The sequence below is a fragment of the Ambystoma mexicanum genome, chromosome 5q, assembly GCF_040938575.1.
Source record: "Ambystoma mexicanum isolate Mex_15411 chromosome 5q, UKY_AmexF1_1, whole genome shotgun sequence".
Taxonomy (NCBI): domain Eukaryota; kingdom Metazoa; phylum Chordata; class Amphibia; order Caudata; family Ambystomatidae; genus Ambystoma; species Ambystoma mexicanum.
Genome location: NC_090933.1, coordinates 110,718,853 through 110,790,941, shown reverse-complemented (window position 1 = coordinate 110,790,941; position 72,089 = coordinate 110,718,853).

Here is a 72,089-nt window from a genome sequence, read left to right as displayed (position 1 = left end):
TTGTTGATCTAGTGTCATGCCTTCAATCACAAAATATATACATTTTAGGTACAGTAGAGGGCTAACTACTGTTATAAATAGCTCAACGCATTTCGGGAAGTAATTTTCCCTTCTTCGGGAGCAAAATATTCTATGTTAATAACTTTCAAACTTCATGTTTTCATAATCTGGGTTCTTCCGGACATTGTTTTCCTCCAGAGAGAAAATCACAGAGAATACTTTTAGTCTATTGTTCTCCAATTTACAATGTGCGTGAATACTTAGTCATTTTTACATTTTTTACAAATCAAATGTGTCTCTACCTCTCATTGGTGCCCCTTCAGTGTGTCTCCGGCTGGAGTAGTCAGTAATCAGGGTGGGTGTCCCCTCTAGTATAGTGATTTGGTCCCGGGTAGAGGCTGGAGCTGAAGAGTTCTATAGGAAAGGATATGGGTCCATAATTCTGCTTATTAAAGTTTTACAAAATGACTTCATGGCTGATCGATTCTCAGTTATTACTATTCGAGTCTTGTGCAGGTAAAAAAAGTGAGTCACTCACCCCTTCATGCGAGTGAGGTCAGGGTATGCAGTGGTCAGTCCAGTACCCAAAATGGTGGGGGAAGGTGAGCTTCTCAGAGCAGGTGTTACCTGTAGGTAAAAAGCGAAGTTGGGTCAACCCTTATTCTGTCCTCACAATGTGGAAGTTGAATCAAAGGAAATCCTCTAACCTTGTATATTTTGTTGGGCTTCTTACCTCTCAGTTGCAGGTAAGTGTTCCGGGAAGGAGTCCGCGAATGCAAGGAGCGCGGACATCCCGTTGTTATTACCTAGACGCGGCGTCGGAGCACGTCAGCGCGATGACGTCAGATGTAAACATCCGATGTCATCACGCCGCGCGCGTGTCATCACTCCAAATCTCTGCTAGGGGGATAGGGCTGGAGACTGAGTATACAATTTCATACAATCAATGTCAGGACCATCTTAGATGATGGTATGAATCAGTCAGGTATGGAAAGATGCTACAGACTTTTGAGTGCAGTGATAATATTTAGGATATTGAGGAGTATATCGAACGGGGCACCTCTGCTCACAGTCTCACTAAATTCATCCATTGTCATGACAGTACATTTATTTGTGGATAACATGGTTGTAATATAATAATCTGATTCAGTCTCAGTTTCTTCCAAGTACAGGCAAAAAGGCTACGAGATACTGAAGTACATTACATAATGCTGGCCTTAGACTATATTTATTCCGAAATTTGCATGGCAGATAAATTAAATATTACATACAGGGTTTCCTTAGAGTTTTGCTAATCATTGTGATCACCTCCGTGAATAAACACTAAGAAGTCTACAGCCTGATAGTGTAATGTTTCTGAGTCATTATTGGTATGGTGTAGTGGGGACGTTAAAGCAGTATGATCATTCAATGTCGGTCTATACCCAATGGGATTAAGGTCTGATCATATGCTATCTGGTATAAATGTTAAGACATTTACGTCGAATTTGTAGATCCGTTTATGCATCCACCGTTGGTGTTTCTGCTCATAGGAACGCTCCTAGGTGGAAATCTTCGTTCATTCCATATGGGCTCATGCTGTCCAATTTATCTATCCAGTATAGCTCGCGTTGGTCCATCTTTTTTGCGTGGTTGCCTCCTCTTGGTGCTCTATGTACCACCTCCAAGATTTGATATCTCAGTTGGGCTACTGTGTGTTCTTTCTCACTGAAGTGTCTTGCAACTGGCGATCGTTCATTCTTGGTACAAATGTTGCTTTTGTGTTCGTTGCATCTCTCCTTCATCTTACGTTTGTTCTGACCGACGTAACAAATGCTGCATGGGCAACTCAAGGCATAGATTATAGATTTCGTATCACAGGTTGCAAAGTGTTGAAGTTTAATTTTGGCACCTGTTCGAGGATGCCTCACATAGTCTCCTTTTGTGATGTTGTTGCAGTTATTGCAGTGTAGGCATGCAAAGGTGCCTAATTCTTTAGTATGTAGTACCCTTTGTCGTTGATCTTGACTACGTTCTGCCCTCACCAACCGGTCTCTAAAGTTCTTCCCTCTTTTATAGGCGATTAGGGGTGGTTCTGGGAAAAGCTCCTTCAGGTGTGGATCCAGTTGTATTATCCTCCAGTTCTTTCTGATTAGCCGAGTAATTTGATGGCTTTGGCTAGAGTATTTCAAAGAATATAAGAATGGAATCTCTTTTTTCTCTGGTGTTTTCTTCAGTAGGTCTTCCCTTGATATGAGGGTGGATCTTGTTTTAGCTGCCAGTATCACATTTTCCGGGTATCCTCTCTTCGAGTATTTGGACTCCATTTTCTCCATTTCAACCATTAGTGTGGCATCCACTGATGTTATTCTTTTGGCCAGGAGGAATTGGCTATAGGGCAAATTATTCTTTAGGTGTTTAGGATGTGAACTTCTATAGTGTAGGCTGTTGTTGACATCAGTAGGTTTGGTGAATAGGTTAGTAATAATAACTCCTTCAACCAGTTCCAATTCCACATCTAGGTAATGAATTTTAGGTGTCCCAATTTCCATTGTAAACTTTATCCTCTCATTGACTGAGTTAATGTACTGCAGGAATCTTTCAAGTTGTATACTGTCTTCTCTCCAAATTACAAAAACATCATCGATGTATCTCATCCAGCATACCAGTTCAGACCAGAAATGGAGTACGGAAACAGATCCCCAAGAGTATTAGAGAAATATTTTTAACAATTGATTGCCACTGGCAATAACCTGAGTGTGCAGGGGACGCGAGTGATCCACAGCCCGTGGACACTTCCTTTTCCTTGTTTTGTACCATTGCCTAGTGTCAAGGGAGTGTTTTTCTCCTCTGCACCTCACTAAATATCTACTAACCCTGTAGAAACGTTTGCTAAAACTTGGTGTGCATACTGTGTTCCAATTCTTTGAACAATTCTATACAGAACACCACATGTAGGATTCTGCAACTACCACCGTGTGCATTATAACCTTAATGTAATGAACTATATAACAGCACCCTGTCTCATTGGATCATTCTCTGAATCTCGGAATCAATCTGGCCAGCAAGGAGGTCCCCGAGGGTCTAGGGGTTCACTCTACCAGAGGTTTGGCCGCCACCTTGACTCTACCACGGGGAGGGACTGTTCTGGATATTTGCCAAGCAGCCACGTTGGATTCCTTGCACACTTTTGCTAAGCTTTACTGCTTAGATTCTATGTCTGGTCAGGACGCTTGTTTCGGCAAAGCTGTCCTTGAGAGAATATTCATGTGGCAGACTGCAGACTGGAACAAGTGCCATTTTACGACTACTTGGGCATTCGGTTTCACGAGCATGGTCTGTGGCCCGCCCATGTGGAGAATGCGTGCTCTAATTTGGAAAAATACATTGGAACGGTCAGATCCTTTTTCAATGGATTGCCTTTCTCTGCAGATTCCTCATCTTAATAGATATCCATCATCCATCTCTGCTGCTCGGAAACGTTTTGGGGGCGTAGTGGACCTTGACTCGCCCGTCGATTCATCTTGCCCAGCTCTCGATAGTCTACTCTGGATCTGACGTCAGGCGTCGTATATATAGCACATCACTATGCCCCATACTTCAGTTCCTTTCTACAGCATGGGGTCTGGCATGCATTCACATGCTCATGAATATTCACCGTTGTCAGGCTGGGAATCCTCGGTAAAGAAAAAATCGGTTTAGTTTCTGAACTGTCTTTCTCCTAATAACCAATCACTGGTCTCTGGGTCATACTGCCCCCAGCCAATGACTGCCCTCTACCTAAGCCCCTCCTCTGGCAGCCATCCTCATATTTTTACCGCACGTTCAAGTGTTGGGAGTCCTCGTGCTATAGCTCTCGGGCTTTTACTGCGTTTTGAGATTTTTCAAAGAGTTTAACCTAATTTTTTCAGTCAACCAAGCCTGAAGCTCCATTGTTTCTACTTCCGATCAACTGGGACCCGTTTCGTAATTTTCTACGCCCCTCAAGGGTGAAGTTTTCTTCGAATTCCACTTCTTGGAGGATTCCAGAAGATCTTTGAGGCCTACCTCGCGTGGACATGGCCCAGGACAAAGGAAGCACAACGCCCGGATCCAAGCTGTTCAGGAACTGCCCTGGATGCGGATTGCAGAATGTGTTCTGGATGCCTCTACTGCCTTCACGAAGACAAAACGCACGTGGAGAAGGACTGTGTGTTTTGCAAGAACATGTCGGAGCGGACCATGAGAGATCGGCGTATCCACCTCACCAACTGGCTGGAAGGGAAGAGCCCAGCAGTAGGTGAGAAGAAGAAGAGGTCCGAGCGGTCTTCTAAGACCTTTGAGGGTGCTCCGGCGACGTGGGCCCAACAAAAGGCAAAGCACCGCGAGTCCGCGGGCACCTGGAGCGCCGAACGGTCAGGCTCCTCGGCTGCCAGGCAGGGCGCACTTTCGCCAATGCCATCAACCACGAGCCAACGCTCTGGCTCGGGGAAGAGGAAATGGGAGAACCCGGGTAAACTTCGGGAGAGGTCCCAGTCGATCCCAACGGAGACAGCCGGGGGGCAGCGAGGCGGTGACCCTCCCCCCAAGGTGAAGGCCTCAAGCACGCCCAAAGTCGTGATGGCCTTGATTCACCCGGCTAAGGCCTCTATCGAGGGAGTCGTGGCGGCCCTGGCGAAGCCTGTGGAGGCTACCCCAGTGGAGACGACCTCAGGGCCCAGAGTTTCCCTGCCACCGCGGAGGGAATCCTCTTTAACTCATCAATAGGACCCCCGTGAGAAACCCGCTGGAAAAAGAGGGGGGGTGATGGCCATCACGGGCTCGGATACAGCCTCTGAAGGCTGGAGTCGTGAAGATCCTGAACAAAAAGTTCGAGGAGGTCCGGTCCCACGGGCGGGATCCCGACGAGGTGGACGAAGAGAGCGACGGTGGTGCCGACGAGGTTCCCGTGGAGGATTCCACTCCCCAACCATTGCGCCCGTCGCAGCCGGTACCTGGGCCACAGGACATCTCAGGAGCGTTCTTGATGGCGATCCAGGTCTTATGTACGGAGATGGGGACGAGGTTGCCCTGACCCCCAACGGACGATCCAGCGGAGCCTGGCCCGTCGGGAAGCCCTCCAAGCAAGCGGAGGAGAGTTCATCCCCCCCCCCCCCCGTCCTTCCAGCCTTCATCTCCTTCCCCTGATCCTAGGGATGACACGGGAACAGAGACGGCCACGACGGGGGCGGATGAAGGCGGTGGTGACGACGGGATGGGCCTTCCCATCACCACCCCCTCGGGGCTCACAGCCCGACGAAATTTGCTCCTTCCACGCCATGATCGCCAGGGCATCCAAGCTCTTCCAGCTCTGCCCCGAAGAACAGAAGAAGGAAGGCTTCCTCTATCAACGGCGTGAGGCCAAGAGGAAGACGGTCCTTGCGGTCCCGTTACTTGACATCTGGGACAAGGGGCTGTTGCTCCTGAAGAACCCGTCCACGACCCCTGCCAAGAGAGACAGGTACGAGAAGAGGTACCGGGTCCCAGATTCCGCCCCGTTGTGCCTTAGGGCACAGCCGACCCCGGATCCGGTCATCTCGGCGGCAGCCAAGAAGAAAGCGGCTGGGGCTACGGCTTCAACTTCAACCTCCCTGCCGACGGCGAGGGGAAGAAACTGTATGCCATGGGACGACGGGTCATCTCGTCAGCGGCGACGACGATTAAAGCAGCCAACGCCCTAGCGATTGTGGCCCGCTACGACAGGGAGCTGTGGTTTAAGATCGCTCCTCTGCTGGACTTCCTTCCAGACGTCAAGAGGGCTGATGCCCTGGAGATCCTGCAGGAAGGCAAGGTGGCGTTGGACCACGCCATAACAGTGGCCACGGACATTGCTGACACTGGTTTCCGCCATTTAGTGTTTGCCTTTGACGGTGCGGTTTGCTCAAGGCGACCGATTTCCGCCAGGACGTGCAAACCAGAGTTTTGCACATGCCCTTCGACGGGAACAACCTGTTTGGCAAGACAGTGAACGAGTCACTGCAGGCCGTCAAGGCCGACACGGAGACGGCTCTGGCCTTGGAGGTGTTGATGCAACGATGACCGCCCTTTCGGAACTCCTGAGGCAAGTAAGGTGCCTCCAAAGGATTTGGCGGCGGCTCCTCGATGTACAGCCAGACGGCACGCTTCTCGTCGCAGGAGGCCTACAGAGGACACGGCAAGTCAGGAGGATCTCGTTGGCGGCGGCAAGGCCGCTGCCAAGCAGGACTGAACCGGCCATAGCGTCGGGCCCCCCACCTGAGCTCCCCAGTGGGAGGCCGGCTGGCGAAGTTCATCAGCGTGTGGGAGTCCATCTCCACCGACCGATGGGTGTTGGTTGCCCTGTCAACGGACACACTATTGAGTTTCTAAAAAAGTGCCCCCGCATTCCTCCTGTGGCCAGGAAGGAAAGCCACGTCCCTCAACTGCTGCTGGAAGTAAGGGCGATGCTGAAGAAAGGAGCCATTGAGCTCGTCCCAAAGAGGCTCCGGGGCTCGAGTGTACTCACGACACTTCCTTGTAAGAAAAGTGTTAGGGAGAAATCTCCTTCTAGGGCTAATTTCCCTAACCTAGTGAGTCCCCCAACGGCTTTGCTGGATTTCTGGAGTTTATTTTTTCCACCTGGTAAGAGTGTACATCCTTTTTCCACTCTTACATGTGTTTTGGCCTATGTGTTTTTACTCGTTGTGTGATCTTGGGCACTGGAGCACACCACTCCAGGTGCCCCTATTCTTGTATGGGTTACACAGCACCTTTAGTGCAGTAACCCAGGGTTGTCTTTAAGACTTCCCTCTGACTCCATTTCTCTGGGGCTGACTACAGTCCCGCAGAGAAAGGTAAAGTTGCCATTTACTTTACATGGTCATTTTTACCACAGACCCAGTACACCCCATCTTGGAGTACTGGAAAGGGCTAATCTGTACCCCTTTCCTGTCTGTACCTCCCCGAGCATTGTTTCGCTCTTTTGACATTTAGACTTGGCTGGTGGCAGTGGTATCTACCCTAACTTTTCTACCGCGATTATATTAAGGTGAAGGTTTGAGGATGCCTGCTCTCCTGAGCTTGGACAGCACTTGGCTGATTCAAAGGAGATAGATCCTGAGAAGTTAGCTAAGGCTGCTGACTTGTGGGTTGCCAACAGGGCTATTCACAAGGATTCTGGGGCAACTCAGAAGAGGGAAAGGAGTCCAAGAAAGACAACAAGGAGAATTCCAATAATTCCAATCCGAAAGAGGGCCCCAAACATAACCAGGGAAGGCCCCAAGGTAAACCGAATCAGGCTAGTGTACCACCTGGTTCCATACCAGATGGAGGTCAGAGCAAGCCCCCATTCCAGAGAGAATATGGGAAATGCTTTGTTTGTGGATTGCCTGGCCACATGAATGGAGATCCTAAGTGTAAGGGTAAACCTTCAGGGATCAGCACTGTCTCCTTAGCCTTCTCCCAGGTGGATGAAGTACCTATGACAAGTGGAAACTTTCAGCTACTAGCTGATGAGCCCATGAGTCTCAGCTAGTGTTTCTTTAGTGTCCTTGGGTCTTTGGGAACAACAGAACCTAGATGTCTACAACTCAATCCCAGATTATCTTTCTTTTGGCTCCGGTTGCGGTTGAGTTTATTCACCATTTCTTTTTGTTAAAGTCCTTCTTGTGTTTTACTTTGCGCTGCAAACTAGGTTCGCCTTCTTTGTTCGCCGTCTTTTGGCGGGCTTCTGCAGAGAAACCCTCCTCTTGGCGCCTGGGTGTCTAGGTAGAAAACCCAAGTCGCACTTTGCCATGATTGGCTGAGGTGGTTTTCCCAGCTGGACAACCCCCATCCTGCGTGATTGACAGCCAGGCTGTGTGAATGGGGGTTTTGCGCATAAAAGGCAGGTCTCTTGGGCTAAAAGTCAGAGTCGCCTCTGGAACTATAAGGAACCGGAGAGAACGACGGCTGCTGCAACTACCCCGTCCCAGTGAAGCCCTGCTTCAGTCCTGAGCTATCTACCCTTCGGCGACTAAGAGGAGATCCAGTCCGGAGTCTTCTTCCCTTGAGCCTGGTGGGGATAACCAGCTCATCTTCAGCCAGAGATCTCCGCCGTGGTCGAAATCGCTGCACACTGCTGTAGTGGTCCGGATAGCCACCTGCCGAGCCTCTCCTTATTTTGTTTAAGGAGCGCACCTTTTATTCGTTGTCGCTGCTGCCGGCTTCATCCCTGTGTGGTGTAGACCCCCTTCAGACGTCTTCCTTCACAACGAAGCTCCACGAATCGTGGGTCTGCGGGAAACCAACAGGAACAACTTCCAGTGCAGCATCTGCATCATTGGAATAAGGTACTGTGCTCTACTCGAGGAAACTGGGTGAATTCCTTTTCTTCATCCTCAAGCCTCGCAGTTGTCTTCCCTCCTTCTTATAACTTTTGCTTCCGAACATTGACAATATCAAAGTACTTTTGGGCTATGCTGAATCGTGAACTGTCTCACGGTGTGATCTTCGGCAACAGGTCTCTGGTGTCACTTAACCCTGGCTCCGACCCTTTGACTTTTGAACTCCTGTTTCTGAGTGTTTCTCAATGCTTTCTGCCTAACCCAAATATTGCCTGTGATTTTTGCCTCCAACTCCCTCTGGGTATCTCAGGTGCTAAGTGTGTTTTTGGCCCGGCATTTCATGTCACAGATACACGTTTATTGAGTAGACCAAACTGTCAAAAAGTGATCGCAACCGTATCCGCGGTATCATGTTTTGTTCATAACACTGGTTCATTCAAACACTGGGTACTTACCTTGAGACATACTGTACAAAATGAATTGGTTAGTTGGAGTATATTTAACGTGTGGTTTTGTTGAAAGTTTAATAGAAGTGTTGTGTTTATAACTGATGGTTTAAAAATAAATGTACTTATATTTTTTACCTGAAACCTTGAGTTAGTGTTTGCTTAAGCCATGGTAATTGTGGTCCCTTTGTGTAATCTCTGCTACTGCTCCTATACTGTTGAGATAAGCCTGGCTGCTCTGCTACTACTATAACTTAGTAGTACAGGCTTGTACCAAAGGTAAAACTTGTATTGCCACCTGTGGTCTTAATTTTGTGTAGTGGTCCCTAAGGGCACTTCACATGATTCTGCCTAACATGGGAATAAGTGTCTTCTTTCACCTAAAGTAGAGTCTGTGCCTGGTGGAGAAGTGACGGATAGTCCATCAGTGCTTCTAGACGTAATTGACTTATCCGATGACAGAAATGAAGGGATGAGTGGAGGTATGAATGATCTTGAATCTGAAAGTGAGTGTGAAAAACAGAAAGTGGTACTGACAAGGAGAGAAAAAAAACTTTAGCTTGTGCACAGAAAAGGGAAGCAAAGAGGAATAAATCTCAAAACGCAAAAGAAAAAAGAATGATTGTGAAATCAAAAAAGGGGGTTGAGTAGTTACCTCATAATGAATGCAAAGTTATGGCAAATAATGTTTGTGAGGAGAAGTGTATTGACCTTCACCAATTGGATGAAGAATCCAAGGCGCATTTGAATTTCTCAGAAAGTTCTAAGGAAGTACCATTGCAGCCGGAAAAAATGTACGCAAAAGACTAAACATTTGAATTTTGATGCTGGTTATAGTGTTAGTAGGCCTGGTAAAGATTGTAATCCCCTACCTACTAAAAAGGGTCAGTCTACATCCTTGGGCATGGGTATAATGGGTGTACAAACTGCCCTTTCACAATTTTACCCAGTAAATGAGAAAAGAAAAACAAAAATCTTGTAAAAAAAATTAGCAATCTTGCTGGCAATAAAGACAATAAGAATGAGTCCACTGATTAATGTGACAAGAATGAAATGGTTAGTGGGGATAATCATTGTGACAATGAAATAATTGAAGATGAGGATGGAGAAGAGGGTTTAGATACTAAGGGAACGATTAGACCCGTAGTTAAGTCAAAGTAGCAATCTTTGAGTGCGTTAAATGGAACTAATCCCAAAATTGAAGTGAATGATGATGAAATGGAACAAGAATGGACTACTGAAGAAGGCGATTCTAAGTTTGGTTCAAACAAATTGGTACAGGATGCGAAATTGGTCCCAGGTATGCCAGTTATTATGGGGTGGGAAAGCAATGTGCAAATGAATGGTAGAACCAGCCTGAACAGAACATTCATGCTGAAAACATTCCAAGCCACCCCCCTCCCCACCCCCAAGAACTCTTCGCTCAGTTGACCTTGACTGTATACGGCTTGGAAATCATTGCAATCACTGTATGTTATGTGGCTTCCAGTCAATGCTAATCATGAAGATGGTCTGGGAACAAAGAGAGAATTTTATGGAAATGGGTCTTATTCCATCGGTGTTTATGAACGCCAAGGATGCAGATGATTTCTTAGCAACCCTGCCTGTAATTGAAAGTCCTAAAGAAGTGAATACTCAAGTGGTTCCGCAGCTTAATATCAGTGCAGACACACTGAAGCAATTGCTTGCATTATTGGTCGCACTGAATGGAGTTACCTCGGGTCCTAGCGGAACCGCATGTCCATCTGTAAAGGCTAACGGAGATGCGTTAGCCTAGCAAGGGTAATCTAAGAATTACATCTTGTGCTGCGGACTTGCAAATTTCCAAAGGTGGTTTGGTAAAGAGAAAACAAGTAAAAAGCATGAAATAATTCTTCTGCAAGAAACAATGCACATGTCGCCCTTTAACATTTTAGGTTATAGTTCATATACTATGGAAGCAACTAGGGGATTAAAGGGTAGGCCTTCTGGTGGTCTCGCATTATTTGCAAGTAATCGCTGTAATTTTGATGCTATGTTGTTAAAAGATGATAGTCTCTTGGTAATCCAACTAAAGGCTAAGGGATTACAAGATCTAGCATTTGTAATTATATGCTTGTATTGGAACAGGGCCCGCACCACCTGGGATCAAATTGTGCAAGCACTTGATGGAATTTTGGAAGATGTATTTGTAACCATGCAATATGTTGGGATCATTATAGGTGGAGATTTTAATTCTTTTTGTTACAGGAAAAAACACTGTGGAGTGTGCACAGAAAATAGGAATTTACCCTTAACTATGATAAACGGGCAAAAGTGGGTATGATATTTGCTGGGATGGGATATGCAATTAGTGAAGCCCAAGCAAGGATCTCACTTGTTTACCTGGAAGCGAGATAATCGCAGCTCATATATTGATAATTTTATCTTATCTTCATATTTGTATAACCTTAGTGAACCCACTCAAATATTACATTTTGGCTATGGGACCACTCTGCTATCTCTGTTAGTTTAAATATAACAAACTGGAGCTTAGTTAAGGAAGAATCAGTTCAACTGATAGGCCAGGTCTGTCGATTGGATGGAACAGACACACTTGTGGAAAACTGATTGCCAAGATCAAAGATGATGCATTTTTTTATATCTATCAATCGGGGCCTTAAGTTTTTGAATCCAGAAAAGGAAGCGAAGCTTAGTAATATTATTCAAGCACACTTGTTGGATATTGCCCTTGATCATACTCCGTCCTCTACTTTGAGGGAACACCATCATGCATTTGTTCTTTGAATATATAATTTAAAACTCCTAAAAAATTATAAAATTAGGAATCTAGTGAGACTGAACTTGAGTTCTACAGTGTATGATGTAGAAAAGAAGCGTGTTATCGTTTCATTCAAGAACCAGATTAGGGTTTTCAGGCATGAAATTGCCCTTAAAGACAATCAGCGCATGATGTATAATATTCTGGCACACGACACCAGGAATATCTGGTCTCTTATCAGAAATCTCCATGCCCCTTGCGCTCCAAGTGAACCCTCTATACTAGCTGTGACTTGGATTAAATGCATTTATGAGAAATTTGTACTACCGAGATCTTTCAGAAATGTCTCATCCATGGAATACTCAGAATTTATTCTAGAACATTGTCCTTGGTCTGTAGAGGATGTGGTAGATGCAATTATAAAGCTAAAAGATACCAAAGCATCTGGTCCGGATTGTATTCCAGCATGTGCCTTAAAACTGGATCCACAATTCTGGGCCCAGATTCTCAAGGCTAAATTTGATTTAATTTTTGCTACCAAATGCATTCCCAGTTCATGGTGCACCCCATTATAGTTCCCATTTACAAGAAGGGTCCCTCCAATGATCCCCAAAATTTTAGACCCATCGCAATCACTGATGCATCTGCTAAGGTATTTTCTCAGCTCATTTTAAAGGAATTACAAGAATTCCTATTTTGGAATGACATCTTGTCCACATTTCAGACTGGTTCTCGTAAAGATATGGGGTGTACACTCAATGCCACAATTTTATCTCTCCTCCAGTGCCAAACAAAAAAAATGGGAACTGGTGCAGTCTATATGGCTGCGATCGACCTCAGTTCCGCATTCGACACTGTGGTAAGATGTGTACTTTGGAAGATTATGATCCATTTAGGGATCCCGATACATTTGGTGGCTCTGATAGCACTATTGCACTCCAACACGAACCATATGGTATGGTTAAATAAATTAGGAATTTTAACAGAAGAAATAATGACTGAAATTGGACTTAAACAGGGTTGCTCTATGGCTGCGGTACTATTCAACATATATCTTTCTCAGATTGAAACACATTGGAAAGATCTTATAAGTTATCCGGCTGGACTTGGACATCTTAAATTAAACTGCATTAGCTTTGCAGATGATTTACTAGGTTTTGATCGAACCCCCTTTGGGTTACAAAAAAAGCTGGATGCCTTCCGTCTCTTTGCAGAGGACCACAAATTAAAAATAAATTGAGCCAAATCTAAAATCTTGATTTTTTTTTTTTTTTCTTTTTTCAGAAGGTAAGAAAAAAAACAAAAAATACAACTGGGCAATTGGGATGGAAGAACTTGAGGTGGGTGATTAGTGAGTTACGCTATTTGGGCTACACTCTCACCGACCAGAATTCCAAGACATGGTGGTCCAAACTGCTAAGGGAAAGAATTAAACCTTTGATATCGCAAATGAGTATTCTGTTTAGAAAATATTGTACTTTTTCCCTACTTCCAATTATTCAATTTATTTGTTGAAGATTGAACAATGCATAATTATACATTCTTGATTTATGTTTGGCTGGGATGGAAGATTTTCTGGACATGTTTCAAAGGCAACTGTGGAAAAAGGTACGGGCCTTTGCTAGATCTGTTCCTAATGCTGTAATTCTGCACGAATTAAGATTGTTGCCTCTTTCTGCTAAGTGGAATTGGAGACAACTGAATAACTACAGAAAGATGCTGAGTCCTCTTATGAATTCACTATATGTAGATCTCAGCAAAATTATAGAACTTGGTTCCTTACCGATATTAACTAATTTTGTTAAGAAAATGGATGGCATTTTAGAAGTCCCTAATATCTCTAAAGAAGATTTTATACTGTGTTTACCTGCAAACAAACGTAAATTCCAATTGTTGGCTTGGTGCTTGCAATCTGATCGCATTGGTAACTAAAAGTCGTACAAAGAATATGCACCATTTAGAAGAAAAATGGGCGTTTTGCCCAGGTATATATACCAATTTCCCAGTTTTATAAAAAGAAATCTATATATGCGATTTCGATTAAATCAATTCTCAACTAATGGACGTATTCATAGCTGGGCTGAAAAAAGCATCCAATTTGGTAACTGTCAGGGTGCAGGCCTTGGGGTTGTGTGGTAAAAGGCCCGGTGCAGGCTACAGACATGGCCCACAAACAAACACCAACAAGAAACACCTACAAAAACGAATCCAGTTTTACAGAATGCTTTTGTGCCCCCTCTGTAGGAAAAAGAACCTGCAAACTACACTACCCAGACGACCCTGGGCCAGGAACTACAAATCTCCACCCACGTTGGGTGGGGCACGTTTGCGCGTGCACGCGCTAAAACACGGGGCTTGTGCTTGAACATCCGAGAGAAACGGACGTGCAAACCGGAGCTCTGAGGAAGGGGTCGCAGACAAGGGGCTACACCCCAGCCAACCTTCATCCAGGCCCCTCACAAGCCAGAGATAAGTACCGCAAGCGTAGGGGAGCCAGGGCACACGCTGGGAAGGCCGCGCTTACTACAACGAAGCCGCGCTGAGGAGACAATCAGCAGGGAGCCTCCCACGCGAACCCGGGCCCGGTGCAGGCTACAGACATGGGCCACAAGCCCAAGTGTAACAGGCACCCGAGTGGTGCGAGCCAACCAACCATGGAGGAACTTACTATGGTCTTACAGGACCTACAGGCGGAGCTCGCTGCCACCAGGCAAGATTCCGCAGTTTTGGCCACACAAGTGCGAAGTTTAACTGCAAAAGCAGCCCCCCCTCCCTGCGGAACCCTCACTTCCTACGCCAGTACAAGTCCAGGTCACCCCTGAATCCGTAGTACCCTTAGCCCCACCGGAAAGGTGTGCGGGCGACCCTCAGAAATACCAGACCTTCATGACCCAATGCCAACTTCATTTTCTTACTAAGCCAGCAGCATTTAGAACCATTCAAGCCAGAACCGCTTTCATAATTTCTCATCTTACTGGGGACGCACCAGCTTGGGCAAATCCCTTAGTCCATAGGGATGACTGTACGACTGGAATGAATTCCAGTTAGAGTTCGGTAAAATATTCAACCGAAAGGGAGCTGCCATGTGCAAGGACAGAGAGTTGCTTACTTTACGTCAAGGTAGCAAAGAGTTGGTGACATATGTCACTCAGTTTAATAGGCTTGTAGCGGAAGTCGAGTGGCCACGCGAGAAGCGAATGTCCCTCTTTTACCAGGGGTTACGGGACGAGCTAAAGGATCTCATAGCCCAAATAGACCCGCAGCCTCAGGATTGGCCTGCAATGATTGATCTGGCGTTAAGACTGGATCATAGGCAAGCGGAACATCGGGGAAACAAAAGGCGTGGGGATTTACGACCCATAGCCAGGTTAGACCGCTTTGGAATTTCTCGTCCTGCCACTTCTGTGGAAAAAGCAACAGGAGATGAGCCAATGCAGATAGGGTCGGTTCGCGGTCCGCTTACCAAACAGGAGAAAGAACGCAGACGTAAAGAGGGACTGTGTTTATACTGTGGCGCCACGGGTCACTTTGTAAAAGAGTGTCCTACTAAGCCTAAGTCGCAGGGAAATGCCTCGGCTCGGCAGTAGTAGGGGTGGTACAGTCGAGCCAGGCGGTGGAGATTACCCCAACTGTTGGTTTCAACAACTACGCTCCGCATGTTACATTAACAGGTTTGTTGAGTTTTCTGGATCAAAAAGTCAGGGTCACGCTACTCTTGGACTCTGGGGCCACAGGCAATTTTATTGATATTGCGTATGCTACCAAGCTGGGGCTACCTTTGTGTAGAAAACCAACTCCGGAATCCGTCAAGGCAGTTGATGGCACCACGTTATGCTCAGGGCCCATCACCCAAAGTACACTAGTTGTGACATTGCGCTGTCAGCAGAATCATCTGGAAGAAATCCAGTTTGATCTGATAGCTGCACCGCAATTTGGAATTATTTTGGGTCTCCCTTGGTTTTACAAACATAATCCTGATGTAGTATGGTCAGAAAGCAAGGTGTTTTCCATCAAATTTCTGTCTAGAACACTGCATAAGGTCAGAAGTAGAACCGTGTATAGCCATAGTAGAACCTGTGGACATGAGCGCTCTGCCCGCTGAGTATATGGAATACAGGGATGTATTCAGCAAACAAGCCGCAGAAACCCTGCCACATCGGTCGTTTGACTGCCGAATCAACCTAGAGCCTGCAGTAGGGTGTATGCGCTTACAGAAGATGAAACAAAACATCTGAAGGAATATATTGACAACAATCTGCGGAGCGGATTCATCAGACACTCAAACTCCCGGTCTCCTCGCCTCTCTTCTTCATACCAAAGAAGATTGGAGATCTAAGAACTTGCATTTATTATCGCGGAATTAACCGTATTACGATAAAAAATCCATACCCTCTACAGTTAATTCCAGTCTTACTAGATCAAGTGCGTAAAGCGACTATTTACACAAAATTGGACCTCCGGGGGGAATATCATCTGGTACGAGTACGGGCTGGGGACGAATGGAAAACAGCGTTCCGGACTAAGTTTGGCCTGTACGAGTATCAAGTGATGCCTTTGGGTCTGTGCAATGCCCCACCTGCCTTCCATTGGAGGAAGTGCTGTGTGACTATCTCGATATCTTCGTGGTCGTGTACATCGACAATATCTTGATTTACTCGCAAGATATACACGAACATGTGAAACATGTCAAGGCAGTGCTTCAGCGTTTGCGAGAGCACAGTTTGTTTGCTAAACTGGAGAAATGTGAATTTCACTGCACTACTGTAGAGTTTTTGGGGTACTTTTTGACCCCGTCATGGGTACAGATGGATCAGCGAAAGGTACAAGCAATCCTAGACTGGCCAGCGCCCAAGTCGGTGAAGGAAGTGCAATCCTTCTTAGGATTTGCTAACTTCTATCGGCGGTTTATCTGAAACTTCTCAGAGTTGGTGACCCCTATCACTTGTTTACTTAAAAAAGGACGATCCTATTTGTGGAGTGAATCCACCGAACAAGGCTTTCAGCAGTTAAAACAGGCCTTTACATCTGCCCCGGTGTTAAAGCACCCAGATCTGACTCTTCCCTTCGTGGTAGAAACAGATGGCTCCAGCTACGCAATAGGCGCAGTCCTTTCATAACGGGATTTGCAAACAGGACTGCTCCATCCTGTAGCTTATTACTCACGAAAATTACTTCCTGCAGAAGCTAATTACACCACAGCTGATCGGGAGTTATTAGCAGTGAAGGCGGCCTTCGAGGAATGGAGACATTATCTCATGGGCGCTAATCATACCCTGACCGTGATAACTGATCATCGGAACCTGCAGTTCATTAGAAAAGCTAAAACACTCAGTCCACGCCAATTACGTTGGGCATTATTCTTTACCAATTATGATTTCCTCATTACCTACCGGCCAGGAACTGATAATAAGAAAGCGGATATTTTATCCCGATATCCTGATTCCGATGATAAGGGGGCTATAGAAAGTCGGCTTATTGTGCCTCCACCGCAAATAATAGGGGTAGTGGGACGACCTAATATTTTTGAAGATGTACAAGTAGCTATGACTGCACAAGATTGGTGTGTTCATATAAACATTACGCCGATTTAAAAAGAAGACGTCCTCCATATAAGCAGGGGGATCGTGTTTGGTTATCTACACGCAATATTCGAATGTCTGGTCCACGTGATCTACAACCACGTTTTTTGGGTCCTTTTACCATCTCTGCAGTAATTAACCCAGTGACAGTGAAGCTAGCCTTACCAAAACAAATGAAGATTCATCCAACTTTCCATGTGTCCTTATTAAAACCCGCGCCTCCCACTGACCCTACTGAAAAGCCACCCCTATACTGGTTCAGGGACACCCAGAATATGAGGTTAAGGCTATTCTAAATTCCCAGCAACGCAAAGATGGTTTGTACTATTTTATTGAGTGGGTGGGATATGGTCCTGAGGACCGATTTTGGGAGCCGGCCCACAATGTGCATGCACCTAGGTTAATCAAGGCATTCCATCAAAATTACCCGAACAACCCTAAACCCAGAGCCTTCTGTGCTGGGGGGGGAGTACTGTCAGGGTGCAGGCCTTGGGGTTGTGTGGTAAAGGGCCCGGTGCAGGCTACAGACATGGCCCACAAACAAACACCAACAAGAAACACCTACAAAAACGAATCCAGCCTTTCAGAAGGCTTTTGTGCCCCCTCTGCAGGAAAAAGAACCTGCAAACTACACTACCCAGAGGACCCTGGGCTAGGAACTACAAATCTCCACCCACGTTGGGTGGGGCACACTCGCGCATTATTGACAGTATTACCAAAATGGCCGACACGCTCAACAGCGTGCGGCCATATTGGTACCGAGCGTTGACATAGCAACGCTTAGAATTGTAAGCAGCATTTGGTACCGGCGCGCGAGCGAGAAAGAACGTTCAAATTCTTCCGCAAGGTAAGAGATTATGTTCGAATAGAGAGCAGCGATCGCTACTCACAATATAAAGTCTATCCAGCCCATACGTTCATCACGGTGCTAATACGATCAGCATTTTATTATCCTAGAATGCAACTAACGAGATTATGCATCTCCATATTTAGAGAGTATACAACGGCAAGCAGGTCAGTGGCCTCCGTAGAGTACACACCCCCACTGGAATGATTCACTACTTCACTTAAGCTACCACTTAAGGGCAGCACAGACACTGCATGGATAATCCCAAGTGAACATGGACACGGTTTGAAATAATATAGAAAACACAGTGATAGACATAGTCACACCCACGAGCATGTCGAGTTACGATAAGAGCATGGTGTATAACGATAAGTGCAAAGTACAGAATAAACACTAAGGAGATAAAAGTGACACAATCCACTGAAGGATTACATTTGCACCAGGCATAATTAACGGAGCGGATTCACAGATATTATAACAAATGGGAATTACGATTTGCCATAACAAATGCACTGATGAGACTTTCTTGTTTGTTTTTCTTATCTGTTGATTGTATGTATGTAACTGTGGGCGCCCTTTATATTTTGAATTGACTAAATGTGTCACACGCAACGTTAATATATGAAAATGATGCAAATATGCGAATATACAATATATGTTCTTTTGTGTTTATGAATTAGTCACAACTTTATAACCAGGCTCTGAAGAAGGATTTTTAATCCGAAATGCATTAGCCATATAGGGTTGAATTTTTTGTTTGCCTCAGTACCTGCCTAAATGGTCAAGCTATATTTTTTTAGCTTTGAGAATTTGAAATAAAATAAGCATTTAAGAAAATAAAGGATCTTAACATAACTACACTTGAATGAAAATGTATTGATTTACTCAACGAAATTGCTGAACCCAAAAGTGGGTAAAGGGTGTGCGGCCCACACCGAAGACTCCATAGTCTTGGTCTTTTCTTCTAGCTCACTTTTGCAGTGCCTTACACGGTGGCACTTGACAGTGGGCTGCACCCTACTAATGAACTTTTAATTGAAAATACAGACATATTGAACTATTACATATCGATACCAACAATAGCAGTGCACTCTCGCCCTCTTTTTGTGCCAATATTTTCACTTCCGTGTATATTGAGAGGAGCACGCGATTCTGTCATACGAGGAAATTGAGAAATTAACAAACACGAGCAACAACATTAGGCTTTTCAGCTGAGGAGGCAACTGCAATCCTAGGTCTAATCAAAGAAACTAGTAGCTCCACAAAAGACATAAATCCAAACAAGAAGATCAAACAGTTGGAATACATCATCAGAAAAACAATTAACCGCAAACTTCACGCAGTAACTCTAAGTCGCTATTATAAGGCATAAAGAATACCATGTGGTCTCAGAATCGGATTGAAACCAACTTTATGCAAGGAGAACAAAGAATTTGTGCAGAAGTGGGAACAAATTTTGAACAAGTGCTCTTTAGATTTAATCCTACTGACTATCAAAGAACTTTCAAACAATTTGCTAAACTTAGAGCAGGAAATATAAACACTATCCAAAGAGATCACTGCTTTAACAAGCGCAGACAGTCTGGAAGAGATACTCACAGACATCAATAAAAGACTGGAAGCATACAAAGAAGACCTAGAAGCTAGAAAAATCAGAAAATTTAAGAGACACGTTCGACTAATTACGCAACGAAGTGTACACATGGGCGGATAAATATCAAAACCAACCACAGAACTCTAATTCAGACAATAGTAGTTCAGACACTGATTCAAACAGAGGTGAACAAACCACTCAACCGGAACAGCAAAGACCAGGAGATAGAAGAGAAAGCAGCAGAACTGCTCCAAACACTGGTAGCACTAGCACCTCGTCACAACAATCTTTCTTTTTTAGACGATCAACGAAGAGGAGACGAACAAGGAGGGGCAAGAAGAAAAGGACCAGGAGTACAGACGAGATTCCAAGCATGGACAACCTAGTGGTAAACATTTCCAAAAGAACACTTACAGCAGCAGAAACGAAGGTTTTACAAAAAGGCCTTAAATTTGTTCCTACCTACAACACCAACTTATTCAATACCAAAGTTGAGCTACATAAACTCACCAGAAAACTGAAGTTTTCTTTTCAGAAATTGGAAAACACGGAGTCTACACAGGAAACATCAGATATAGTGGAGTTTAAGCCTAAAAGCACCTTTGTACCTCCCATTAACGTTCCAGCAATAGATATCTTCGAAAAAATGGTCACAACTGACCTCAAAAAAATCAGGTACAACGCATCAAGGAACAGAAATCTAAACAGAGGAGAGATGTCTATAATTCAGAACTTATATTTAGATGACACAATAACTATAAGACCGGCAGATAAATGTGGAGCTTTAGTGCTACAAAATACAGAAGATTATGAGAAGGAATGTAGAAGACAACTTAATAATCACAGTGTCTAGTCGAACATAGACCACAATCCAATCGTAGAGATAAGAAAAAATTTAGAGGATTTACTTGACAAAGCAGAAGAAAGAGAAATGATAACGAAGAAAACAAAGGCATACCTACTGAATTTAAATCCTAAAACTCTGCATTTTTACCTCCTGCCGAAAATTTATAAAAGCCTCGACAACCCACCTGGAAGACCAATAGTGGCCACCACTGGCGGCATTCTACAACCATTAGGGACCTACATTGATTATTTCCTTCAGCCACTAATACAAAAAACATCTACTTATGTTAAAGACAGCACTCACTTTTTAAATATCTTGGAAGAAATACACCTAACGGAACAAGATATCCTCTTCAGCGTTGATGTAACGAATTTATACACAAGCATTCCCCATGATCTGGGGCAAGAAGCAGTAGAGTGTCTACTCTTACAGGAAGGTGAAATAGGAGCAGTGAAAGAATTCATTCTTACCCTACTCATATTCATATCAATGAACTCTTATTTCGAATACAAGAAGGATTTCTATCTACAAACTTCAGGTACTGCTATGGGCGCAACGATGGCACCTGCATACGCCAACGCATTTATGTATAGATTTGAGACAACACACATATTACAGAAACCTGAATAGAAAAACCAACGAATAAAATGGGTACGATATATCGACGACACTTTTGGTATTTGGTGAGGAACAAAGGAGTCACTTAATGAATTTATGGTCTACATCAACAATATAGACCCACGTATTCAATTCACCTTTGAAATTGGCACTCCGGGCATACACTACCTGGACATCAAAATAAATGTACATAACCAGATTACAACTTCTCTTTTCACTAAACCAACTGACAGAAACAACTTATTACATCATATGAGTTTTCACCCCCAGAACACCTTGAAGACTCTACCGTATGGACAGATGTTGCACCTGAAAAGGATCATTAGTGACCACCAAGAATGCAAACATGAGTTGGAAAAATTGAAAGAAAGATTGAAAGATAGGGGATACCCTAACGAGGATTTACAAATAGCAAAGGAGAAGGTGGATGCCAAAACCAGAGAGAGCACACTTACACCTAAAGACAAGAAACAATCACCAACTCTCGTATATGTATCGAAATACTCATCACAGAGCATGCAAATTAAAAGATGCATTAACAAGCATTGGACAATATTACAAAATGATGAAAGAACCAAAAATCTCTTCTCAGATGCTCCGACCTTTGCTTATCAAAGATCCAGTAACTTGAGAGATATGTTAGTGAATACCAGAGACACAGTAAAGAAAAAGATCAATCTCAAAAAACCAGGAACTTTTCCTTGCTTGAGTTGCAGCAACTGCATTAACATCATTAAAGGAGGGGTGGCTCCCCACCCGTACACCGGCGAAAAGATCACAATTAAATGTTATGCTACATGCAACACAGAGAACTGCATTTACTGCATACGATGCCCATGTGGGCTATATTATGTAGGAGAAACGGGCAGAAAAATCAAAACCCGCATGAAGGAGCACAAGTCATGTATACGCAACCAAAATACTAACTCAGCAGTTGCAAGACATTTTAATGAGAAGAAACACAGTATCGCACAAGTGAAGTTTCAGGTCTTGGAAATTATGGAGACACAAGGCTCCTACGTGGACACCAGAAAAAGAAGACAGCAGAAAGAAGCCTATTGGATAGACTGATTAGAGGCACTGTGCCCGAAAGGTCTTAATGAAGAATTGGATCTAAATTGTTTTTTATAAACCCAATTTGTTTTGATTTGTTTTGTCCTACCAACATAATATGACGATGTGAAGAGTTACATACATATAAACATTTTAAGTTACAATTGAATGTAAATGTCTAGACATCAGCACTATTAAGATACAAATAATAGTACTGCACCCATTAACAAATGGCTAAATTGGTCATTCCCTTGTGCATGTCATAATAATATTGTATCCCACTTATAACATATTGACTTCTGCTCACAAATCTTTACCCGCTCTGCTAATTCATCCATTAATTATAGATATGTTTGTACTTATCCACGCACTTATAAAACTTAATATTGACCCTCTGTGGAGCACTGCAATAGTCTTCACCGATATAGAAATAACGTAAGAAAGTACGCATTTGATGAGAGCCACGATTATTGACAGTATAACCAAAATGGCCGACACGCTCAACAGCGTGCGGCCATATTGGTACCGAGCGTTGACATAGCAACGCTTAGAATCGTAAGCAGCATTTGCTACCGGCGCGCAAGCGAGAAAGAACGTTCAAATGCTTCCGCAAGGTAAGAGATTGTGTTCGAATAGGGAGCAGCGATCTCTACTCACAATATAAAGTCTATCCAGCCATACGTTCAGCACGGTGCTAATACGATCGGCATTTTATTATCCTAGAATGCAACTAACGAGATTACGCATCTCCGTAGAGAGAGTATACAACGGCAAGCAGGTCAGTGGCCTCTGTAGAGTACACCCCCCATCTGGAATGATTCACTACTTCACTTAAGCTACCATTTAAGGGCAGCACAGACACTGCATGGATAATCCCAAGTGAACATGGACACGGTTTGAAATAATATAGAAAACACAGTGATAGACAAAGTCACCCACGAGCATGTCGAGTTACGATAAGAGCATGGTGTATAACGATAAGTGCAAAGTACAGAATAAACACAAAGGAGATAAAAGTGACACAATCCACTGAAGGATTACATTTGCACCAGGCATAATTAACGGAGCGGATTCACAGATGTTATAACAAATGGGAATTACGATTTGCCATAACAAATGCACTGATGATACTTTCTTGTTTATGTTTTTCTTATCTGTTGATTGTATGTATGTAACTGTGGGCGCCCTGTATATTTTGAATTGACTAAATGTGTCACACACAACGTTAATATATGAAAATGATGCAAATATGTGAATATACAATATATGTTCTTTTGTGTTTATGAATTAGTCACAACTTTATAACCAGGCTCTGAAGAAGGATTTTTAATCCGAAATGCATTAGCCATATAGGGTTGAATTTTTTGTTTGCCTGAGTACCTGCCTAAATGGTCAAGCTATATTTTTTTAGCTTTGAGAAATTGAAATAAAATAAGCATTTAAGAAAATAAAGGATCTTAACATAACTACACTTGAATGAAAATTTATTGATTTACTCAACAAAATTGCTGAACCCAAAAGTGGGTAAAGGGTGTGCGGCCCACACCGAAGACTCCATAGTCTTGGTCTTTTCTTCTAGTGAAGCTAGCCTTACCAAAACAAAGGAAAATTCACCCAACTTTCCATGTGTCCTTATTAAAACCCGCGCCTCCCACTGTCCCTACTGAAAAGCCACCCCTATACTCGTTCAGGGACACCCAGAATATGAGGTTAAGGCTATTCTAAATTCCCAGCAAAGCAAAGATGGTTTGTACTATTTTATTGAGTGGGTGGGATATGGTCCTGAGGACCGATTTTGGGAGCCGGCCCAAAATGTGCATGCACCTAGGTTAATCAAGGCATTCCATCAAAATTACCTGAACAAGCCTAAACCCAGAGCCTTCTGTGCTAGGGGGAGTACTGTCAGGGTGCAGGCCTTGGGGTTGTGTGATAAAGGGCCCGGTGCAGGCTACAGACATGGCCCACAAACAAACACCAACAAGAAACACCTACAAAAATGAATCCAGCCTTACAGAAGGCTTTTGTGCCCCCTCTGCAGGAAAAAGAACCTGAAAACTACGCTACCCAGAGGACCCTGGACCAGGAACTACAAATCTCCACCCACGTTGGGTGGGGCACGCTCGCGCATGCGTGCGCACGCAAAAGCACAGGGCTTATGCTTGAACGTCCGAGAGAAACGGACGTGCAAACCGGAGCTCCGAGGAAGGGACGCAGATGAGGGGCCACACCCCAGCCAACCTTCATCCAGGCCTCTCACAAGTCAGAGATAAGTACCGCAAGCGTAGGGGAGCCAGGGCACACGCTGGGAAGGCCGCGCTTACTACAACGAAGCCGCGCTGAGGAGACAATCAGCAGGGAGCCTCCCACGCGAACCCGGGCATACGCAGGGGGCACCGCCCATACTCTTGAGTCCCCCTGCTCTAGAGAAGATAAGTCCAGCACACAGTAGCGTTCCTACCCGTATCTAAATACCGTGCAAGGGGGATCCAGAGGCGCAGCAACCCCACGAGCAATGCATATCATTACCATGCATAATTAGCCATGTGTGCCCTCTAAGGAAGCTGCGACTTGTAATACGGCGTGACTTGTATTGAAGTCGCACCGCGCCACGTGCGGCTAGCAGCACACCAAAACTCAATCTATGTGTGCCTTTTTGAGCACGTGAACGAATAGTAACTGCGGAGCCACGTGCGGCATTAGTTCATAATAGTGTAAAACCCATTTGAGGGGGCATGTAAACTAATACGCACCCAGCCTGAGTCACGTGGGTCTGCATGGGGAAGTGTCACTAACCCACTGATTGCACTGTGCTGTGTGTGTGAGGAAACACCCACAAGGTAATAACTCAAAACTCTCTTTGCAGCATTTAACTGTTCCGGATACCGGACCGGAGAGTGCGCAGGCAGGAGGCCAGCACTCAAACCCACAGATAAGGTTTTTTTTGTTTTCTTTAACTCACTGTTAAGACTGGAATCTTATGAACATGCAATAAGTATAATTGTGAAATGAACATGTGTATTTGTTAGTATTGTATTTAACCATATTCCCCTTGCCTGACCAACTCGCTTCTCCTCACCCTCTTTCCGGTTACCCTGAAACCAGTTCCCGTCCAACCAACGATTCCCTAACCCTCTTTCCCCGCCGGGGTCTCAGAGGTCTGTGTAAGTTGTAACTTGCAGGCACCCAGACCACGGAGGGGGTGGTTGGTTCGTGCCACTCCTGCGCCTGGAAACCGAAGCCCTGACAAGTAACCAAGGTGTAGAATGTAGATTCTGTCAAAAACATGGCACCATCGAATCATTGAAACATCTGGTGATCTATTGTAAACATTTTGATGTACCAAGAACTAGACATTTGGGAAGCCATTTGTACTCTGATACTGAATTCTCAAGGGTAACTTTATGGAATAGATGTATCTGGGGGAACAGTATTAAGTTGCTCATTAGTTTGACAAACTTTTTTAAAGTAATAATGAAATGTATTTCAGCACTAAATGAAGTAATTTGAATTGAAGTTTTAAATTGATGGGACAATGTTCGAAATTGATGTAAACTCTGTAGTTCTTTTGCATTGAGAATTTTATATCCCTATTTGTTTTGTAAATTCTATAAATTGTAAAGTTTCTATTATGAATCAAACACACTAAAAAAAAAAAGTGAATTCAGCTAAATTGTTCAACGAAAAAAAGAAACCAGGAAATCCATGCAGATAGAATAGTATTAGATCAGTTCTTGATGTTTCAATGTCAAAGTAAAGTTTTGTTCTCCAGCATGGGGTCTGGCATGGATTCACATGCTCATGAATATTCCCCGTCGTCAGGCTGGGAATCCTCGGTAAAGAAAAAACCAGTATCAGTTTCGTTTCTGATCTGTCTTTCGTAGTAGTAACCAATCACTGGTCTCTGCGTCATACTGACCACAGCCAATGACTGCCCTCTACCTAAGCACCGCCTCTGGCAGCCATCTTCAGATTTTTACCGCACGTTCATGTGTTGGGATCCTCGTGCTATTGCTCTCGAGCGTTAGTGCTATTTTTTTCACGTTTTTTCTCAAAAACTTCGTTTTTTCAGTCAAAAGAGCCTCAAGCTCCACCGACTCTCGATCCGATCAACGGGGACCCGTGTCGGATTCGTCTGCGCCCCTCAAGGGTGAAGATTTCGTCGAGCTACGCTTTTGGAGGACTCCAGAAGTTTCTCAGGCCCGGTCATGGCCCAGGAGAAGGGAAGCTCGACGCCCGGAAAGCTGTTCAGGGTCTGCCCTGGATGCCAGCTGCAGAACGTCTTCAAGGAGGACGAACACTCTTTTTGTCTTTACTGCCTACATGAGGACAAGACGCTCGTGGAGAAGGACTGTGCGTTTTGCGGCTACATGTCGGAGCGGACCATGAAGGACCGCCATCAACGTCTCGCCAACTGGCTAGAAGGGAAGAGCCCGTCCGGCGAGAAGAAGAGGAAGAAATCCGAGTGGTCTTCTAAGACCTTTGAGGACGCCCCGGCGACGGGGGTCCAACATAAGGCCAAGCACCGCGAGTCCGCTGGCACCGGGAGCGCCGAACGGTCGGGCTCTACGGGCGCCAGGCAGGGCGCACCCTCCCCGGCACCATCAACCACGAGCCAACGCTCTGGGTCGGGTAAGAGGAAGGCCGAGCACCCGGCGAAGCTCCTGGAGAGGCCCCGGTCGAGCTCGAAGGCGGAGGGGGAGCGAGGCAGTGTCCCCCCCCCCTCAAGGATAAGGCGGTGAGCGCACCTAAGGTGGTGAAGGCCTTAATCCATCCGGCCAAGCCCTCTATCGAAACTGTCGCGGCGGCCCTGGCTCAGCCTGTGGAGGCTACACCAGCGGTGGCGACCTCGGGGCTCAGAGTCTCCCTGCCACCTCGGAGGGAGTCCTCTTTTGTGCCCATCGATAGGACCCCCGTGAAATCCCCTGTGGGGAAGAAAAAGGGGGGGCAGGGCGTCGTCGTAGATTCGGCCTCTACCTCGGAGGAGGAGCTGGTCGAGGTCTTAAGCCAAGGCCTCGGCGTGGAAGAAGACTGGCCCGTCGGGATGGATCCCGACGCAGGTGACGACGACATGTCGTCGAGGGTACCGACGGGGCCCCTGATCGCCCGTCGGATTCCCCTCTGCCAGCGCCGCGAGACAACTCGGCAGCCATTTTGTTGGCTATACAGTCCTTATGCTCAGAGATAAGGATGAGACTACCGTTGCCGACTGAACCTCTCCCGTCGGGGGACCCAGAACCGGGACCTTCTGGTGTTCCCCCTACCAAGAAAAGAAGGATCCACCCTCCACCTCCTTTTCAGCCGTCGCGCCCCTTCCAGCCCTCCTCCCCGTCCACCCGAGGGGATGATACGGGGACTGACACGGGTACGGACAACGAGGTATACGACGAGGATGTACCGTCGTCGCCTCCCACCAGGGCTTCTCCGCCCGACGAGATTGGATCGTTCCACTCCATGATCACCAGGGCATCCGAGCTTTTCCAACTCTGCCCTGAGGAGAAGAAGAAGGAAGGTTTCCTTTATCAGCGGCGCGAGGCCAAGAGGAAGACGGTCCTCGCAGTGCCTCTATTGGACGACATTTGGGATGAGGGCCTCGCCCTCCTCAAGAACCCTTCCACGACGCCAGCTAGAAGAGACTGGTACGAGAAGAAGTACCGGGTCCCGGACACGGCCCCCCTGTGCCTCCGGGCGCAGCTTACCCCGGACTCCGTCGTCTCCGCGGCGGCCAGGAAGAAAGCGGGGGGGGGGTGCGGCCTCCACATCGACTTCCCCACCGGACGGCGAGGGAAAGAAATTGGACGCTATGGGATGCAGAGTCATCTCGTCTGCAGCGACGACGATTAAAGCGGCCAACGCCTTGGCTATCGTGGCCCGCTACGACAGGGAGCTCTGGTACAAACTGGCTCCCCTGCTGGACTTCTTGCCGGACGACAAGAGGGCAGAGGCCCTGGAGATCCTGCAGGAAGGTGAGGTGGCTTCGGACCACGCCATTACCGTTGCGACGGACATCGCCAATACTGGGTTCCGCCAGTTGGGCAACGGCGTTTGCCTTAGGCGGCGTGGATGGCTCAAGGCTACGGACTTCCGTCAAGACGTTCAGACCAGAGTCCTGGACATGCCCTTCGCTGGGAACAACCTGTTTGGGAAAACAGTGGACGATTCCCTTCAGGCCATTAAAGCGGACACCGAGACGGACCGGGCCCTTGGAGTTCTGCAACAACGACGGACGCCCTTTCGGAGCAGCGGAGGCAAGGGCGCCTCCAAAGGTTCCGGCGGCGGTTTCTCCACCTACCGTCAAGCGGCCCGCTCGTCGTCTCAGGAGGCCTGCAGAGGACGAGGCATGTCGGGCGGACCCCGCCGTCGTCGCCAAGGAGGTCAAGGGGGCAAAGCCTCGTCGAAGCAGGATTGAACCGGCCGTGGGGTCGGGCCCCCACCGAAGCACCCCGGTGGGAGGCCGGCTGGCGAGCTTCGTCAGCGTGTGGGAGTCCATCTCCACCGACCGTTGGGTGCTGGACGCCTTGGCCCGGGGCCACGCGCTCGAGTTTCAAAGAAGGTGTCCGTGCGTCCCCCCCGTGGCCAGGAAAGAACTTCACGTCCCTCAACTTCTCCTGGAGGTAAAGGCGATGCTCAGGAAGGGCGCCATCGAACTCGTCCCAAAGAGGCTTCGGGGCTCCGGAGTTTACTCGAGATACTTCCTCGTGAAGAAGAAGACGGGGGATGGCGCCCCATCCTGGACCTGCGACGTCTGAACAAGTTCATCAAGGCGCAAAAGTTCCGGATGGTCACCCTCCAGCACGTCCTGGGTCAGCTGGAGGAAGGAGACTTCCTGTCGTCGTTGGATTTGGAGGATGCCTACTTCCATATTCCCAACCTGGACGACTGGCTCATCCGAGCCAAGACGAGGGAGCTCGCCGTGGTTCACACGGCAAGGACCGTCCAACTTCTCACGGACTTGGGATTCTCCGTGAACTACGCCAAATCCCACCTGGTACCCGCGCAAGACACTCTGTTTCTGGGAGCGAGGCTCAACGCAGTGTCCCTTCTGGCCTCCCTGTCGGAGGAGAGGACCAGGACCATCCTGGGCAAGGTGCAGCGGATGTTGGTGGCCGACGCGGCCAAGGTGAGGTCCATCAAGTCCCTCCTCGGAATGATGTCTTCCTGCATCTACCTCATTCCCATGTGCAGGCTCCGGATGCGCCCATTGCAGGAGTTCCTGGACGCGCGCTGGATCCAAACGACGGGCAGCTTCAAGGAAAGGATCACACTCGACGAGAGTTTCCGACGAGCGATCCGGTGGTGGGGCACCCGCGCGCCTCTGACGGCGGGCATGGACTTCCAGACCCCAGCCCACCAGGAGACAGTGACCACGGATGCCTCCCTGGAAGGGTGGGGAGCGCACACCGAAAATCTGCACGCAAGAGGCCTTTGGCTCCCGACGGAGTAATCCCTACATATCAACGTCCTGGAGCTCCGTGCAGTGTTTTGGGCCCTCAGGTCCTTCCTTCCGTCCCTCAAGGGCAAGGTGGTGAGGATCTTCACCGACAACACCACCACCATGTTTTACATCAGGAAACAGGGCGGAACCAGGTCCCCAGCACTGTCCAGGGAGGCGCAGGACCTGTGGCATTGGGCAGTCGCCCAAGGGATGTTTCTGGTGCCGTTTCATCTGGCAGGGATAAAAAACACCATCGCCGACTCACTCAGCAGAGAGCTGCGCTCGTGCCACGAGTGGGAACTACGGCAGGATCTAGTGGATCGCCTCTTCCGACGGTGGGGCACACCCCAGATCGACCTGTTCGCGACGGCGACGAACTCCAAGTGCCGGAGGTTCGCCAGCAGGTTTCCCCAGGCGAGGAGCATGGGCGATGCTTTCTCGTTCCCCTGGGAGGGCCTGTTCCTCTACGCGTTCCCTCCTTTGCCACTGCTAATCGGGCTCGTCAACCAGCTCAAGAGGTCACGGTGCAGGATGATCCTCGTCGCACCTGCGTGGCCGAGGCAGATATGGTTCCCGGACCTTCTGGACTTGTCAGCGTCCCCGCCAATCAAGCTGCCGGTGGACGCGGATCTGCTCTCCAGGGAAGGAGGCGCCATCCTCCACCACGACCCGAAATCGCTGAACTTGCAGGCCTGGCTCCTGCAGCGCTAGAGTTTGGAGGATACAACATACCGGCCGATTGCAGAGAGGTTCTTGCAAAGGCCAGGGCGTCCTCGACTCTTAAATGCTACGGACACAAATGGAAGAGGTTTTCTGTCTGGTGCCACGCATAGAAGATTAACCCTCTACAGATTACGGCTCCCCAGGTACTGCCGTACCTGCTGACGCTGGCCAAAGCTGGACTGGCACACGCGTCCATCAAGATTCATCTTGCTGCGATCTCCCGATACACCAGAACCACGGGCCGGTCGTCCCTGTGGTCTCATCGTCTGGTGAAAGAGTTCATGAAGGGACTGTTCAGATCGTTCCCGCCGGTGAAGGCTCCGGCCCCGGCGTGGGAGCTCAACGTGGTGCTGACCAAGCTCATGGGACCTCCGTTCGAGCATCTGCACTCGGCCCTGTTGAAGTTTCTGTCGTGGAAAACAGCGTTTCTTGTGGCCATCACCTCCGCACTCGGGTGGGAGAGATCCAGGCCCTTTCCTGCAAGGCCCCGTACTTGACTTTTCACGACACGAGGGTAGTGCTCAGGACGCACCCCTCCTTCATGCCCAAGGTACCGTCGGACTTCCATCTCAACGAACCCTCGGTGTTGCCTGTGTTCTTCCCGTCGCCTTCGTCGCTGGCTGAGAGGACTTTGCACTCGCTGGATGTGGCTAGAGCGCTGAAGTTCTACGTGGACCGCACGAAGTGTTTTCGGAAGACGTCACAACTCTTTGTGAACTTTGGACCTGTCAATCAGGGGAAGGCTCTCTCGAAGGCTTCCATTTCCAGATGGCTCTTCGGCTGTATCATGTACTGTCATCGGTTGGCAAACCGACCGCTGCCTGGCCGTCCGAGAGCCCATTCCACCAGAGCGATCGCAGCTACCACGGCGTTCCTTTCTGGTGTGCCCCTGCTGGACATATGCAGGGCTGCTACGTGGAGGTCGACGCACACCTTCACGAAATTCTACTGCGTCGATCGGGATTCCAGGGAGGAGTCCAGGGTCGGCCAAGCAGTGCTGCGCAACCTGTTCGTCTGAGGTGAGCCTGGTGAGGAGGTAAGATGCTTAATGTTGAGTTTGATGTAATGCTTAATGTTGAGCCGTTGCCACCTCCCGTGGTTGTGCATGTGTGTACTGCTATGTATTCTTTATTCATGAGCATGTGAATCCATGTCAGACCCCATGCTGGAGAAGGAACAAGTTACTTACCTGTAGCTGTTGTTCTCCAGCATGGGTCTGGCATGGATTCACATGCGAACCCTCCCGCCTACCCCTCTGCGGCTCTTCACTTGGTCATACTGCCACTTAACGTGCTTCCAAATCTGAAGATGGCTGCCAGAGGCGGTGCTTAGGTAGAGGGCAGTCATTGGCTGTGGTCAGTATGACGCAGAGACCAGTGATTGGTTACTACTACGAAAGACAGATCAGAAACGAAACTGATACTGGTTTTTTCTTTACCGAGGATTCCCAGCCTGACGACAGGGAATATTCATGAGCATGTGAATCCATGCCAGACCCATGCTGGAGAACAACAGCTACAGGTAAGTAACTTGTTCCTTAACCAAAGTTCCAACAATAGCAAAGCTTTTCAACTTGGTGAAATAAGGACTTTCCACTTCCTCAAAATAGCACCTATGGTATTGCCAGACATGATGCTTTGCCACCACTTCCGGTCATCCAAGAAGACTTGCCACAGTGCAAAGGAAATACAACCTCTAGAAATGTTAGTGAAACACAAGTCTTGGTTAACAGTTATGTCTCTTTCACAAGATTAGGATTCACAATAGATATCTTTGCTATCTTTGCCAAAATGACTGCACAGTGCTGCTGCTTCTACTTCAACCTCACTTCTGCTACAGTCTACCATGAGGAAATTCTCCTTTGCCTCATAGTATTCCACTTCACTTGTGCTACTGAAGTCTTGCATCTACTGACAAACAGATATATCGCCACAGCTTCAGGTCTTTGTGACTGAAAACAGGTTTTGATTCTGAGAAGATTCCCTTTAAGGTATTTCAACACCTTCAAATAGGCAAGGCACTCTTCTGCTTAATATCTCTTTGTAAGGGGCAGCCTATTTGCCTCTCTTGTCTGTCTATGTTTGCCTTGAACCCACCTCTCTCTTGCACTTACAGTCTTTGGCAATATAGGTTGGGGCAAATTCAAATAATATTTATTAACAACAAATTTCCATTCCCCAACTTTGCCTTTTATCTCTCTGCCAATGATTAGCCAAAATAAGTACCCAGACACCTTGGTGCACTCTCTTGGCTTCAGGTAATGCATGCACACTTGTATCTTAGGCAAGATTGAACTTCTCTTAGTCTCACAGTATTGGTTAGATTGTTTTCTGGCTTTGTGAAAGGTCGCTTTCAGTCTTAATAGGGGATTACTCTTGGCTTGGGCAATGCTTGCTCTCTCTCCAACTGCAGATACAATGTTTTAACACCTGACATTTCTTTATGAGCAATTGTCATTCGTTTGAATACGTGTGAATACAAATTCAAAGTTCACTCTTTTCTGGAAAAGTGAAATTAGGCACACACGACCACTTCATAGGTTTTACAAGGTTTAAATGTTCAACAACGGCTTTCTGTAGCATTTGCTCTTCATGGGAGTGAAAGAGAGAATGCCTGATCACGTGCAAGTGTTACATTTCACTTGTCCCATTGTTAAGAACTCAACAAACAACTTCAGCTCGCTTTTGCTTATGTGCAAATAAATATTAAGCTGGATACTGTTGTCGGCAGGAATCGGAACGCCAGGCTTCACTCAATGGCTTCTGTGATCCTTGTTCCTTGTGTTGCAAAACCTCTACTGCTTCGGGACTCACTGGGGACCCACACCGTTCTTCACTGAAGGTGTCTCTGGTCCGGCTCCTGAGACCCTCTCTTTACAACAGCTCCTCGCCTTAGTCGCTGACACCCTTCTTGCGCGGCAACCTCTGCAATTAGGCTCACATTGGAAACATCAGCCTTCCTGCAAGCTTTCTGCTGCACAGTTTCTGCACCTCAGAGTTTGGGGGAGCAGGACCCACACAGAACAAGCAAGTGAAATCTGCTGCATCAGAGTTCAGGTGTCCCTTCTCCCACTTCTGTCTGGATTGCTAACACCATACCTTCTTCCTTCTGCCTCTGCTACGACTGCATGCACTCCAGTTACAGTCCCAGCATCCTCCTATTGGCTGCACTTGAGTGGGCCTTTTAGGCCTCTCACGTTCCTCCAGGTGTTGGCTGTTAAGCTTAATTGCCTGACTACTATCACAGCATGCCTCTTCAACCCCCTTCTTATCCCAGTACTCATGGGATTATGGTATTTGTAGTCCCCAACAACAGAGTTAGTTCTGTTTAGTAACGTCTTAGTTTTAAGGGTAGATTTATTTCCCTTAGAATCAATTAAGGATGAACCATTATAATTTCTTGTTACAGAGGAAGACAGTCTATTTAAGGCAATATTTCCCATTTCCTTTCCATTATTCCTTTGGGATTAAGGACGATTTGTATACTGAAAAACCTTGAATTGTCTGTTGTCAAGGCTTATTCAGGATTTATGGCATTTGTGTCCAGAGCCACAGATCTTCTATGTGATTCAGATGGATTATAATGGTGATAAGCCATAACCTGTTATGGCTATTTTAAAAGGTTTTCCCATTTAAAGGACAAATACTGTGTCTCATCCCATGGAATCTCCTCACCACCCTGACCCTTGTCTCCTCCCACGTGATCCTCCCACAGTACACCACCTCCAAGGTCAGGAAGCGTCTGCCTTTCCCTGTCTACCTAGCTAGAGACTTTAGGTAGGAGTTTAATGAGGGATCTGTAGGATTCTTCACAGAGCCCAGTGGTTCATCAACAGGTTGAGCTGCGAGCAATCAAGTTGGCCCTGAAAGCTTTAATGCCCTCTCTCAAAGGGAAACGTCCTGATCATGACGGACAATATGGTGCCATGCACTATCTGAGCAAGCAGGGAGGTGTGCTCTCCCTCCCACCTGGCAGAGAGGTGATGCAGCTGTGGTTCTGGCTCTTGAAGAATCAGATCTCGGCAGTACATCTAGCAGGGACGTAGGACAGATTGGCGGATGATCTGAGCAGGCATAAGGCAGTCTCACACAAGTGGGAAGTGTGCCAAGAAGTCCTAGTGGAGATCTTCTCTCAGTGGGCTACCCCGCTGGTGGATGTTTGCCACAGAGTCCAACAGGAAGTGCAGAACAGTTTTGATTCAGGGAATACCCAGCAAGAGGCAGTCTGGGGGGTGCGTTCCTAGTGGAGTGGGGCTTCGACCTCCACATGCTTTCCCTCTGATTCCCATCATTCTATGGGTTCTCAGGAGGATGAGGTGGTTCCGAGCAACCCTGATCTTGATCGCCCCGTATTGAGCGAGGAGACCATAGTACTCATAGCTTCTGGACTTGACCTACTGCCCCATCCAGCTGCCTCATCGGCTGGACCGCCTATCTCTGATGTAGGGTCTGCTACTCCACCCAAACACAGAATCCCTCACCCTACTTGCGTGGCCCTTGAAAGGATGAAGTTTGATGACTTCGCCCTCTCAAAGGAGGTACTTCAGGTGCTACTGGTTGCACGCAGACCTTCAACAAGATTGCTGTATTCGTGCAGGTGATGACGAATCGAGGCATGGTGCAGGGAACGCAGGATTGACCCCATCTCTTGCCCCACTACTGCAGTGTTGGAGTTCCTTATGTCACTGGCCTCGTCGGGCCTTCAAGTTACAACAGTCAAAGGATACTTTGCACCTTTGTCTGTTTTCAAAAGGTCTCCGGATCAAGGGTCTTTCTTTACAATCCCGTTTATGGCCCCATTTCTGAAAGGTCTTGTGAATACGTTCTCACCTGTTCCCTTCGTGGTTCCAGACTGGGACCTTCATTTGGTTCTAACCTTTCTTATGGAGTCTCTCTTTGAGCCTTTACATTGATACCTCATCCGTTTACTAACGTTGAAGATTTTTTTGGTGGCGATTGCATTATCCAGGCTGGTTAGTGAGTTAAAGCCCTTGTCGTGCAAACCACCAGTCCTTTGCTTTTTCAGCGAGAAAGTATCCCATAGGAGGAGGAGAGGTTCCATAGGTTCCCAAGAGGACCCTTAGTTTTTATGTAGCAAGAACATAAGACTTTAGGAAGGCAGACCAGCTGTTTGTGGCCTTCTCTCTGTCCAGAAAGGGCATGTCGTTGTCTAAACAAACCATATCCAGATGAATTACCCTCTGCATTACAGAATGTTACCACACGGCAAGGATCGATCTACCTGATATCGGAGCCTATGCTGCGAGGAGTGTGGCCACTTGTGCACTGCAGAGAGGTGTGCCGGTAAGGGACATCTGCCAAGTGGTGACATGGTCGCCACTGCACACTTCCACCAAACACTGTTTCCTGGATGTGGCCCGTGGAGCTGACGCTCGCTTTGGGAGGGCGGTTTTACCAAGTTTCTTGGTTTAAGGACTTTCCTCCCACCACCGCTTTACAAACTGCTTGGGGGGAGTCTATCTGATAAGGAATCTGCAGGAGAAAAGAAATACTTTCAAGGAGAAATTACTTACCGGTAATGTTCTTTCTATGGATTCTTCTCCCGCAGATTCCTCATCACCCTCCTGTTCAACCCTGCTATGAAAGTGCTGACAGTTCTGAAACAGATATTTTTGGGAGTGGAGTCAAGCTACCTCTATCGTGGGGCTCCTATGTATTTCATGTGTGATCAACTACAAATTCTTACAGTTCTGTTCCTCATCCCCCCCTCCCCAATAATAAAAAAAAATAATTGGGTTTTTGGGTTTATTTTTCTGAGAGTTGTGGCTGTTTCAGCTAAATCTTTCAATTATTCCTCTGCAGCAGCAGCTAAGCTCGGGGCGGAAGGGCTAGAAGGGTGGGGGACTGAGGTAGGGGGCATAGTGACTGTGTATATGTACAACGACCAACGTCACGTTCAGAGTCAATGACCGCTGCATCGAGTCAAGATGGGTCAACGACCAAGTTGAGGTGCACTGTGCCCTCTGTCAAAGTTTTCCGAACAGCTGACGCTGGAAAGATATCTATCTGATGAGGAATCTTCGGGAGAAGAATCCAATGAAAGAACATTACTGGTAAGTAATTTCTCCTTTTATCGGACATGGAAGGGGAGCTGCTTCACCGGCCATTGAGCTATACCAAAAACAAGCAATAGCTGCAGCTGTTTGGCGCAGAACTTTAAGGACCTGTCAACTTCCAGAATTTGATCGTAGTGGATTTTTGAGTTATCTCAGGGCTCTCCTAGCGCATTAGTACATTTAGAGTCTGATGTGCCTCCTATAAGATAAGCTGTCTCTATTTACCCAGTATTATACTGGATAGGACACTTGAGCACCGAAGGTCTCTGCAAATACCGAGATGCTATGGCTGATTTACTGAGTCTGGAAGGGGGCAAAAGTCTCCCTTGGGTTCGTTTTGTGAGAAACTCCATTAGCCATAGCCATTAGCCACCACAGAACCCAGCCAGTGCCAATAAATCAGTGAAAGGGAGAATTTAACAGATCTGCACTCATATTGTCTAGCAAAGGTATGGAGAGCACTGCTAGCGGGCTAAAACTGGGCCCATAATACCTTACGATCAAGGTTAACTTCGGCTAAGAAAGTTATCTTGTTTATTATTTGCCTGCTATACGCTATAGCCCTGTTCTTGGTTTCAGCATGGGCACATTAAGGCTAGCTTCTTTTACTAGATCATGGGAAGTTCATAGCACTGCCCTTTGTGTAATGGGGCCTATGAAACAGTAATCCACATTGTTTATTTGTGACGAGCTCATAGTACTGAACTTAATACCCCTTCTCATGGTGGTTGGTGTTCACTCAACTCTGGAAGCTCTGCACTACTGTAAAGGAAATGCATACCTGAACGTTGTACTCCCTGTGGCCCGATTCATTAAACGAGCGTCGCTACGCAGGGTTATATTGTTGAAGTCCTCCGGCGGTGAAGTACTGCCTGTAATGAATTCTGTGGTTACCAACGTTTTGAAAGCTCGTCTTTGAAGAATGTACTGGCTCAGTAAGACTAAAATATTATTGGGGTTGCGAGGTCACTCTTCCCCTCTTCTTATCTCCATGCAGAAGAATGATAAATAGTTTTTTTTTAGAACATTTAGATAACTTTTTATAGTCTTGTTTTTTGTTTTATTGTCCGCTAAAGACATTTGTGTGTATTTATTTATGTAAATGTTTTGTAATCTTTATGGTATGGGAGCAAGGAGTTCATTAGAAGAACAAATTACTTAACTCTCAGTAATGTTCTTTCTAATGGACATTCCTCTCACAGATTCCTGATCGCCCACCATACCTGCCCCTCTTGGGGTAGCTAGTACACCTTAGTTCTGCGGTTCCACAGTGTCCGAGTACTAGAGGGAAAAGGGTAGAAATTAGATCACGGGGTGCAGCTTCTCTTTATATACAGGGCAGTGAAAAAAGTTTCAGAAGAGCAGCTGGCACTGGGAGATAGATATCAGATGAGTAATCAGTGGGAGGAATGTCCATCCGAAAGAACATCGAGATACAAGTTATTTGTTCTTCTGGTTCTCTGGCACTTTCCCAATGTCTCTTACCCCCCCTACAGGTTGTCTTACCTGCACAGATTCCACACTCAGGGAATGTGGTATCATCACATCAGTCACAAGCATCAAGAAAAAGCAGCATGGGGGAATTCCAAGATGGCCGCGAGACGGTGAACATCGCAACCACTGAGCTCCTGACACCCAAGGCCATAACCATCTGCTGGTCCTGCTGAGCCCTCCCCAGGCAGCCCAGGGTCCCACTGAAGGTTTCGAGTAAGTGGGGAACCCAAGGAGACACTCTAACACCGCCGGCGGCATCATCAGAGCGGACCCCCAACTGAGAAGCAGTGAAAGCCTGCCCGCCCAGACGGAGCTTGCTACCCTCCACAGTCCGGGAAGTGTTCCCAGCCCAGCAGCCTGCAGCGCCAGCCCAGTCCGGGCTAAGCACCACCAGGATGATCCAAGCACCCACACAGGAGGGCATCCCTGCGCTTTAAGGATTGGTCCTGACTGAGCGGTTCGGCCACGTCGTCTCCCCCCTTGCATACACCAGGAGGCCGCCAAGCAAGGAGCAGGGGGGCGGCTGGCCGCGTCGGTGCTGCCTGCCCATGGTGAAGTGATCCAAACGAGGGTAGCAGACGAGCGGCCCCCAGCGGGTCTCGGCCGGAGGGACTGTGAGCGCGCAGCAGGAGACACCCGGCACTGGGGAAGGGAAACGAATGAGTCAGGATACAAGACTCCCCTCCCAAACCCCCGAGCACCCAGCACGGCCTCAAGGCCAAGCAAGGTATGCCATTATGAGATCAGACGGATCCAAAGATGCTTGGTCTAACGGAAATCCATAGCGCACGCAGCAATGGCACAGGAGCGCGAGAACCAGCACAAACCCCCCCCCCCCCCCGGCAACATTTGTGGACAGGACCCCTAGGGGAGACCTGGGAGGAGCTCTGGCTGCTTTCCACTCCAGAGCCACCGAAGCTGGGATCACTCGCCGGACGCATAGATGTGCCCCACACCTTCTCGCCGCCGGGCGAGACAGCCGGGGCCCCCGCCAATCTCCCCACCGCTGCCTGTGGCAAAGCTGACGGACCCGCGGGGTGCGCGAGCTGACCCTGGCGGGGGTGTAATTCTGGACATCGGAGCGGAGCAGAAGAGGCACCAGCTGAAAACTGATGCGACGCCCACGCTCAGCATTGAGTTGGAAGCCTGGTAGGGCTGGGAACGCAGCGCCACATTAAGAGCAGAGTGTACCCGGTGAGGCCACATCAGACTTGCCCTACTACAGCCAGACAGCCCTGTTCTCTCACCTGCCACACAACGTGCGACCCCTGTGGAGAGGGCCTGCCGCAGGACACTGATGAAACATACAAGCTACGTGCAGTGCTTCCCTCTGGGCTGTGGGCTCCTCTCCCCCGCTGAAGATAACCCTGACAGCCTGTGGTAGCGCGTGGCCTGCAAGAGCAGCAATATCCCCAACAGATCACGCGCTGAGGTTGCCCTGCTATTATTGGACCCATTCTGACCCTGCGGTCCTGGGAGTGGTCAACTGGATTGGGACCCCCTTTAGCAACCAAGAACTGGAATACAGGCAGGCAGAGATAGCAGTTGGAATCCAACTCGCATGAGCAAGGCCTTTGGTAAGGAGGGGACACTCGGATTCAGCAGGAGCGTGCCGGGGCAGAGTAGAGGGGGAATCCGGGCCCTCTAGCACATCCAATTCCCCACAATGTTACAACCTTCCCCCATCCATCCCGGTGGGACAAAACAGACAGCCCAAATCAGGAGTCAGTTTCCCCCACGAGGAATTCGGCCGACAATACATAGGCCCCCCGGGGGGGATACTCACTCTGTGCGGGAAGATCATTGTACCAAAGCAGGTTTAATCCATGGGCAATGTTGAAAAATAAGCCCAAGGACTCGCACCAACCCCCCAGACTCCCCAGGAAAGCGAAGGAGGGCATGTTGGCCAAAATATTGGCCAAGGAACCGGAGGAGCCACAGAGCAGTCAACCAGATGGGGGGAGCAATGTGGAACCATCACCAGAGCGGGAGGACACCGTTCAACCAGTTACACAGGCTGCTTTGAAACATCTTCTGGCCGATATTGTCGACAAAATTACCACAGCTGGCCAGAAGCAGATGGACGCCCACAGAGAGGGCTTGGCGGAGAGGCTCCACAACATCAAGAGAGATATCAGCAAGATGGAGGAGAGAGTCGACACGAATGAGAGGGCGATCCAGGACCTAACTGAGGATGCTAGGAAGGCGGACTCTCTACTGGACACCCTGGCGACAGCCACCTACAACCTGGAACTCCCAGTTGGAGGACTTAGAGAACAGGTCCAGGCGATCGAACATTCGAATTAATGGCCTACAGGAACTCCCCCAAGATCAAGACTTGCGCCAGGAGGTAAAAGGAATGTTTGTCGATCTCCTGGATGACACAGCCCCAGTGGACATGGTGTTCGACAGGATCCATAGGGTGGGTCCCAGGAGATCGGGCCCGGGCCTCAGACCTAGAGACGTCTTGGCGGCAATGCACAGCTACATCCTAAAAGAGCAAATACTGACAAAAGCGAGGAAGGCAGGGCGGATCACTTACAATGGTGCAGAGGTAACCCTGTACCAAGACTTAGCTCAAGCTACCCTAGTTAAAAGGAGAAGGATGGGTCCGGTCCTGGTGCATTTAAGGTCTCAGGACATACGCTATAGATGACGCACCCGTTTGGCCTGACATTTGACTGGAAAGGTAAGCCTCAAAAAATATCGACATGTGAACAGGGAATTGCGTTCCTGGGTCTTGAGGATGAGCCTCCATCACCGATCACCCTACCTTCTGGCCAACGAGCGGAGGGCAAGCCGTGGGAGTGGTCCACTGTCCGGCCCAAAAAATCGAGGAGGAGCGACTCACAAACACAACTGCGAGGTCCGAAGTCAAGGAAGGATCTAGTCACTCAGGAATGACACGAGACGCCGAGATTGTCACCGTAGAAGGCCACCGGATCACTGCAATGCCTGAGGAGGGCATGAATGAAGATAGCGAGGCATGAGCCTACACAATGTTCCAGTTTGAGGGACATGGGCGGGGGGGCGTTAGTCATTCTTGGGATGGGATGGGGATATCCCACGTTGGACAAACTGGGGGCAATTTGCGGAGCGACTCTCGAGGTTCAGATTCGAGGGGGGCCATTGGCCAGTTACTCCCTCTCGCCAGTGGGGGGCAAGGGGAGGAAGGGGGAAGGTTCGAGGGGTGCCCAAGTTACAGGGGTTGCCAATCAAGTCGAGGGGCCCAGAGGAGAGGGTGACCAACAGGGCGGACCATCTGAAGCCACCACCTGAGAGGTTGGGCACTGATCGAAATCCGGTAATTCACTATTCGAGTTAGGGGCAACTTGAGGATTCTTTCCTTTAACGTCAATGGCCTCAAATCCCCAGTTAAGCGGAAAAAGCTAGAATGATACATCTGACGGGAGAACGCAGATATACTAACCTTGCAAGAAACCCACATATGTACATTGGACAGGTCAAGGATTAAACTCTGGGGATAAACCAGACAGTTACAAGCAACACAACCTGCCAAAAATGCGGGAACCCTAATAGCGCTGAAAGACGGTCTAGATATCTATGATCTGCATAAGCTCTCAGATGATCAGGGAAGGTTCCTGGCGGTATACCTGGCGGGGAGTGGGGAGGCCTTCACTGTTGCAACCCTTTACGCAGACCCCTTTAACCAATCCACGCTGGATAAGCTTGAGGGGTTCGTCAAATTCCCAATTATACTTACTGGTGATTTTAATATCGCTTGGGACCCAGCCAAGTATAGGAGCTCCGGGGCGGCGACCCCCCCAGGGTGGGCCCACGAGCGAGCTGAGGGGCAGAATTAGTAATCTGGCCCTGGTGGATGCATGGAGGGGACTACATGGGGACAAGGAGGGTTATACTTGTTATTTGCATGCCCACTGTTCCTACTCAAGAATTGATTACATTTGGCTATCGTCAACCCTATTGGGAGAGGTGACTGACATCACTGTCGGCACTACAATACTATCGGACCATACCCCAATAACCTTAATCTTGAAGGGAAATGGGAGACCTCAGGGGTTATGGAAATGGCGTTACCCGTCATCACTCTTTAAAGACCACACGCTGATCCAGGAGGTAGAAGAGGAAATCAAATGTTTTTTTGCAAATAACCAAGCGGTGCACACGACTCTCCAAGTGAGGTGGAACGCCTTTAAGGTGACTCTGAGAGGCATTATTATCGCAATCAAGGCAAGAAGGGAGCGAGAACTAAGGCTAGAGGAGGCCCGTTTGGAGGAGGAGCTTAAAGGCATAATGGTGAAAATGGGGACAAACCAGACATAGGCCACCAAAAGAGCATACTGGGCTGTTCGCAGACAGCTGGATATATAATCCAGACCCGAGCGGCAGAGCGCAATCTCTTACATCTCAGGCAAAACTATTACATCAAAGCCAATAAGGAAGATAGTCTACTGGTGAGAATGCTCAGGAGGGAACTGCAAGATAAACAATACTCAAAATTAAAGACGGGGATGGGAGAGTTAGCACCAACAACGAGGAAATCAAACGCGAATTCATGAAGTTTTATTCCTCCCTTTATGCATCAGATATTCCCTTGCACACAGCCCAGCTACAATACTTAAATAGAGTCTGATTGTCCCGTTTAACAGACGAGGAGAAGGAGTCCTTAGAGCGGGACATAACAGGGAAAGAAGTCAGGGCAGCGATTAAATCCCTACCCACCCTTAAAGCACCAGGTTCAGATAGGTTTGCATCAGAATTTTTTAAGAACCATAAGGAACTGTTAATACCAATCCTTTCGGCCCTTTTCAATCAAATAGGAAGGGACAGTGTCATCACAAGTACAATGGAAGAGGCGAAAGTTGTCCTCATCCACAAAAAGAGGAAAGACCCCACCGAATGTAGCTCCTATCGGCCCATAGCATTGATTAATGTTGACGCTAACATCCATGCAAAGATATTGGCTACAAGGCTAGATCAGATAATCCCCAAACTGGTCCAGTTAATTAAGTCAATTATAATCTACTTTTCAGGTGGGATGTATCCCTTAGACTGCACTGTTCTACAGACTTGAACCCATATATGAAAATAAATGTAGGTAAGGTCTTTATTACTATTTAAACTCAGCCACTGTGGCAGTATGCAGTGAACGATACACAATATTTGGTGACTATAAATCTGATCTGATGTTCATTTATTTTTCTTGTTTCCGCAAAGCCCTAACCCACCATCCTGATCCCCTTCCCTTTGATTTTTGTGATTTCATTTATTTTGCTTTTTATTTTAAATAACAAATGAAAACTGTTTAGATGCCGTCTAGCCCTGATTTAAGATAAAGACACTGCTGTGTTGAAACACGTGTTATCCCACAAGGGCACTGTTATATCTTTCTCCAGCATGGGGTCTGGCATGGATTCACATGCTCATGAATATTCCCCGTCGTCAGGCTGGGAATCCTCTGTAAAGAAAAAACCAGTATCAGTTTCATTTCTGATCTGTCTTTCGTAGTAATAACCAATCACTGGTCTCTGCGTCATACTGACCACAGCCAATGACTGCCCTCTACCTAAGCACCGCCTCTGGCAGCCATCTTCAGATTTTTACCGCACGTTCATGTGTTGGGATCCTCGTGCTATTGCTCTCGAGCGTTAGTGCTATTTTTTCGCGCTTTTTCACAAAAACTTCGATTCTTTCGGTCAAAAGAGCCTCAAGCTCCACCGATCCTACATCCGATCAACGGGGACCCGTGTCGGAATTCATCTGTGCCCCTCAAGGGTGAAGATTTCGTCGAGCTACACTTCGGAGGACTCCAGAAGCTTCTCAGGCCCGGTCTCGGAGATGGCCCAGGAGAAGGGAAGCTCGACGCCCGGAAAGCTGTTCAGGGCCTGCCCTGGATGCCAGCTGCAGAACGTCTTCAAGGAGGACGAACACTCTTTCTGCCTTTACTGCCTTCATGGGGACAAGACGCACGTGGAGAAGGACTGTGCGTTTTGCGGCAACATGTCGGAACGGACCATGAAGGACCGCCATCAACGTCTCGCCAGCTGGCTGGAGGGTAAGAGCCCGTCTGGCGAGAAGAAGAAGAAATCTGAGCGGTCTTCTAAGACCTTTGAGGGCGCCCCGGCGACGGGGGCCCAACATAAGGCCAAGCACCGCGAGTCCGCTGGCACCGGGAGCGCCGAACGGTCGGGCTCTACGGGCGCCAGGCAGGGCGCACCCTCCCCGGCACCATCAACCACGAGCCAACGCTCTGGGTCGGGTAAGAGGAAGGCCGAGCACCCGGCGAAGCTCCTGGAGAGGCCCCGGTCGAGCTCTAAGGCAGAGGAGGAGCGTGGCAGTGCCCCCTCCCTCAAGGATAAGGCGGTGAGCGCACCTAAGGTGGTGAAGGCCTTGATCCATTCGACCAAGCCCTCTATCGAAACGGTCGCGGCGGCCCTGGCCCAGCCTGTGGAGGCTGCACCAGTGGTGGCGGCCTCGGGGCCCAGAATCTCCCTGCCTCCTCGGAGGGAGTCTTCTTTCGTGCCCATCGATAGGACCCCCGTGAAACCCTCCGTGGGGAAGAAGGGGGGGCAGGGCGTCGTCGTAGATTCGGCCTCAACCTCAGAAGAGGAGCTGATCGAGGTCTTAAGCCACGGCCTAGGCGTGGAACAAGACCAGCCCGTCGGAATGGGCCCCGACGCAGGTGACGACGACGACATCGTCGAGGATACCGACGGGGCCCCTGCTCGCCCGTCGGATTCCCCTCTGCCAGCGCCGCAAGACAACTCAGCGGCCATTTTGTTGGCTATACAGTCCTTATGCTCCGAGATAAGGACGAGACTACCGTTACCGACGGAGGAACCTCTCCCGTCGGGGGATCCAGAACCGGGACCTTCTGGTGTTCCCCCTACCAAGAAAAGAAGGATCCATCCACCGCCTCCTTTTCAACCGTCGCACCCCGTCCAGCCCTCCTCCCCGTCCACCCGAGGGGATGATACGGGGACTGACACGGCAGCGACGGGTACGGACGACGAGGCATACCACGAGGATTTTCCGTCGTCGCCTCCCACCAGGGCTTCTCCGCCCGACGAGATTGGATCGTTCCACTCAATGATCGCCAGGGCATCCGAGCTTTTCCAACTCTGCCCTGAGGAGAAGAAAAAGGAAGGCTTCCTTTACCAACGGCGCGAGGCCAAGAGGAAGACGGTCCTCGCAGTGCCTCTGTTGGACGACATTTGGGATGAGGGCCTTTCCCTCCTCAAGAACCCTTCCACGACGCCAGCGAAAAGAGACCGGTACGAGAAAAAGTACCGGGTCCCGGACTCGGCCCCCCTATGCCTCCGGGCGCAGCCTACCCCGGACTCCGTCGTCTCCGCGGCAGCCAGGAAGAAAGCGGGGGGGGGTGCGGCCTCCACGTCGACTTCCCCGCCGGACGGCGAGGGAAAGAAATTGGATGCCATGGGACGTAGAGTCATCTCGTCGGCGGCGACGACGATTAAAGCGGCCAACGCCTTGGCTATCGTGGCCCGCTACGACAGGGAACTCTGGTACAAGATAGCTCCCCTGTCGGATTTTCTGCCGGACGACAAGAGGGCGGAGGCCCTTGAGATCCTGCAGGAAGGTGAGGTGGCCTCGGACCACGCCATCACCGTGGCGACGGACATCGCCGACACTGGGTTCCGCCAGCTGGGCAACGGCGTTTGCCTTCGACGTCGTGGATGGCTCAAGGCTACGGACTTTCGGCAGGACGTCCAGACCAGGGTCCTGGACATGCCCTTCGACGGGAACAACCTGTTTGGGAAGACAGTGGACGATTCCCTTCAGGCCATCAAGGCGGATACTGAGACGGCCCGGGCCCTTGGAGTACTGCAGCAACGGCGGACGCCCTTTCGGAGCGGCGGAGGCAAGGGCGCCTCCAAAGGTTCCGGCGGCGGTTTCGCTTCCTACCGTCAAGCGGCCCGCTCGTCGTCGCAAGAGGCCTACAGAGGACGAGGCAAGTCTGGCGGACCCCGCCGTCGTCGCCAAGGAGGCCAAGGCGGCAAGGCCGCGTCCAAGCAGGATTGAACCGGCCGTGGGGTCGGGCCCCCACCGAAGCACCCCGGTGGGAGGCCGGCTGGCGGGCTTCGTCAGCGTGTGGGAGTCCATCTCCACCGACCGTTGGGTGCTGGACGCCCTGGCCCGGGGCCACGCGCTCGAGTTTCAAAGAAGGTGCCCGCGCGTCCCCCCCGTGGCCAGGAAAGAACTTCACGTCCCTCAACTTCTCCTGGAGGTAAAGGCGATGCTCAGAAAGGGCGCCATCGAACTCGTCCCAAAGAGGCTTCGGGGCTCCGGAGTCTACTCGCGTTACTTCCTCGTGAAGAAGAAGACGGGAGGATGGCGCCCCATCCTGGACCTGCGACGCCTGAACAAGTTCATCAAGGCGCAGAAGTTCCGGATGGTCACCCTCCAGCACGTCCTGGGTCAGCTGGAGGAAGGAGACTTCCTATCGTCGTTGGATTTGGAGGATGCCTACTTCCACATTCCCATCCTAAAGGGGCACCGAAAATTCCTCAGATTCGTGGTCCAAGGGCGTCATTACCAGTTCAAAGCCCTTCCCTTCGGACTACGGTCGGCACCCAGGGTTTTCACCAAGTGCCTCGCACCGGTGGCGGCGCAGCTGCGCCGCGAGGGGATTCACGTCTACCCCTACCTGGACGACTGGCTCATCCGCGCCAAGACGAGGGAGCTCGCCGTGGTCCACACGGCAAGGACCGTCCAACTCCTCACGGACCTGGGATTCTCCGTGAACTACGCCAAATCCCACCTGGTGCCCGCGCAAGTCGCACTGTTTCTGGGAGCGAGGCTCGACACAGTGTCCCTTCTGGCCTCCCCGTCGGAGGAGAGGACCAGGACCATCTTGGGCAAGGTGCAACGGATGTTGGTGGCCGACGCGGCCAAGGTGAGGTCCATCAAGTCCCTCCTCGGGATGATGTCTTCCTGCATCTACCTCATTCCCATGTGCAGGCTCCGGATGCGCCCGTTGCAAGAGTTCCTGGATGCGCGCTGGATCCAGACGACGGGCAGCTTCGAGGAAAGGATCAAGCTCGACGAGAGTTTCCGACGAGCGATACGGTGGTGGGGCACCCGCGCGCATCTGACGGCGGGCATGGACTTCCAGACCCCAGCCCACCAGGTGACTGTGACCACGGATGCCTCCCTAGAAGGGTGGGGAGCGCACACCGAAAATCTGCACGCAAGGGGACTCTGGCTCCCGACGGAGAAGTCCCTGCATATCAACGTCCTGGAGCTCCGTGCAGTGTTTTGGGCCCTCAGGTCCTTCCTTCCGTCCCTCAAGGGCAAGGTGGTGAGGATCTTCACCGACAACACCACCACCATGTTTTACATCAGGAAACAGGGCGGAACCAGGTCCCCAGCGCTGTCCAAGGAGGCGCAGGACCTGTGGCATTGGGCCGTCGCCCAAGGGATTCTTCTGGTGCCGTTTCATCTGGCAGGGATAAAAAACACCATCGCCGACTCACTCAGCAGGGAGCTGCGCTCGTGCCACGAGTGGGAACTACGGCAGGATCTGGTGGATCGCCTCTTCCGACGGTGGGGCACACCCCAGATCGACCTGTTCGCGACGGCGACGAACACCAAGTGCCGGAGGTTCGCCAGCAGGTTTCCCCAGACGAGGAGCATGGGCGATGCTTTCTCGTTCCCCTGGGAGGGCCTGTTCCTCTACGCGTTCCCTCCCTTGCCTCTGCTAATCCGGCTCGTCAACCAGCTCAAGAGGTCACGGTGCAGGATGATCCTCGTCGCACCTGCGTGGCCGAGGCAGATATGGTTCCCGGACCTTCTGGACTTGTCGGCGTCCCCGCCAATCAAGCTGCCGGCGGACGCGGATCTACTCTCCAGGGAAGGAGGCGCCATCCTCCACCACGACCCGAAGTCGCTGAACTTGCAGGCCTGGCTCCTGCAACGCTAGAGTTTGGAGGATACGACATACCGGCCGATTGCAGAGAGGTTCTTGCAAAGGCCAGGGCGTCCTCGACTCTTAAATGCTACGGACACAAATGGAAGAGGTTCTCTGTCTGGTGCCACGCACAGAAGATTAACCCTCTACGGATTACGGCTCCCCAAGTGCTGCCGTACCTGCTGACGCTGGCCAAAGCTGGTCTGGCACACGCGTCCATCAAGATTCATCTTGCTGCGATCTCCCGATACACCAGAACCACGGGCCGGACGTCCTTGTGGTCTCATCGTCTGGTGAAAGAGTTCATGAAGGGACTGTTCAGATCGTTCCCGCCGGTGAAGGCTCCGGCCCCGGCGTGGGAGCTCAACGTGGTGCTGACCAAGCTCATGGGACCTCCGTTCGAGCCTCTGCACTCGGCCCCGTTGAAGTTTCTATCGTGGAAAACAGCTTTTCTCGTGGCCATCACCTCCGCACGACGAGTGGGAGAGATCCAGGCCCTTTCCTGCAAGGCCCCGTACTTGACTTTCCACGACACGAGGGTAGTGCTCAGGACGCACCCCTCCTTCATGCCCAAGGTACCGTCGGACTTTCATCTCAACGAACCCTTGGTGTTACCTGTGTTCTTCCCGTCGCCTTCGTCGCCGGCTGAGAGGACTTTGCACTCGCTGGATGTAGCTAGAGCGCTGAAGTTCTACGTGGACCGCACGAAAGGTTTTCGGAAGACGTCACAACTCTTTGTGAACTTTGGACCTGTCAATCAGGGGAAGGCTCTCTCGAAGGCTTCCATCTCCAGATGGCTCTCCGGCTGTATCATGTACTGTCACCGGTTGGCAAACCGACCGCTGCCTGGCCGTCCGAGAGCCCATTCCACCAGAGCGATCGCAGCTACCACGGCGTTCCTATCTGGTGTGCCCCTGCTGGACATATGCAGGGCTGCTACGTGGAGGTCGACGCACACCTTCACGAAATTCTACTGCGTCGACCGGGATTCCAGGGAGGAGTCCAGGGTCGGCCAAGCAGTGCTGCGCAACCTGTTCGCCTGAGGTGAGCCTGGTGAGGAGGTAAGATGCTTAATGTTGAGTTGATGTGATGCTTAATGTTGAGCCTTTGCCACCTCCCGTGGTTGTGCATGTGTGTACTGCTATGTATTCTTTATTCATGAGCATGTGAATCCATGCCAGACCCCATGCTGGAGAAGGAACAAGTTACTTACCTGTAACTGTTGTTCTCCAGCATGGGTCTGGCATGGATTCACATGCGAACCCTCCCGCCTACCCCTCTGCGGCTCTTCACTTGGTCATACTGCCACTTCACGTGCTTCCAAATCTGAAGATGGCTGCCAGAGGCGGTGCTTAGGTAGAGGGCAGTCATTGGCTGTGGTCAGTATGACGCAGAGACCAGTGATTGGTTATTACTACGAAAGACAGATCAGAAACGAAACTGATACTGGTTTTTTCTTTACCGAGGATTCCCAGCCTGACGACGGGGAATATTCATGAGCATGTGAATCCATGCCAGACCCATGCTGGAGAACAACAGTTACAGGTAAGTAACTTGTTCCTTATTTTCTTTTGTGTGAATTTGAACACTAAAAAATATATTTTCTTAAACAACAAGTGTGGCACAGTTCTTATTGGCCTGAGGTCTTCTGGTTTTCCTTTGTTATAACAAGTGGTTGGGGACATTGCCTCTTTTTGCCTCACACATCTGCGACACTTTGAAAATTCAAGTTTATTAGGGCACACGGTTCAGTACAGTTGGCCAAAAAAAAAACACCCTTGTTTACCCTTCTACAATAGGGCCAACTTTCTGTGCTGCCTGTATTGGATGTCTAACCAACAAATGGCTGAATATTTACAAGAGAGAATGACGCAACAAACCGATTTACCCAAAGGGGGGATACAGCGCATGGTTTTTCATAATCTACACCAAAACGTGAAGACTTAAGATATAAGTTCTTAAAATTAGAGAAAATATCGAGGAAAGAAATTGACAAATTTTGGGAAGTTGTATCATTGGAAAAACAACCTATCAAATGGATTTATACCCCGAGGTTTAAGAATTCTGATTTTTCTGATTTCTCCAAAGATGAGGATAAAGACCTAGCGGAAGATTGGGAAAAGAACTTGAATACAAGCTCTACTAACATGTTGAAAATCCTAATTGAACATGCCACCAGGGAGCAAAAGTGAGCAAGTGAACAAATAGATATCATCACAAAAGAAATAACAGAAACTCAGGCACTTGAAGCCACAAAAGAAAAAAACTTCAAAAAAATGCATGAGATACTTAAAGAGTACCAAGACAAGATTTAAATACGTAAAGTATGGACATTTTTATAGGGATGAACGAGACTATCGAGAGGACAGAGTTTATACCTTCTAGGAAAAATATAATAATTGTCCAATATAATCCATTGTCCAAGGAGAATACTCCAAATACTTCACCAAGAAGTTCAGATATTGACTTGGATGCTGACAAAGAGGATACAGAGGAATCAGATAAAAGTATTGAAGGATCCGGTTTCCTAAACCAAATCCGATGTTATAAAAAAGTATCAAGAATAGCAAACACCAAGGAAGTCCATTTTCAACCAACAAAACAACCAACCCCCAACAACCTGCATCAGGAGGAGAGAAAGGAGGGAGGGGGGGTGTTCAAGATTGCGGGACTCCTGATGCTCTGGAAGAATACAAACAACTAGAGCAAGAGACAAGAGCAAGCGCTCGGATAGCCGCAGGGACGAAGAAATGAATTATCTAGTTATGAATCACTCAACGAAAGAACACTAGTTGAAACCAAACTACTTAATAAGGGTTTATCATTTGCCCCTACATACAGATAGGATCACATTGAAGCACAAATGGATCTGTTTAAGTTTGTGCGTAAACTTAAGTTAAAAAACAATGTTGCCACTCAAGTACAACAATATCGTCCAATACGGGAAAAACCAGTACCGAGTACTCTAACTGTACAAGATATTGAAAATATTAATTTGCTCAGATCACTAGAATCAGAAGAACTGGAGGTACATGAGAATTTAAATGATTCGAGAATCCAACCAATCAGTATTGGCAAAGAAACAATGAAACCAAGATCCAAGTTCACGCCCCAACTAGCACAAGAAAACATGATTGATGCCTTCTACAAAGCTGTCCAAACTGATATCAACACAATCTTTGAACACCGAAGGAAACAACATAGAACAAGGAAAATGGAGAACATATTGACAGAAGAGGAACTAATTGCTCTAAAGAATTTACAAATGGACAACTCCATAGTGTTAAAAGAAGCCGACAAAGTTGGGAGAATCATCATCATGGATAGAAAAGACTATATTCAGATGGCCCAAAACCATCTCACAACACCAATGTGTTATGAGGAACTTCGTTCTAATCCCACTATGGAAATAAAAAACATAATACTTGAGCATATTTTCACCTGGGAAAGAAAAGGTTTGATTACTGCGGAATAAAAGGCATACATGTCAATATAATATCCTATGGTTCCAACAATTTATTTCCTGCCAAAAGTGCATAAGACATTTGACAAGATCCCAGAAGGCAGACCTATCGTCAGTGGGATAGGTTGGGCTACTGAGAAAATCTGTGAATTTATTGGCAATGTGTTAAGACCAAGGGTCCCCAAGATTAAAGCATACGTCAAGGATTCAACAGATGTAATTAAGACGACATAACATACAATGGAAACCCACTTGCAAACTTGTAACTTGGGACATCCAAGCCCTTTACCCTTCAATCAAGCATGACTCGGCAATTGAAACATTGGACTATGTATTTCAAGAGGAGTCGGCTTCACATTACCATTACATTACAATGCTGAAGGCAATGTTGACTATCACATTGGAACATAATATTTTTTTATTTGACACCAAATACTACAAACAAAAAAGGGGAGTAGCCATGGGTGTAAAGTATGCACCAGCCCTCGCAAACCTCTTCATGAGCATGTTTGACGATCAATATGTGTACATGGACATTGCAGTCAAGGACAATGTCATACTTTGGACCAGATTTATAGACAATGTCTTGTTAATTTGGAATGGGAATGACCAAGATCTGATTGAGTTTCAGGACAGATTCAATACGAATGACCAAGGAATATCCTTCACGGGAACTTCAAATAATACTAATATTGACTTTTTGGGCCTCACGATATATGTTGAAGGAGACCGTCTTGCTACCAAAACATATTGCAAATCAACATTATTTGAATCAAGTTGTCACCCCAAGTCAGTTATCGAGAATATACCAAAAGGTGAATTTATAAGAGCCAGGAGGAATTCTGGAAATAACAATGACTTCCGTCAAGAATGCAACCTGCTTGAGAAGAGATTTAAATTGAGGGGGTACAATGACAAATGTATTGCAAAATCTTATGAGAAAGTAAATACTATGCTAAGCAGAAAAAGTGGGCACCACACTGGATTCAAATAACTTTTTTCAACTTCAACAGTCCCAAATTATTTGATTGGTCTATTTGAAATCTTCAGTAGATGTCTGAGAGGAGTCTAGAGACACCCAGACTTGAAATATCAGTGGGGCAAGAAGCAAGGTAAACATACCAAGCTACACAGTCGCTCTCTGTTTGTACCCCAATTGGGTTATATAACTTTGTTACTTGTAGAAAAAGAGAGTATAAGTGTTATTCTCAAAGTTCGCTATGCGTAATCAAAAAATCGAAGCCATTGCTTTTCCACAAAGTTTATATTCAGATTAAATTCACTAATCACTCCTTAGTGAGGAAATAATCAACATATCCACAGTCTGTGATTCTTTTGCAAATGCATTTCGGAGTTTTCTCCTTTATCAGGGCGAATCTTAATTATCATAATGAAATTCTCAATGCATCAATGGTAACATCACAATTTGTACAAGGTATGCATGGAAATGTCAAGAAAATGTAATAAAAATACAAAAAGTACCTTTTCATAATGTTTTCAAATTGTGGTCAGCACATGGAATCCAAAATACAATAAATAAAAGAAAGCAAATTAGTTAAATGTACCCAATTAATGATCAAAATGTTGTGTGCTTAAATCAAATCGTTACCTGTACTGTTGTTAAACTGTGTTGTTTGTTGCAGGATCTAGTCCTGATATCTATGCCATGTATTATTCACTGATCTGGCGGGAAGCCACAGGCTGATCACAATCTCTGTTACAAATATAAATTATGAGTCAGTCTGCTAATCGTGTGTGGAAATCTGCCTAGCCGATAACTCCTCTTACGAACTCACCTGCTGGCTTGAGTAACCTCTCCTCTCTGAGCTCGATGTGAGCCGTGGGCACGCGCAGCATTCCTTGTGTGGTTACGTTTCCGAGGCAACGGAACTACTTTATGTTACTGTTTTCACCGCGTAAAATCCGAGGCGAACACAGTGTAATTTGCAGGTAAAAAATCCCACAATGTGAATCAATGGTCAAACAGTATGGATGGGTGCAAATTCCCTACTGTGTTTGTGGTGCTGGCGAATCAATCGCCGTATGTTAAATTATTATGTAGCTAATTAGCGCTAGTGAAATGTCGTTGCCTAGCAACAGTAAAAATGTCTGCTTAACCGCAAGTACTGTGTGCTGTGAAGGAAGCGGGTATAACGCACTCAAAAAAATTGTGAAAATTATTGTAAGTCGCAGCACTGATATAGCCATGCCATGTACCCTAATGGGAACTCTATTATTGAGTGCATGTAGAGACCAAAATTGGTTACCAGGAGTGACAGGAGGTGTCGCATAAAAAAGACACCTTGCGTCCCAGACGTGATGTGCGTCCGGGAGTGGCCACTGGTTTCTCGTTTACACAGTAACTTGCATAAAAAATACAAATACAAAATTGGATTACGTGCAGATAACAATAATGAATACGAGTAAAGTGACGTTGCCTAGCAATGGTAAAAATGTCTGCTAACCTGCCAGTACTGTGTGCTGTGAAAGAAGCTGGTATGACACACTCAGAAAACAGTGAGAAATAATAAAAATCATATGTGGCGGCAATAGTGTAGCCATGCCTCGTCCCTTAATGTAAACTTTATTACTAAGTGGATGTAGAGAGCAAATTGTTAAGCAGGAGTGACAGAAGGTGTCGCATAAGACGACACCTTACGTCCCAGGCGTGATGTATGTCCGGGAGAGGCCCCCTAGTTTCACATTTACATGGGAACTTGCATGAAAAATGCAAATACAAAATTGGATTACGTGCAGATAATAATGAATACAAAAAGGATATTACTCATTACATTCAACTATGACTAATAGTCATATTATTGTACTACATGTGTTAAATAGCCTGCTCCCAGCCACCCCCAGTTGTTCTGACTTGTGGCCCCACCCTGTCACTGCCAGAAGATGCTGCACTTGCAGCCCAATGCACCCCTATGGCCACGCCCGACCTGGAGGAACGTGGGGCCCTGCAGGGGAGAAAATAGCATGTGCACCAGAATAAAAGTGGACCCTTTATGTAGTGGAGCTTGTGGTTCTTGCCCTATGGCCATGACAGCACTCACCCTCAAGGCCCCCCTCACGGGTGCTCTTCTTTCTGGTCCTGGCTTGGTGGGGTTGTTACGATGGAATTGTCTAATTAGTCGTGGGGCATGGACAAATTCACTAGGTTCCCATGTACAGTCTTGAGGTCCATAACCTTTCCAGTATATAAGGTAGTACAGTTTGGATCGCACTATTTTGGAATCCAGAATGGTTTTGACTTAGTATTCCGGTTCGCCTTCTATGATGTCGGGCTCGGGTGGTGCCTCAATCCGAGTATCTGGTTTCATTGGTTTCAAGAGAGAAACATGGAACACCGGATGGACCCGCATATTAGATGGTAAATCAAATTTCATGGCAGCAGGGTTAACAATGGCTTTGATGGGGTAAGGTCCCAGGTACCTGGGACAGAAGGTGTGTGGTCCTGTGAAGGGAATGTTCTTGGACGCCAGCTAAACCTTATCCCCGACTTGGTAATGCGGGGCCTCTCTTCGGTGTCGGTCTGCACATTTTTTCTGTTGTTCTTCGGCTCTGGTCAGATTTTCAGCTGCTTCTTTAAGGGTTTGAGTGATAGTCTTGTGCAAGGTTGTAACTGCCGACCATGTACTTTGTAGAATGGGGTCTGTCCGGTGCTAGTGTGGATGGAATTATTGTAGGTGAATTCGGTCAACCAGAGAATATTTTTCCAGGACTCCTCAGTTTGTTGTAACATACACCTCAGGTATTGCTCCAAGGTCTGGTTGGTCCGTTCGGTTTGGCCATCAGTTTGGGGATGATGACTCGTGGATAACTGTCATGATCTCTGCTTCCAAAAGGTCAGGGTTTTCCCAACTCCCTTGGAAGCAGATCCATAACCCAGGTTCCGAGTGCCAACCAGTCCCAATTGGGACCTTTTGGACCCAGTCCTGGCGCCAGTGGCACCAGGCTCATAAATATGCCCAGTCCCAGCGCTGGAAGCGCCGGGCTCATAATGCTTGGGTGGACTTACCTGCAGCAGACCATGCTGCTTACTTGCCTGCCAGTTGAGCCTCTGATCCTCTTCTGTTTGGAACTACTTTTCCTGTTGGGTGGGGCAGGAGCCACTCCCTAGGTTCAGAACACTGGAACTCTTCTGGAAAGCAGGAACTCTTTTCTTACCTAGGCGTGGCTGTGGAATGAGACACCTAAGCACTACAGGAGGCTATTTAAACCACACCCGATGGATGAATCTTGCTTTGCGTTATTCTGCATCCTCTGCAGCAGAACGCTCATCGTGTCTTCTGCATCTGATCCTGGGCCTAAGGAAAAAGGCTTACCATCCTGAATCCAGTCTTCAGCAACACCTATAAAGACAAAGAACAGGTTAGCATTACGGTCTTCAGTGACAGCTCTTCACTTACCTGGTCCATCAGCTGTCACCAACGCCTCGCGCTGCATTCCGACATCTGAAAGACAAAGGCTTACCTACTCTTCGTGCGCTCCGGAGGTCTTCACACTGCATTCCGGCATCTGAAAAACAAAAGCTTACCAACTCTTCGCACGCTCCGGAGGCCTTCGGCGCTGCATCCCGCATCTGAAAGACAAAACAAGGTGCGTTTAAAGACATTGGGGAACTTTAATACTCACGTGCCATTACTCCTTTCCACATCTAACCCAGTGGGTATTCCGGCACCCTGCAGCCGCTCCGAACTTGTACCTGCAAAATAAAAAGACAGTTAGAGCGCATCGTGAAGCAGGCAACAAGCGCTTACTTACGTGCTTCCAGGCGCTTCTATTCATCACACGGGCTCCATCTTCAACTCACTTCAGCCCGTCATCCACCATCGCCGGAACCCTGCAAAACAAGAGACATCATTACTAAAGACTTTAAAGACATTAGAATTACTCGAAACTTACCGTTCGTGCAGTATACGACGGACAGCAGTCCTCTGAAGTCAAGAGGCCTGCTCCCCTTATCCAGTGAAGAAACTAGTTACAGCACCCTGCCCGAGGCAGATGGAGAGCACGGCGTTCACTTACCTAAGGTGAGAGCGTTAACCTTCGGGGTTCTATAGGAGAAGAGAAAGGGAAGAAGAGAGAGACATTCAATAACCCAGTTCATTAATCCCATATTTTCTATCTGCAGACATCTTACCCTTCGAGTCAGACATACAGTGCACAGAGGTCCAGCCCAAAGAGCCAGCCGTGTGTTACACATCACCTTTGAAGATACGGTATACGCCCAGTCAAGACCGGCGCCTCTATGGGAATCAGGTGAGCGTTACAATAACCGGAGGTCAATTTTGGCTATTTGTCACAACCCTTACCCCAGACTCCCACTGGCAAGTCCACTTGCCAGGTAGGATCAGGGCTCGGGGCTCCATTAAGGCCTTGAAGGCCTGGCACCCACTCCCAAGACTCTCTTGGAGCCAGTCCTGGCGCCTCTGGCGCCAGGCTCATATACTTTGAAGAACGTGTGCAAAAGGGGACTACTTTTTTTCATTTGGGCCTGCAGCTAACATGGAGGCACACACATAGCTTGGTTCCTAGGAACTAAGCCATGCGGTATAGTGTTTTGGGTGTGGTGGCCTGGGACTACTTTACCTGGACTACTTTGTTGAGGCTTTCTAAACCACACCCAAGCAAAGGCAAACTCTGGCATTGCTTAGCTACGAACAGCACAAGAAGCTTACCTGGCTGGTCGCCTCCCGGCCACACATGCTGGAGACCTGTAAGGAAGAAAGAACACAGGTTAGCAAAGGCAAGACAAAGCAGCGCCACGCATAGCGCTTACTTACCGCATTACAGTGCTCATCACACGCCATCATTTATCGGCGAGGCCCAACTTGACCAGTTCGCCACGCTGAAGCTCTACACACCTAGGGAGAAAGAAAGACATTATTAGCCAAAAGAAAGGCATGCAAGGATAACAGCGCTATACAGAACTGCTGCAATAAGATCTACCTTAGAGACATTTGAATGGGCACGCGCCAGTGAAGTAACTTGGTTACCCACGCTCACTGAAGACAACGCGCCCCTGCTAAGAAGGCAGGACGGAGAGCACGCCTAATTCCACAACAAGGTGAGGTGAGGGCAGAGAGGGGCTAAAGCCAAAGGGGTGGTGGGAGGATACTTACCTCAGTTGGCCAGTCTTGAACTCAGCCCTCCTGTGTTTTCAGGCTCAACATCCACCGTAGACAACATCTAGGGAAACTGGGGAGAAGATTCCAGCAACCAACCCGGGCTGAGTGGCGTCCCTGTGGATACCAGGTGAGCGTAACAGAAAGCGAAGACCACCATAACTAATCCATCTGGGCACCATGAAGACATCCAAAATCAACCAATTGGCTCAATTGTTAGGACAACTATGTGCCGAAGTTCATTCTGCCAGGCAAGAGACTAATGCAATGCAGAGGGACCTAGTAATAAACAAGGATCGCACTGAAGAGATCGGTAGGCAGTTCTTGCATGCACAGGCAGGACAGACTCCTCTGCCTGGAAACAACCCATTGGCATAAGACCCCACCTTATCATCCACTCCCACTCTAGTACAAATTACGCTACCCGGAACAGTTCCCTTAGCACCACCAGAACGGTTCTCAGGCAACCCAAGGAAGTATGCGGCATTCATGAATCTGTGTCGCCTTCACTTTCTTTGTAGCCCTGGGGCATTCCCAAACGATCAAGCCCGGGTAACTTTTGTTTTGTCATATCTGAGTGGTAGCGCAGCGGACTGGTCGGTGCCACTGGTAACCCATGATGATCCTTTGTTACATGACTTTGGGGGGGTTCCAGAGGGAAATGGAAAAAAGTTTTGCTCACCATACACAAGAACAAGCAGTAGACAACAAACTCTTGTCACTCCAACAGGGGAATCGAGACTTGTTAACGTACATTGCCACCTGCAATAGACTGGTTGCTGAAGCCAGGTGGCCTGAAAACTAAAGAACCACGTTATTTCCCCAGGGCCTACAAGGTGAATTAAAGTATGTTTAGCCCAGGTGGTTGACCCACCCAGAGACTGTACCAAATTTATCAATTTGGTTGTGCAACTAGATCACCGATTGCAGGATCGGAAAACAGATTGGTCTAGGGCTGACACTCGGGCCGTGTATGTTAGACCAAGGGACAATGTATCACGTGTGCCAGAAAACACTGTAGAACCCATGCAAATTGGAGGGATACGACCCCCATTTACAAAACAAGAGCGAGATAAAAGAAGACAACAACTATGTTTGCACTGTGGAAAACCAGGATATTTCCTTAAGGACTACCCAGTGAAACCTCCAAGGAGAACAGTCGAGGCCACAGAGAAGGATGAGGTGAAGGAATCGGAAAACTACCAAGCTCGGCAAACGTAGAGGTCAGTTTGTCGAGTGAGAAGAAAGAGCCACTGACCTCGCACTTTGCAATACCAGTGATCTTAATTAACCACCAACGATCGTCTAGGGTGCATGCCGTTGAGGCATACATAGACAGTGGAGCAGTTGGGAATGATATCGATCAAGAACTGGCAGCAGAGATGGGGCTTCCTTTATGCCACGGACAAGGTAACCCCCGTGGATGGGACTGAAATCGCTTCCAGATCAGTTATCCGGTGTACAGCCGGAGTAACCTTGCTGTGCCAAGATGGGCACCGGGAGTCCATTTCTTTTGATCTCATCAAGGCCCCCTCAGTTCCGGCTAATATTAGGGATGCCATGGTTAGTTGCTCACAATCTTCTGATAGACTGGCCTGTATGGAAATTAACCTTCCCCAGCGATTGCTCCCCTGCCTGCTATTACCAAGAGCCGAGACCCGACTTCTGTGCCCCGACGATTCCCAGAACGGCATCATCAACACTGGGAGTAACTAATACCCTACTAAGTGAATACCACGATTTCCAGGATGTGTTCCAAAAAGACCAAACAAACACATTACCGCCACACAGGCCCTATGACTGCCAGATCGACCTCATTCCAGGTGCACAAATCCTTTGCGGCAGAATCTATGCACTCACAGAACCAGAAAACCTCCACCTAAAATCCTATCTAGACCAGTACCTGGCAAACGGATTTATCCGCCCGTCTCGGTCACCGGCAGCCAGTCCTTTGTTCTTCGTACCAAAGAAAGAAGGGGACTTGAGGACCTGCATCGACTACCGCGCATTAAACCAGATCACTGTGAAGAACCGCTACCCCTTGCCACTTATCCCTGAAATGCTAGACCAAGTCAAAGATGCCCAGATTTATACCAAATTGGACCTTCGAGGAGCGTACCACCTGGTCTGAGTCAGAAGCGGAGATGAGTGGAAAACCGCCTTCCGTACCAAATACGGCTTGTATGAATACCAAGTCATGCCCTTTGGGCTATGCAACGCTCCCGTGGCATTCCAATATTTCATGAATAATGTCCTGAGGGAATTCATCAATGTTTGCGCCCTTGGTTTACATAGATGACATGTTAGCGTTCCCCGGCCTCAAAGCAAGACCATGTCAAGCACGTTCGCTCTGTTCTCGCCAAGCTCCGTCAACATCACTTAAACGCAAAGCTCGAGAAATGCTTTTTTCACGTGACCGAAGTAGAATTCCTTGGTTTTATCCTCACTCCAGGAAGCATCAGAATGGATGTGCTCAAGGTAGACGCCATTCTTAAATGGCCATCACCGACATCATTGAAAGGGGTCCAAAGCATGCTGGGCTTTGCGAACTTCTACCTCCGGTTCATTCCAGACTTCTCTAAGATTGTACACCCGATCACAGTACTATTATGAAAAAACAACAAGAAGTTTGTTTGGACCGAAGAGGCGGAAAAAGCTTTTCAGGAACTCAACAAAGGTTCACTTCCGCTCCCGATCCTGCAACACCCTGATCCAGACCTCCCTTACGTGGTAGAAACTGATGCTTCCAGTATGGCAATGGGGTCTGTCCTTTCACAGAGAGACCCTGAAACCGGCCAGTTACATCCTGTGGCCTTCTGGTCGAGATAGTTCTCAGCTCCGGAGATCAACTTTGCCATCACCAACAAAGAACTCCTGGGCATTAAATCCGCTTTTAAGGCATGGTGACACCATCTCCTGAGGGGCAGACACACCATTACGGTAATCATGGACCACCGAAACCTGCAATATCTAAAAACAGCAAAGGCCCAGTCCTCGCGCCAACTACAGTGGGCCCTTTTCTTTGCCGAGTACGATTATGTAATCACATTTCGACCAGGAGTCTGGAATGAGAAAGCTGATGCCTTATCCCGTATGGGTATTGATGAAAAGATGTATACAAATCAAGATCCAGTACCCATTATTCCTAAAGACAAACTCTTGGGTCTCACGGCATCCTTGACGCAAACCGAACTCTGAAACGAAATCCAACGGGCAATTAATTCTGACACCTTACTTGTATGGCATACTCAGGGAGAACAATACTCCATCAAGGACCAGTTGCCCTTTTTTAGGGACCATCTATACATGCGCAAGAGGGAACTACAACAACAAATCATTTCAGGTTATCATGATTCACAGATAGAAAGCCACCCTGGAATTGCCAAAACCCTAGCCAAGGTGAAACAGAACTTTTGGTGGCCTACCTGGCGTAAGGACATCATCCAGTATATCCAGTCCTCCGGTGTATGCGCACAATACAAATCGCAAAAACAGAAACCAGCTGGTCTCCTGCAACCATTGGACATTCCTTCTGCTCCATGGCATACCCTTTCCCTTGACTTCATCAACGACCTGCCTCCCAGTCAAGGGCATTCTAGTAGTCCACTTATTCTCGAAGATGGCACACTTCATTCCTCTCAAGGGTCTCCCAGATGCATCCAGTTTAGCGAAAGTGTTTACTAGAAGATATTGTTAAACTACATGGCTTCCCATCTGTCATGAACTACAGAACACGCCCCTTTTGGATTTCCTGGTCCTTGTCTCAACGATGCCTACACTCCCTTGTACTTCCAACATGGCCATCCACTGTGAAACACCTTCTTCTCTCTACATTTTGGACGTAGCGTGTTCTATATATAGACCACGCCTCCCGCAGCTCTGCGCGTCTCAATGCTATTGCGAAATAGCGACTAGACGTGTGCTCCGTAGTTCGCGGTATTCTTTTCCTTGCTTCTTCCAGCCAACCCCATTCCTAGTCCCTTTCCTTCCTTTCTTGATTCCTGGACTTGTGTGCTAGTAGCACACTCTTTTAATTTCCTGGATCCTTGCATCCCGGAACTTTGAACGCACGCTGGAGTCGGAAGAGACTCGTGCAGCCTTATTCAAGGCTCGATCCATCCGCAAGAAGGCATCGATCAAGAAACCAAGCAAAGATCAAACTCCGGTGAGAAGGGGGGGGGGGACTCCTTGACACCATCAGTTCTGGTCTCTGATCGGGGTAGCCAGTTTGTGTGCAACTTCTGGAAGAAATGTTGTTAAATTGCACAAATCGACGTCGGATTATCCACCAGTCACCAACCCTAAACGGACAGCCAAACAGAGAGAACCAATCAAACTCTCGAGCAATACTTGCGGTGCATGCTGCACCACGTGGAAAGGAATTGGAAGGACTTACTATGGATAGCAGAATATGCTTACAACAATTCTAGCACGGGACAAATGCCTTTTTACACCCTTTATGGCAGACACCCACGTACTTCTGAACTAGACCTTCCAGTCAGCTTGGAAATGGCAGTAGTGAAGACTCTTCACGCAACCATCTCTCAGGCCTTTAAAAAGGCGAAAGAACATCTCACTCACGCCAAGGACATACAAAAGAAATTCGCCGATCAACACCGAAGAAGGGCTCCTGACTATCAAGTAGGAGACAAGGTTTGGTTAGCAGCAAGATATGTACCCATCAAGGGAACCCAGACTTTTCATCCTCGATATTTGGGACCCTAGTCTATCAGGGCAATCATCAACCCACTAGCCGTCAAACTGGAATTACCACCTAATATGCAAATCCACCCCGTATTCCATGTCTCACTCTTGAAACCGGTGCAACCCGGTACACTGGTTATTACACCACCAAAACCCATAATTGTTGGCAGAGAACCAGAATTCGAAGTCAAGGAAATCCTGGACTCTACACTAGGTCCAAATTATACTATCTAGTCGATTGGAAGGGTTATGGACCTCAAGATAGATCCTGGGAGCCCAGTGAAAACATCCATGCACCACGTCTGATCAAGGAGTTTCATCAGAACTTTCCAACCAAGCCTGGACCGAACAGAAGAACCACCATGGGAGGGGCCTTAGGGGGGAGTGCTGTCACGACCCATACCCCAGACCCCCACTGGCAAGTCCACTTGCCAGTTAGGATCAGGGCTCGGGGCTCCATTAAGGCCTTGAAGGCCTGGCACCCACTCCCAAGACTCTCTTGGAGCCAGTCCTGGCGCCTCTGGCGCTAGGCTCATACTCTTTGAAGAAAGCTATGCGGTATAGTGTTTTGGGTGTGGTGGCATGGGACTACTTTACCTGGACTACTTTGTTGAGGCTGTTTAAACCACACCCAAGCAACAAAGCACGCTTTGCGTTACTTTGCAGACTGCAACGTGACGCTCACCGTGTCCTGTGATACCCACGAGCCTCAGAGAGGAGAACCTGCAAAGGAGACAAAAGGGACATTGTAAGCAGCATCTTACCTGCAATCTCCATCCTGTCATCTGCTCCCAGCTCCAGTGAACAGCTTCTTCTGGACACTGAATACCTTCCGGATCGAAAAGACCTGCAAGAGAAAAGGAGAAGACAATATTAGAAAAGGCAAACTCTGGCATTGCTAAGCTACGAACAGCACAAGAAGCTTACCTCGCTGGTCGCCTCCCGGCCGGCATCGCTCCAAAGTTCCCCACACGCTGGAGAAGCACCGCGACCTGTAAGAAAGAAAGAACACAGGTTAGCAAAGGCAAGACAAAGCAGCGCCGCGCATAGCGCTTACTTACCGCTTTACAGCGCTCATCACATGCCATCATTTATCGCGAGGCCCAACTTGACCAGTTTGCCACGCTGAAGCTCTGCACACCTAGGGAGAAAGAAAGACATTATTAACCAAAAGAAAGGCATGCAAGGATAACAGCGTTATACAGAACTGCTGCAATAAGACCTACCTTAGAGACATTTGAACGGGCATGCGCCAGTGAAGTAACTTGGTCGCCCACGCCCTCTGAAGACAATGCGCCCCTGCTAAGAAGGCAGGATGGAGAGCACGCCTAATTCCACAACAAGGTGAGGAGAGGGCCCAGAGGGGCTCAAGCCAAAGGGATGGTGGGAGGATACTTACCTCAGTTGGCCAGTCTTGAACCCAGCCCTCCTGTGTTTTCAGGCTGAACATCCTCCGTAGACAACATCCAGGGAAACTGGGGAGAAAATTCCGGCAACCAATTCGGGCTGAGTGGCATCTCTGTGGATACCAGGTGAGCTTAACATATTTTGCAGCACCTCCTCCAGAGTGCTGAGACGAATTGTGTTCCGCGATCTGAGATCAATACCGATGGGAAACTGTGTAACTTGGCAATTTGCTCCAAAAACACGTTAGCAAGGGTGGAAGCAGTGGGAAGCCCCTTCAATGGAATGAAATGGGCCATTTTAGAGAATAAGTCCACAATAACCAGGATCGTGTTACACCCGTTGCAGGGAGGAAGATAAAGTCCAAGCGTATGCCATGGTGCTGGTGGTACAATCAAGGGACGTAGTAACCCTGCAGGACTTAACTTCTGAGATTTGTGTTGCGCGCAGACACCACAGGTCGCAATGAATTGGGCAATTTCTTTTCACCAGGTTGGCCACCAATAGCCCTTTTGTATTTCAGCCCGAGTCTTGGCAATCCCTGGGTGTCCTTCCACTAATGATTCATGGTAGTTTGCTATTATCTGGTCTTGTAATTTATTGTCCTGAATATATAGGCTCCCTTGAAAATAAGGTAGATCATTTTCGATGGTGTAGTGGTCTCCTCTAGCTAGCCACTCCTGTTGTGCTGTTTGGTTCATCAGAGATCGGTTTTCAAGTCATCCAAACAGGCGGTTGCGGCGATTTGGTTTTGGATCCGCTCTTCGGGAATGATGGCCACAGGCTCGGATGTGGTGAAAGCTTCTTTGTCCTCACCCATGCGTGGCAGAGCGTCTGCTTTCCCAATGCATACTGCTGGTCTGTAAGTAATGACAAAACCGTATTCTGCAAAGAAGAGAGCCCAGCAAAGTTGGCGTGAGGATTGGGCGCTGGTAGTCTTCAAGTGTTGCAGATTACAGTGATCTGTGATGACTGTGACCGTGTGTCTTGCTCCCAGAAGAAAGTGTCTCCATGTTTTGAAGGCTCCTTTGATCGCTAGCAGTTCCTTGTCAGTGGTTGCATAGTTCAATTCTGGTGCAGAAAACTTACGGGATCAAAATGCTATAGGATGTAATTGCCCCGTGTCCAGGTCCTTTTGCGATAATACTGCTCCCATGGCTACGTTGGAGGTGTCTGTTTCGACCACATATGGCAGGTCCGGTCGAGGGTGTCGAAGAACTGGTGCTGAGGTGAAAGCAAGTTTCAGTTCCTGGAAGGCGTTTTCTGCTTCGGGGGACCAGAAGAATTTCTTATTTTTTCTCAGTAGTGAGGTAATTGGATGAACTATTTGTGAAAACCTTGGAATAAACCGATGATAAAAATTGGCAAATCCGAGCACGCTCTGTACTCCTTTTGTGGATGTTGGTGATGGCCATTGAAGGATAGCATCCACCTTGCATGTGTCCATGTGTACTCATCGTGGTGTGAGCATGAAGCCCAAAAATTAAATTTCCGTAACATGGAAGGAACACTTTTCTAATTTGCCAAACAGCCGATGCTGTCGAAGCTTTTCCAGAACTGCTCTTACATGGCCAACATGATCCTCCTTGGACGTTGAGTAAATAAGAATGCCATCTATGTAGACAAGTGCGCAAAGGTCCAATAATTCATGAAGCACATCGTAAAGAATTGGAACGCCGCTGGGGCACTACATAATCCAAAAGGCATGACCTGATACTCGAAAAGCCCATACTTGGTTCGGAATGCCGTCTTCTCCCTTTTTAACTCTCACAAGGAGATAGGCTCCTCGTAGGTCCAGTTTTGTGTAAATTTGAGCATTCTTCACCTGATCTAGAAGCTCCAGGATGAGGGGCAAGGGGTCGCTGTTCTTTACCGTGATTTGGTCCAGCACTCTATAATCTATACAAGTTCTTAAGTCGCCCTCTTTCTTTGGTACGAAAAAGAGAGCCGAGGAGACAGGGGACTTAGACGGGCGGATGAAGCCGTTAGCTAGGTACTGATCCAGGTAAGATTTCAGATGCTGGTTTTCTTGCTCTGTTAGAGCGTAAATTCGACTGCAGGGAATTTGTGCTCCGGACACCAGATCGATCTGGCAGTCGTAAGGTTTGTGTGGAGGCAGGGTGTTTGCTTGCTCCTTCAGGAACACATCCTGGTAATCCAGGTATTCAGGGGGTAGGGAACCAGAGAGCCTCAGGATAGATTTCGTCTTGAGGTCCCGGCTCTTCACATTTCTGTGGTAGCAGATGTTTGTGCATTCTTGAGCGAAGGTCAGCACTCGTTTTCGCCAGTCGATCCTAGGATTGTGGGTTTCCAGCCAAGGCATTCCTAAGATCATCTGGAACTGAGGAGCTCCAATAAGATCGAAAGAGATGTCTTCCCTATGACCATCCTGACACATCAGCATGACTTTTTCGGCATGTTGCATCACTGGGCCGGATGACAACTGAGAACCATCCACTCCTGTGACGTTTTCCGATTCTAGCTTTTGCTGGAGAGGAAGGCCTATTTGTGCAGCCAGATCTTGATCAATATAATTTCCCACCTCTCCGCTATCAATATAAGGCATGTACCTTTGACAGTTGGTGGTTGACCAAAAGTACCGGGATGTCCAGATGTGAGGTCTGTGCAGATTCCTTCTTTTTGCTCGACAAGTGGACCCCTACGACCCCTACGCTTGTCGGGCTTTGGAGTTTTGTTCCTTTTCATCTTTCCCATTGTCCGTTGCACCAACTATCTTCTTAGGGGGGTTTACCGGGCATTCCCGGAGGAACTGTCCTGCTCTTCCGCTGTATAAACAGAGTTGTTGTTGTCTTCTCTTTTCTCTCTCCGCCTTGGAGATAGGAGCCCGTAATCCCCCGATCTGCATAGGCTTGGTTTGTTCGTGGGTTTTAGTTTGGTCGTCCCGGGGTCGACCTCCCTTCAGTCCTGGTGCGATGCATTTTTCGATTCTGCAACCTGTGGTCAAGCTGCACCGTCAGATTGATGTATTCCGCACAACCTTCAGGAGGATTGACCACTTGGGCTAGAACATCCTTTAGTTCCCCACGCAATCCCTGATAAGAGTTTGGTCCTCTTCTCTTCTGGCCAGTTTGTCTGTGCCATGAGACGATTAAAGGTAGTGATATAGGTTAGATGAACTTGGTTTCCCTGCCTGAATGACAATAGTTTGTTATCCAGGGCTTGTCCTTGGGTGTGTCTAGCAAACAATTTTTCCATCTCCCGTTGGAATTCCCCAAAGTTTTGGAGTAGAGGATCATCCTGGTTTACTAATGGTATTGACCAGTCCGCTGCGCTGCCTCCTAAATATGAATGAACAATGAATGCGCTATCGATAGGAAAAGCCCCAGACCAGCACAAAAAGTGAAGGCGACATTGGTTCATGAATATAGCATACTTATTGTGATCGCCGGTAAAGCATTCGGGTGGCGCCAGTGGCACTGCACCAGGGAGCACCACTTGAACTGGTGGCGATGGCTGCGGCATAGGAGGCTGTGCAAGCCCAGGTAATGGAACCTGACTTGCGTGGGTCTGAAGAATCTGTCTTGCCAAGTCATCGGTTCGTTCTCGAGCTACAATAAGGTCCCCTCTTAAGGCATTGGTTTCTTGTCTGGAGGCATGAACTTCTGCCCGTAGTTCCCCCAGCAGCTGGCCCAACTGGTCTGTTTCTGAGGTTTCCATAACGCCCAGGCAGAGATTCAGAGAGGCTTTGCGTTCTGTTACGCTCACCTGGTCACTGCGGGGATGTTGGGGCACGGTTGCAGCCCTCCCTGGAACTGGCTCCCCAGGGTCTGACTTCTTCCCCTGCTCCTGTGTTGTGGAGTGCGCTGGTTGTTTGTACTGCCCCTGTGAGAATACGAGAGGCCGTGAGAATGCTGTGATATGGCTGTGGTCTCCCTCAAGCCCTTCTTCCCAGAATATGGTGAGCATGCGCCTACCCATATAGTCTCACCTGTTTAATTATGATGGCGAGCTCTCCGTCCTGCTTCTCACTGCAGGGGCGCTTTTAGATAGACCTAGTTTCTTCACTGGTCCATGTGCGTGGCAGCCCAGACCGGCTGTGGCTGAACCATTTCAAAGGTAAGTATCCTTCGATAATGATTATTGTCCGTATCTATTGTAATGTCTTTCCTTCTCCCCAATAGTTGATGTGAGGCCCAGCGGAATTGTGGTACAAGAAGCAAGCCCCAATGGAGAACAGGGGAGATCATGATGTCCCAATAGGTGGTAAGTTTGGTTCTTAGGTCAAGCGGGAGGATTGGTTTGCGCGCGACCTTAGCGTAATGTCTTTATAGTTTTTCTAACCTTATTTGTCTTTTTCTCTTGCAGGGATGGCCTGGCAAAGTCAGACTGGAAAACTGTTATCCGAAAATCTGCCGGCGGGTGAAGGATGCCTGGATCCGCGAGGATGCTGGCTGAAGATGGACTCCCGAGTATATGTTGAGGCTGGGAGCCGGGATCAGGTAAGGATGCGCTCCGACTGTGGTTGCTGCTGGAATCATGTAAGGATGCGCTCCGACTGCGGTTGCTGCTGGAATCAGGTACGGATGCTTTCCGACTGTGGTTGCTGCTGGAATCGGGTAAGGATGCGCTTCAGGCGGCGGTGAGCGTTACGCTGCTATAAGCAGACTAACGCAAAGTGCTTGCATGCGTGCGGGGCAGGCTTAAATAGCCTGGTCCCAGCCACGCCCATTTGTTCTGACTTGTGGCCCCACCCTGTCACTCCCAGAAGATGCTGCATGTGAAGCCCGATGCACTCCTATGGCCACGCCCGACCTGGAGGCACGTGGGGAACTGCAGGGGAGAAAATAGCACGTGCACCAGAATATAAGTGTGCAGAACTGGACCCTTTATGTAGCGGAGCTTGTAGTTCTTGCCCTGTGGCCATGACCTATACTATTATTGTAATACCTTTGTAATTGATGTGCTTTATGTTCGATTGTTTATTTGCCTCAGGAGAACATGGAAATATTTTATGAAAATGTATGACACATTGTAGTATATGATCGTGTTATTTACACCTTTTACCAAAAAATGTATTGTTTCAGCACCATGCTCATTCATAGTCATTTGAGAGTGCCATACTAAATAACCTGCCGATAGCCAGTGTAAATGTCTTGCCTTAATAACATACAACAGCATTAGTATCAGCCTCAGAGTCACACTATTCACATCAGACTGAATGAATATCATACATACCAACATTTCAACCCACCTGTGCGGGACATTACGTCTGGAAAATCAGGAAACAAATATTTTCCCATAGGAATGTATTGAGCAAAGATTTATTTTAGGCGGAAGAACGTGAAAAATAGCAATATTTTCCACGAAAAATTCAGGAGTCTCCCGCCTAAATCGGGAGGGTTGGCATGTATGGAATATGTATGTAGGCAATGTGGAGCTGCCCCGTCAGGGTATCTGCAATCTAATTGCAAGCGGGACATTTTTCACACCATTGATACGACAGTACATTAACAATTAAATAACTGGCGAAAATACGAGTAAACTTTCGCATTAAACATTGATTCTGGAAAAGATTGGGATGATCCTCATCCATTTAGATGTATCCTGTGGCCTGTAAGCCTAAAACATGGCGCCCAGGCATGCCGGAATGAGTCAGGAGGTAGTGAAACAGTTGTAGGACTATTGTTGACATGGCAACCGCCTAAAGCCACGCAAACAGGATCGAGCATTCTGCCGACGCGAGTAGACTGGGTTCACTCTTTTAAGGTAAGCCCTAACAGGACATGTTACCCTACAGCTCTAACCACTTACATTTCAATGACCATACGATATTGCTGTAGACGGTTATTGTGACTGTTTATTGACAGACAGAGGGAACACAAACCGCTTCTCTAAGTTAATTAGAATATACCTTACGGTTGGATTTCAGAACAACAATATTTAGGTGTCCATAAGATTGCAATGTTTTTATAAGAATTAAGAGCAGGGAGTACTAACTGATTAACAGGGCATTGGTCCCAAAAGAACATGCAGGCATTCTAACCAGCTGTGAACGTTACGTCATGAATCAGAACTCTAATTCAGGCACTTAAATAGACTTCTACGCTGTTCCATAACTCCTGACTTAAGTCAGTTATCTACTTTCCAGGAGGGATTTATCCCTTAGACTGCACTGTTCTACAGAATTGAACCCATATATGAAAAAATGTTTAGATTAGGTCTTTATTAATATTTAAACTCAGCCACTGTGGCAGTATGCAGTGAACAATGCACAAGATTTGGTAACTATAAATCTGATCTGATGTACATTTATTTTTCTTGTTTCCATAAATCCCTAACCCACCATCCCGATTCCCCTCCCTTTGATTTCTGTGATTTTATTTATTTTTATTTCAAATAACAAATGAAAACTGTTTAGATACCGACTAGCCCTGATTTGATAAAGATACTGCTGTGTTGAAACACGTCTTATCCCAAAAGCACACTGTTATATCTTTATTTTCTTTTGTGTGAATTTGAACACTAAAAAATATCTTTTCTTAAACAAGTGTGGCACAGTTCTTTTTGGTGTGAGGTCTTCTGGTTTTCCTTTGTTATAACAAGAGGTTGGGGACATTGCCTCTATTTGCCTCACACACCTGCGACACTTTGAAAATTAAAGTTTATTAGGGTGCACGGTTCAGTACAGTTGGCCAAAAACAAACACCCTTGTTTACACATTGCATAGAGAAGGTTAACAAAAGGCGAATCCCAGCTCTCCTCATGGCGGTCGATGGCGAGAAGGCTTTTGATCGGGTGGAGTGGGGATTCCTCTTCACAACTATGCAGAAAATGGGGCTTGGCCCCTCCTTTCTGGACAGTCAGGGCCAATTACCGTTTCCTGACTCTCTGGTTAGCAGTAAACGGAGAATTGACGGACTCAGTCACTGTTGAGAGGGGGACCAAGCAGGGTTGTCCACTATCCCCGATACTTTAAGCGCTCGATCTCGAGCCTTTTCTAGAGGCGGTGAGATCCATTCAGAACATATTGGGGATCCGCTTCGCCGGAGACACTCATAAGTTAGCGGCGTTAGCGGACAACATGATATTGTCCCTGACACAACAAGAAATAGCCCTACCAGCGGTAGAAAGTGAGCGTCAACGATTTGGGTCTGTAGCCGGCCTTAAGATCAACGCCTTCAATACAGAGATCCTTAATCTCACCATCCCGAGGGAGGCCACTGAGGGATTAAAGGGAACTTCACCGTGCAGAGGGGTCGGGAACTCAATCACTTACCTCAGCATAAAACTGGCCAAGTCAGTCGAACAATTTACCATGTTAATTACCCACCTCTACTGGAGAGAATTAAGTCCAAACTGATTGATTGGGGACCCCTAACCATCTCTTGGCTGGGCCGCATTAACACTCTGAAAATGGTTGTGCTACCACGAGTATTGTTTTGCCGCACTCCCGGTTTATATCCCTCCACTTTTTTCAAAGCACAGAACAGAATGACAAACCGGTTTGTGTGGGCCAATAAACGCCCGAGAGTGGCGACTAGACTCATGAGAGCTCCTACTGACCAGGGAGGCATGTGGAGCCCTGATTTTAGGACATACTATAGGGCAGCCCAGCTAAAGGTGATTCTGGATAGGCAAAAAGACGACCGGGGGAAGATATGGAGGCCAATGGATAGGGCGGTACTGAGGGAAGATCTAGAAACTGTTTTATGGAAGCCCAAGCAGGACAGGCCCAATCGCATGCTCAGTAGCGCCCTCCTAGACTTAGTGGGCTGGACTTGAGACGACGCAGTGCGGGTGGCTCATTTCACAACCTTCCCCTCACCTTACACGCCCCTGTTCGGAAATCCCCAGTTTACCCCAGGGTTCAATACTTCAGCTTTCCTAAATTGGCAGCAAGGGGGCTGCCGCCTGGTACGGGATATGTTCAGTGAAGGCCAGATGAAACAGTTTGAGCAATGTAAGGCGGAATTTGCATTAGGCGAGACAGAAAGGTACAGATACTTTCAACTGAGGCACTGGCTTCATCCCCCCATCATGTTGCAAGCGGAAGGCGACAGCTGACCCCATTTGAAAGGTACCTTGACAGGGAATCTGGGGATAGGCATCTGATTGCAGCTATCAATAAATATTTGAAGGCCGGAGAGGATCCCCCAGTTAGACCATACACAAAGAGGTGGGAGGCGTGGTGGAGGAGGAAGATTGGGTCTGGCTGTGGTCACAGATTCCCAGACTAGCGAGGTCACTTCAAATAAGGGCGATCTGGCTGAAGTTGGCGACCCAGTGGCACTTGACCCCCGTGAAACTACATACAATTTTCCCAGGGGTATTGCCCCTATGTTGGAGGGCCTGCGGAGGGGAAGGCACCTGGGAGCACATATGGTGGAAATGCCCAAAAATTGGGAAATATTGGGAAGGAGTCCTAGAAGCGGTTAACCAAGTCCTGGGAATAGACTTCACGGGGTACAAATGCCTTGTGCTTATAGGCATGGGGAGACCATTTGAAGCTATCAAAACCAAGGCAGGGCGAAAGCTCTATGTGATAATGATGATGGCGGCGGCCCTGGTATTGGCTCACAAATGGAAGGCAAGAGATCCCCCTCAGGACCACGAGTAGGTCGCAAAAATGTTGTCTTTATTGGCAATGGAGTGACTCACGTACTCCATCCAGGGGGATCATGTCAAATTCTCCACAGACTGGGCTGCCCTTCTGCGTTACTTGATGGACGGGGGCAAGAATGGCCTGGTGCCCATGGGCCATGCGGCTTTTTGGATAGAAGAG